Source organism: Mustela nigripes, chromosome 14, assembly GCF_022355385.1.
Source record: "Mustela nigripes isolate SB6536 chromosome 14, MUSNIG.SB6536, whole genome shotgun sequence".
Taxonomy (NCBI): domain Eukaryota; kingdom Metazoa; phylum Chordata; class Mammalia; order Carnivora; family Mustelidae; genus Mustela; species Mustela nigripes.
In genome coordinates, this window is record NC_081570.1 from 72,896,788 (window position 1) to 72,968,876 (window position 72,089).

The 72,089-nt window shown below is 36.7% G+C and overlaps 1 protein-coding gene across 2 annotated transcripts; it reads left to right on the forward strand.

Annotated features, from left to right (window-relative positions):
• The first annotated feature begins 22,944 nt into the window (after positions 1-22,944).
• On the forward strand, positions 22,945-56,113 carry LOC132001083 (endophilin-B1). Of its 2 annotated transcripts, XM_059375300.1 has the most exons (11): positions 22,945-23,346; positions 33,544-33,685; positions 36,968-37,096; positions 38,416-38,549; positions 40,009-40,101; positions 43,544-43,582; positions 45,211-45,234; positions 49,271-49,360; positions 49,755-49,855; positions 55,033-55,258; positions 55,646-56,113. In XM_059375300.1, the coding sequence occupies exons 1-11, from the start codon at positions 23,275-23,277 to the stop codon at positions 55,751-55,753; spliced, it is 1,158 nt and encodes a 385-aa protein (XP_059231283.1). In that variant the 5' UTR covers positions 22,945-23,274; the 3' UTR covers positions 55,754-56,113. The 2 variants fall into 2 exon arrangements, with proteins under 2 accessions (XP_059231283.1, XP_059231284.1); XM_059375301.1 differs by lacking the exons at positions 43,544-43,582; positions 45,211-45,234 and having other exon boundaries at positions 22,948-23,346.
• The last annotated feature ends 15,976 nt before the right edge of the window (positions 56,114-72,089 follow it).

Sequence of the window (72,089 nt, forward strand, 5' to 3'; positions counted from 1 at the left end):
CCTTCAGCTCAGGTCATGATTGCAGGGTCCCAGGATCGAGTCCTGCATCAAGCCCTACATGGAGCTCCCTCCTCAGCAGGGAGTCTGCTTCTCCCTCTCCCCCATCTACTCCCTCTCTCCCTTGTGCTCTCTCCCTCTCTCTTGCTCTCTCTCAAAATCAATCAATCAATAAATAAAATCTTAAAAATAAAACACATTCTGGCTCCAATGGGGAAATGAAATGGAAGGAGTGAATATGAATGTAGGAAGAACAATTAGAACAAACTGGGAGAGAATTTCAATAGTCCAAATGATAGATGGTTTGGGCTCAGTCTACAGAGGTTGCTATCAAGATGTATTTTAAAAGTAGATTCAGATCTGGGTGACGAATTGGCAATTGGAAAGGAGCCAGTGGTGAGGGACAAGAAATCACTTAAAAATACTCCATATTTCCACCTGGAACTATTGAGGAGAGAAGCAGCAAAGAAAGAACAGATTTGAGAGTAAGACCAATCCTTTAATACCAAAGAATAACTTAGGGACATTTAACTACAAACAAAATTTTTGACATAGAGGGAGACAGTCATTTTATTGTTGTCAAGGAAAAAACAAAGAACCATACTTATGAGGGGGGAAAAACGCAAACAGTTTAGGAAGACCAAGTTTTGTCTGCACATCTTTAGAGGTAAACTAATTAGCTAGCAGCAAGAGATTTGTCTAGGCAGTCTGTGCTTGTGAAGACTGGCCAAGCATAACACAGGAAAGAGTTCCAGTCATGTTAGATTTTCCCCAAACACTGGGAGTTTGCTGTGGAGCACAAGTGGCAGGCTGTCAGAGGGCAATGTCTGCTAAGGCCCTTCCCCTTGCTTTAGATGAGCTAGGCCTGCATCACCTCCCCCATCAGTATTTTTCAACTCCCTCCTTTTGGTCAAAACAAACTTCAAAAGATGCAAATTTCACCAAGAGGGTTTCAGTTCCCTTTTTGGCTTAATATTATTAGCTGTATGTCAACTCAAGATACTGGATGTGAGGGGAGCCTGGGTGGCTCAGTCGTTAAGCATCCGCCTTTTGGCTCAGGTCATGATCCCAGGGTCCTGGGATCGAGTCCCTCATCAGGCTCCCTGCTCAGTGGGGAGCCTGTTTCTCCCTCTCCCTCTGCTGCTTGTGTTCTCTCTCACTCTAATAAATAAAATCTTAAAAAAAAAAAAAATATATATATATATATACTGGATATGAAACAACAATTTAGATTTCCAGATTTGACCTTATTGATTTGGCTGAATAGATAAGCCAGGAAAAAAAATCGTGCAGAATCTATAGGACAGGATACAGATTTTCTTCTTTATTCTAAGACTATTAAGAAACCATTAAAGACTTGCAATCAAGACAAAAGCTCAATTAGAACCTGAATTTTTTTAAAAATAGAAAATTTTATGATATTTATAAGATACTTGGAAAGTTGGTCATTGGGTATTTGCTAATATTAAAGAATTATAGTTAGCTTTGTTTTATGTACAATAATGGTTTTATGGTTATGTTTTACAAAAAAAAAAAAAAAAGAGTGATTATCCTTTAAAGATTTACATGTTGATGAACAGATACTGCTCAAAAGAAGACAAACAAATAGCTAACAGACACATGAAAAAAATGTTCATCATCATTAGCCATCAGGGAAATCCAAATCAAAACAACACTGAGATACCAACTTACACCAGTTGGAAGGGCAAAAATTAACAAAGCAAGAAACATCAAGTGTTGGAGAGGTTGTGGAGAAAGGGGAACCATCTTAGTGGGAAGGCAAGTTGGTGCAGCCACTTTGGAAAATAGTGTGGAGGTTCCTCAAAAAATTAAATATAGAGCTACCCGATGACCCAGCAATTGCACTACTGGATATTTACTCCAAAGATACAGATGTAGTGAAAAGAAGGGTCATCTGTACCCCAACGTTCATAGCAGAAACACCCACAATCGCTAAACTGTGGAAAGAGCCAAGATGCCCTTCAACAGACAAATGGATAAAGATGTGGTCTGTATACCCAGAATATTACTCATCCATCAGAAAGGATGAAAACCCAACTTTCCCATTAACGTGGATGGGACTGGAGGAGATTATGCTAAGTGAAATAAGTCAAATAGAGAAAGTAAATTATATGGTTTTACTTATTTGTGGAACATAACCAATAGCATGGAGGACATTAGAAGAGGAAGGGAAAACTGAAGGGGGAGAAATCGGAGTGGGAGATGAACCATGAGAGACTATGGACTCTGGGAAACAAACTGAGGGTTTTAGAGAGGAGGGGGTTGGGGATGGGTAAATCTAGTGATGGGTATTAAGGAGGGCACGGAATGCACGGAGCACTGTGTGTTATACGCAAGCAATGAATCATGGAAGAGTACATCAAAAACTAATGATCTCCTGTATGGTGACTAACATAACATAATAATAAAAATAAATAATAAATGAAAATATTTACATATTAAAATATTAATGGATGAAATGAAAATAAAATTGGGACTCATCTCTGTACAGATTGATGTATATGAATGGAGGCAGTTATCTGTGGTATAAAGTGAGAAGAGTAAAGGAATAAGGATGATGACTTCGAGAAACTTCATCTATTAAAGGCCAGAGAGATGAGGATGAGCAAAGAAACTGGAGAGTACCTACTGAAGAAGTAGAAGGGAAATCAGAGGAGTATTAGGTCATGGAAGCCAAAGGAAGAGAGGTTTGAAGAGGCAAATAATGCACATAAAGTGCCCGGAATATGGTAAATACTCACTGAACACTGCATTTATTTTGATGGTGAATGAGAAAGAAGTGGTACGGAATACTGAGTAATGGTAAAAGAGCAAGACAAAGAAATCACTGGTGATCTTTAGGAGAGTAATTCTTGTTGGGTGGGTAGGGAGGAGCTACATTTCGAGAGGTTTCAGAGGTAAATAGGACATACAGATATTGAGACAATAATTGGAGATAATTCTTTTAAGATGTTTAGCAGATATGGAAAGAGATAAATAAGGCAGTGGTTGGAATAACATTCTAAGAGTGAATTAGAGGCCGTATTTGGTTTTGTGGAAATTTGGGAGGAGTTCAAAGATAGATAGGAGAGACTTAAACATGTTTAAATGCTAGTAGGGAACTTGTAGAAAGGGAGAGAGCAAAAATAATATGAAAGACAAGGGATAAATATATGAGTCCTAAAATGGTAGGAAAGGTGGGATCCAGACACAGAGAGAAAGGACTGATCTTCAGTGGGCAGAAGGACATCTCCTCTATTGTAACTGGAGAGGAGAAAGGGTAGGAGCAGATGTAGGCAGGCTGGAAAGGATGTCTCCATTCTCCCTTCTCTAGGAAAACAATTCTTTGGCACATAATCAGTGGCCTCTTAGAACACAAAACTGTGGAATTTCCTGGTCTCATTTTCTGGATATTTGATATTGTATATTTCTGGATGTTTGATATTATATATATAAATATTTTAATATTTGATATTGTAGATCATTCTCTTTCTTAAAACTCTCTCCTGTTTAAGTATATTTCAAATAGGCCAAAAAAAAGCCTAAAAATAATAAAATGAGGGGTGCCTGGGTGGTTCAGTCAGTTAACTCTTGAGATCATGACCTGAGCTGAAGGCAGAGGCCCAACCCACTGAGCTACCAGGTGCCCCGAAGATACTGTTTAATAAAAAATAAAAAACAAAAACAAAAAAATAACAAAAAAGATGAAGATACAGTTTAATTAACTTCTAGCTTCCACTACTATTCTTGGGAAAATTTGTTGCTGCTCTGTTGCTAATCTAATAGTTATTTTTTCATAGGTAATCTGCCTTTTATATGATTCCTTTCCACGTTTTATCTTTGCTGCACTTCAATTCACTGCAACATGCCTAGGGTGTGCTTCTTTTTATTTATTCAGCTTAAGACTCCTGATTATTAACTTTGAGACATTGCTTCATCAATTCTGGGAAATTATCAACCATTATTTCATCAAATTTCTCTCTCTCCTTTTTATCTTGCTTTCTGGAAATTTTGTTGGATAATAACTTTCTCACTCTTTCCTCAGCTTTCTTAATCCATACTTTTCATTACGTATTTCTCCATGCTGCCTTCTGTATAATTTCCTACGAACTATCTTCCATCTACTAATATCTCTACACCTGTATCCATAAGCTATTACTCAATTCATAAAATTTTTATTTTAAATGTATTTTAAATTTCTTGATGTTCTTTTTTTTTTTTAATCTGTCCTTATTTTCCCACACTCTTACTATTTTCTTTAGGTTTTAATCTTCCTTCCATTCTCACTCTGGGTATCTCTGGATGAAAACCTTATCTGTCACATCTATGCAAATGATTCCAGAGTCTGTATCTTCAACCCAGTGTTCTTTCCCAAGCTTTAATCATATATTTTTAGTATTTCTTTTTTTCTTTCTTTCTTTTTCTTTTCTTTTTTTGTCAGAGAAGAGAAAGAGCACATACAAGCAGGGGGAGCAGTAGGCTGAGGAAGAAGCAGACTCACCACTGAGCAAGTCCTATGTGGAACTCAATCCCAGGACCCTAGGATCATGACTGAGCCAAAGGCAGACACAACTGACTGAGCAACCCAGGTATCCCTAATTACATATTCTAATTGCCTTCTAGACATTATTAGATATCTCATGTCTCATGCTGTGAAATTTACCGGACTACTTCATATGTAGTGAAGTAATAACGTGTCCCTTCTGTGATTTTCCATAGCACTTCTCTGTTCTTTTCAGTTAATATTTGGCAATACACAGCCTCACCATGTAGGTCTTCTTTCTATGTGAATAAAACCAGATCATATGCCTCCAGAGAACAAGGATCATGTCTTGTACTTCTTAGCAAGACTTGTGTAATCCCTAACTCCACTGACCAATTGAATGCCTTCAAAGTCAGACTTTCTTATATTTGACTTTCCATAATATTTTGTGTGGTGTTCTTTGACAAAAGGAACAATCTTTTATTGACTGGTATCCATCAAATTTATTATAGGGGTTGTTCATAATAGGTGTTTGCTAGTTCATCTGTTTGGTAAGCAACAGGTGAGTGGGTCCTTTTGAAATTTTCCTTGACAGCTTAAGAATTTAAACTTATACCACTTTGATAATAGTGTCTCCTTCCTCCCATACCTCAAAGCATGAGTTAATAACTGATATGTACCTTCCAGGACAGGAAGTTTATTACTAGTGTGAGTCACATTAACCTAAATTACAATTATGTGGGCCAACTTGTTATTGCACTCTTCCTTTTTTACCTTCATCCCAAGTCATAAAGTAGTATCACTAAAGTACAAAATAAAATGAAAATTAGGCCTTATTTTATAGTGGAATAAGTATTCAATCCTTCCAACGAAAACATGGGCATAAAGAGCAAGATATTTCTACAAATACTTTGAAAGAAAGTAACATTGCCAGTAACCTAGCACTTTTATTGAGGATTAAAGGGTGTGGTGAACTAAATTATTCCAAGACCCTAAGCATAGCAGGAAAGAAATTATGTCATTTTAATATGAGGGAAAGTTTTAGCTTGTTTGAGAATATCTATGGCAAGTCATGTGGACTGCATCAAGATTTTTTGTTTGAAATGTAATGCAGATTTAATTATTATATTAATTCTTAACCATGAAATACCAACAAAATTAACTAGACTCCTTGTTCTCACATAAATTTTTTAGAATTGACTAGAATTTTGTTCCCCCCCCCACCTTTTATACAATGAATACCTTTCTGTTGTAAAACACTAGAGCAGTTTTTAAGTATATAAGATTAAAAGTGAAACTACCCCCTTATCCTCCCAGGCCCTTCCCACTCTTTTTCTATGTGTACCATTCTCTGCATATGTAGGTGTATGAATAAAAAATGGAATCACACTGTAGGTACATTATATGATTTGGGGATTTTCCCTTAAGAATACAGCTCAGAGATTTTTTTCCATTTTAGTACACTTGTCTCCATGATTCTTCTAACTATATAGTGTTCCTCATTGATACATTACAAGTCATAAAACCAATTCCTTACAGATTAACATTTAATTTCTTTCCAAATTTTTAGTATTAAAAACAGTATTGCATTATGCTAAGTGAAATAAGTCAGTCAGAGAAAAACAAATATCATATGATTTCACTCGTGTGGAAGTTAGGGGGAAAAAAACAGATGGACATAGGAGAAGGGGAAAAAAAAAGAGAAGAGGGAAGCAAATCATAAGATACTCTTAACTATAAAGAACAAACAGGGTCGATGGAGGGAGGGAGGTAGAGGATGGGCTAAATGGATGATGGGTATTAAAGAGGGCACTCGTTATGATGAGCCTTGGGCATTACATGTAAATGATGAATCACTACATTCTACTCCTGGAACCAATATTACACTATATGTTAACTAACCAGAATTTAAATAAAAATTTGGGGGAGAGGGACGCCTGGGTGGCTCAGTTGGTTGGACGACTGCCTTCAGCTCAGGTCATGATCCCAGAGTCCCGGGATCGAGTCCCGATCAGGCTCCCAGCTCCATGGGGAGTCTGCTTTGCTCTCTGACCTTCTCCTCACTCATACTCTCTCTCACTGTCTCTCAAATAAATAAATAAAATATTTTTTAAAAAATTGGGGGAAAAAGCAGTATTGCAAAATAATATTTGTATGCTTATCTCTGTATAAACATGTCTTTGGATAGATTCCTATAAGTAGAATTTCTGATTCAAAGTGTTTAATATTGTTAATTTTGAAAAACATGCAAATTACCATTTCAAATGTCTTTATCAGTGTATACTTCCTCCAACAGTATATGAGAGTACTTGTTTTCCTACAACGTCCAATAACACTGGACATTAAAGGTGATTCTCTGCTTAACCCCTGGCTGAAAAGTAAAAATAATAAAAGCTATATAAGGTTGTAGGGTAACAAAGGAAAAAAAAAAATGGGTTCCCATTATCTCACTTTTAATGTAATAATTTAAATTTTAAATTAATTAAATTTTAATAATTTAAGATAATGTCTAAGGTTGAAACAGATAGTTTTTTAAAAAGAAGGGAAAAAAAGAAAACTCACACAAAATGACTCTAATGACTCCAAGAGCGATCTTTAAGGACCTAATATCTCTCATGTAAAAGAAATAAATGAGGTTTAGCTATTCGTTTTTTTTTAACTTTTTATTTATTTGAGAGAGAGAGAGAGAGCCAAACAGAGAGAGTACAAATAGGGTGGGGAGGGAGAGAGAGAAGAAATAGACTCCCCACTGAGCAGGGAGTCCAATGTAGGGCAAGATCCCAGGACCGCAGGATCATGACCTGAACCAAAGGCAGATACTTAACCAACTGAGATATCCAGGTGCCCCTGCCAATGAATATTTCTAATGAGTAGGGATCATATTTATAAAATCAATAAAATTACTAAAGTCAAAAAAGTAGAAATATGAAACATTATACATGCACCCACACAGATGCACAGATTGAAAATCCAAGCAGTAAAGAAAGATACAAAATGAAAACCTCAAACCCTTCTCACTCCTTGCCCCACTGTACCTTCTCTACAAAGATAACCACTATAGTCTCTTTATATTTTTATTTAAAAGAAGTTATGCATATACAATGTACTTATATAAAAACAGCACACGCATTCCTTTTTTATTTACACAGAAGGACTCAAATTGTTGTGCACCTTGTTTGTTTGTTTGTCTTAAACACACCTTGGAGATCTTTCCACAGATACACATGTCCACTGCAGGTCCTTGCTGCCCTACTCACACAGTGTTCTCAATATTCCATGAAGAAAAAGTTCCAATAGACCAACCAGAGTAAAAGGCAAGGGTGCATGGAAGCTGCCAACCACTTAAAGTTACTGAAAATCCTGTGTCTTGAGCAGGGAGAGTATGGGTGAGGAAGGTGCTGGAATATTTAAACCCATGTAGTAACCAAAGATAAGATTTTGAGCCATTGCTGAAAGCAGACATTAGAAACTACAAGCCCTTCTTCCTACTGTCTCACTACATACATAAATTAAGGCCTGGTAAATTCTGCACCCTCAGTGAAAAAGTAAATTAGAAAAAATTCACCCTATAGCAACCCTTAGCAAGAGGACAAAGAAACTTTTCTGTCATGGCATGAACTCTTAAAAGAGTGGAAAATGGTCTCCCAATAGTATTTGTAATCATGATACATGCTTCAGCTGATTAGCGTTTCAAATTTACAATATCTAAATGGTAATCCATAGTTCCTCTTCCTTTCAGTCTTTCCTCACTCATCAGGAAGCCAAAGATAGAGAGTAATGGTAGAATGTGCATATGTCAAGAAACAAAATTTTAGAAATTAAGTTATATTTGTGCAGCATTCCCATTATTTTGGTAAGAATGAAATACAGTGCATATAGACTATGAAATACAAATTGTATTTTGTAAATTGTCATTTCTTTAATTATGTATACATATTAAATGCTTTTAAATTTACATTTTTAAACTGGCATTGCACAATATGAAAATGTAGGGTAAATTCATGCTAACAATTTAAATTTTTAGTTTTTCTTTGTTTAGAATGACATTGAACAGCAAATAAAAAACAAAAACTTTTGAAAGTTGAGAAAGAGACTATGGAAGAAAGGAAAAATTTTCTTATTTTAGTACCTTTTAATGGCACTTTCCTCCTGCTCCTTGAACAAGGGGCTTCATAGTTTCATTTTGCACTGAGCTCTTCAAGTTTTGTTGCTGACTCTGTTTATTACTCTAAACTGAAAGGAAGTTGCAGTATAGTAAAGAGCACAAGAGACTTTCAGTTCTTGCCCTTCAGTAGCACTGCTGATATTGATAATTGTTTGTTCTATAACTATTCTCACCTTCTTCCTTGCCAAGAGCTTTGCTGTTTTGTTCAGGATAATAATGAACCTTGTTAAATATTAATATTTTTAAACAGGGCACATTACATTTACAAATTCTACTGTAACAAGGAAAGAAATGACCCAGGTCTGGCCAATGACATATAAGTAAAAGTTTACTAGATGGAAGCTTGTGAAAAGGTATTTTCTTGATTTAAAAAAAAAAAAGAAAAGAAAGAAAGAAAGAAAAGAAAACAGCCTCACTTAAGTACCTTCTGCCTCACCTTTCTCCCCCTTTTCCTGCCTTCAAGATATATGTAATGCCTAGAAATACAGAAGCCATCTCATGAAAAGAGGATGAAAGTTACATGCTAAGAATAGCAAAATAGAAACACAAAAAGCTGCCTGCCCCTGAGCTTCTTAGTAAGTGATAAAATAAATCCCTATTTGGGTAAATCACTGTACCAGATCTCTGTTAACTGAGCTGATCACAATCAATCTCTAATACCAGCAGACTAGGTAACATGAAAACTCTTCCACTACACATACTGGGTGAAATGAAAAAAAAATGCTTTTAATACATGCTTGAGCTTACAAAAAATGAAGGGAAATACTTAAGTGGCAGAAATAAAAAAGGAACTGAATACCAGAGCCTGGAGCACACAATATAACCATGTCTTGAGCAGGGAGAGGATGGGTGAGGAAGGTGCTAGAATATTTAAACCCATGTAGTAACCAAAGATAAGATTTTGAGCCATTGCTGAAAGCAGAAACTACAAGCCCTTCTTCCTACTGTCTCACTACATACATAAATTAAGGCCTGGTAAATTCTGCACCCTCAGTGAAAAAGTAAATTAGAAAAAATTCACCCTGTAGCAACCCTTAGCAAGAGGACAAAGAAACTTTTCTGTCATGGCATGAACTCTTAAAAGAGTGGAAAATGGTCTCCCAATAGTATTTGTAATCATGATACATGCTTCAGCTGGTTAGCGTTTCAAATTTACAATATCTGAATAATCTTGGAACTTCTAAGTCCAGAAAAAAATTCATATAAAAATTGGTGTCTGGCCAGTGATAACCATAAAGATCTGTCATAGAAACAACATCCTTTTTTTAAAAAAACATTAAAAACAAATTAATTTTTTCAAGACAGAAAAGGAATCATCAGTCTAAAAGCAGTGAGGAAACAGACATGACAAAGAACAGTATTAGATTCCTAATCACAAAAGGATGCATCTGTATATCATTTATGTAGTTTAAAATACAAACTAATATCATTTATTGTTCCATATACAATCAGTGAAAATACAAGACACAATCAATATTAATCAAGCCAACTTAAGAACAATGATGAACTCTTCAGAAAGAAAGAGGTAGGGATAGAGTGTCAAAGAGAAAAAGAAAAAGATGAAGAACTGATCCAGATTCAAGGAGGATGGAGTACCATGGCAACTGGGTGCAACACCTGATCTTCGCTTGGACGTTTTGCTATAAAGACATTATTGGAATAGCTGGCAAAGCTTGAAAGAGCTTTCTAGCAAAGGATATACAGAAATTTTTTGTACTACTCTTGCAATTTTGTATTGGCTTGAAATTGTTTCAATATAAAACAATTATTTTTAAAAAATAAGAAGATGGGTTCCAGTTCAACATGGTGATGAAGATTCCTAACTCACCTCTTTCCACAGTCATACCAAATAATTTCCTCTGAAAAAAAACTAAAGGCTGGCTGAGCAACAACTACCTTTTGAGGAAACAAGAAAAAAAGCCACAACAAAGCAGGTAGAAGAGGCTTGTACACAATCTTGCCATAAATTGCCATAAACCTCAGTTGAAGTGTGGAGACTTATAATCAGGAGGGAATTTCAAAACCTGGAGCTTGTCCTTGAGAAGCAAAGGGTTTAAACCCATACCCAACATTCCAAGTTTTAAGATCTGCACCTAAGGGATGAGCCCCCAAAACATGCAGCTTTGAAAACCAGTGGGGTTCACACTACAAGACTGTAGCAATCTAAGAAACAGCTCTCATAGGGCTCACATGCTTGGACTCACCCATACCAGGGCCCAGCTTAGAAGCAGCTGATAGCTCTTAGACTTTAAGCGAGAAAGGCTCACCTACTTATATGAAAGTATTGGCCTGAGGGGCAGACATCTAATTTGAAACATACACATAAGAGCCTGCTAAAACCTTCTCTGGGGACAGAAACTGGAGGACTTCATTGTCACATTCTCCCACTGCCTTTCCTAGCCAACAGGCACAACCTTTCTTTTTTCTTACTCTGGTAGGTGCCATCTTTATACTCTTTCTCTCGCTTCCTAGAGCTGATGAGCACCATCACCACACTATCTTGCCATACACCAGCACAGCAGTAACTCCCAAAAGGTAGTTTTTACAGATGTCTAGCACCCTTATTTGTGCAGCTACCAACCCAGGGGATGATCCTTGATTGCCTGGCTCTGGAGCCCAAGGGAGCTTGCATTCATGGCTCTCATGGGACTATAACAATCACAGAAAGAGTTCTTGGCAGGATACCACCCTAGGGCACTACATATTCAACAGACTGAAGCACATCCCCAGTCTTCTTATGAAAGAGGTTTATTTGCTTATCCTAGAGTTTCAGCCTGAAGGACAGGTATGGCATACACCTAGGGCCTAGGCAGCTAATCTCACAGAACAAAGCCAATGGATTCTATCTTTGCACTCCCCCTCTACCTTGCTACAACTTGTCAGCATCTGGGGGTGGGGGGGGGGGGAGAGACAAACAAAACAAAACAACAACAAAACCCACCTTATTTTTTTTTCTCACTCAAGTTATTTTATTTCTGTCCATGGGAATCCCATTCTTCTATACTCTTTGATCCTTTAATCTCTTTATAAAACTATAATCTAGGGCTATTGTTTTCCCCTCCTAGAAGTGCCTTGTGGGTTTGAATTTTCTGCTTCATTCCTACTGCCACAACCTGATACCCCAGCCTACCCTGTCTTCCTGCCCTTTGAATTCTCTTGCTTCCATCTTTCCTGTTCACCACATGGACTGATCTTCCCAAAATAAAATTTTTACCAAGTCTTTCCATTTGAGAAATCCATGCAAGTACCCCAAGGCCCACAATGTAAAAATCTACCTGGTCTGAAAGGACTCTGAAGGCACAGTCTCTACTTGTGCCTTCTACTCTCATTAGGCTGTTCCCTTCTTCACTCTTCCCCAGGTCTTCCGGTGACACTCCATCATGGAACATCTGCTCTTCTGTCCACAACCAAACCCTACCCTTCAAGGACTCACTTCTTCTTTGGTCTTGAACCAAGCCCACCTATACAGATTCATGGCTGCTTACAAACAGAAAGGACTACAAAAAGCCTCTAATCGGGGAGCCTTGGTTCTACTTCTGTTTCTGACACTAACCACTCTGATGACTTGGGGCATGTTTCTTTTATTTTTTTTCCTTGTAAATTTGTTTTGTTTTGGATTTTTTTTTTTAAATTTTGGCTTTTTTTAAAAAATTTATTTATTTTCAGTGTAACAGAATTCATTGTTTTTGCACCACACCCAGTGCTCCATGCAATACGTGCCCTCCTTAATACCCACCACCTGGCTTCCCCAACCTCTCACCCCCCTCCCCTTCAAAACCCTCAGATTGTTTTTCACAGTCCATAGTCTTTCATGGTAAAAACCCACCTTATATACTTGCCCGGAGTGCTGATTTTTGTGACTAATACCCAGAGGACACCTCCAGATGGCCTGGCTCTGGTGGCCTGCAGGGCTTATGTTTGCAATCCCAAAGGACTATGTACATGTGTATACTTTAATAGCTGCTGCCAAAAGGTCTATATGCCAATCAGCCTGAACCTAGGTGCCGATTGAGATCCTCCCCTTGGGGACACTGAAAGGTTTTCACAAACCCTCAGCTACTGGAAGCTATTAAAAATATAATGGCTGCTTAGACAATTACAAAGGTTTGAGAGACAACCAAGAGCTAGGGCTAGGTTGAATGACAATGTTCACCTCTTATACACAAGGCCACTACTTCAGAGAGGTGGATATTTCATCTAACATGGAAAAACTAAGAGAATCAAGTAAAATGAAGAAACAAAAGAATATATTCCAAACTAAAGAACAAGGTAAAATCTCAGGAAAAACATCTTAATGAAGCACGAATAAGTAATTTATCTGACAAAGCATTCAAAGTAATGGTTATAAAGATGCTCACCAAACTTGGGAGAATGAATGAACACAGTGAGAACTTCAACAAAGATACAGAAAGTCAAAACAAAAGTCACAGAGCTTAACACTACAATAACTGAACTGAAAAATAGACTAGTAGGTTTCAAAAGCAGGCTAGATGAAGGAAGAGAAAGGCTCAGTTAATCTAAGGACAGTGGATTTCATCCAACCAGAATAGCACAAAGAAAATATAAGGAAGGAAAAAAAAGGAAGAGAGCTTATGGGGCTTATGGAACAACAACAAATAGACTAACATCCTCATTATAGGGATCCCAGGAAGAGAAAAGAGAGAGAAAAGAGTGAAAAATTATTTGAAGAAATAAAAACTGAAAACTTCTTCAATCTGGACAACTAATCAGACATCCAGATCCAGGAAGCCCAGAAAGTCCCAAATCCAGGAGACCCACACTAACAAACATTATAATTAAAATGTCAAAAGTCAAACATAATGAGAGAATCTTAAAACCCACAAAAGAAAAACAACTTGTTAAGTACAAGAGAACCCCTCATACAACTACAAGCAGATTTTGTTGTTGTTGTTGTTGTTGTTGTTGTTGTTAAAAACTTTGCAGGTCAGAAGGGAGTGACATGATTCAAAGTACTAAAAGGAAAAAACTTCCAACCATGAATACATGAATAGTTATCATTCAGAACTGAAGAAGAGATAAAGAGTTTCCTAGACAAACAAAAGCTTAAAAAGTTCATCATCATTAAACTGGCTTTACATAAAATGGCAGATGGTCTTCTTCAAGTTGAAAAGAAAAGGTGCTAATTAGTAACAAGAAAACATATGTAAGACTTCATCTCACAGGAAAGGTAAATATATAGTAAAGGTAATAGATTAAACATGTATAAAACTAGTATGAAGGTTAAAAGGGAAAAGTAAAAATAACTATAATTATAAGATGATTAGTTAAGGGATACACAGGATAAGAAGATGTAAAATGTGGGGTGCCTGAGTGGCTCAGTGGGTTAAGGCCTCTGGCTTCGGCTCAGGTCATGATCCCAGGGTCCTGGGATTGAGCCCCGCATCAGAGCAGAGAGCCTGCTTCCTTCTCTTTCTCTGCCTACTTGTGATCTCTGTCAAATAAATAAATAAAAGTCTTTAAAAAAGAAGATGTAAAATGTGACATCAAATACATAAAACAAGGGGATATGGAAATGAAGTAAAAATATAGGGCTTTAGAATGCAATCATACTTAAGTTGTTATCAACTTAAAATAGACTGCTGTAGATATAGGTTGTTATATGTAAGCCTCATGTAATCCCAAAGGAAAATCCTATAACATATACACAAAAGATAAAGGAATCTAAGCATGCCATCAAACCAGTAAGGAAGCAGCAAGAAAAAAGGAACAGAAGGGAACTACAAAAGAAAACAATTAACAAAATAAGTACTTATAATAATGTCATAAGTCATAAGTACATAACTATCAATAATTACTTTAAATGTAAATGAACTAAATTCTCCAACTATAAGACATAGAATAAATGGGTGAGAAAACAAGACCCATTTTATATGCTGCCTATAAGACTTCAGATGTAAAGACACATACAAGATTGGAAGTGAAAGAATGAAAAGGGAATTCTATGCAAATGAAAACCAAAAAACAAACAAACTGGGATAGCTACATTTTATCAGACAAACTAGATTTGAAAATAAAGACTCTAATACGAGACAAAGGGCATTACATAATGACAAAGGGGCCAATCCAACAAGGGAATTAAATACTTATAAATACTTTATGCATCCTGTATAGGAGCACCTAAATAAATGAACCAAACACTAATAGGCTTAAAAGGAAAAACAGACACCAATACAATATAGTGGGGTTTTATTACCCCCATTTACATCAGTGGATAGATAATCCAGACAGAAAATCAGTAAGAAATATTGGCCTTAAATGACACATTAGACCAGATGGACTTAACAGATTTATATAGAATATACAAAAGCAACAGAATATATGTACTTCTTAAATAGACATGGAACATTCTCCAGGAAGAATATATATTAGGCCAAAAAATAAGTCTTAGTAAGTTTATGAAGATTGAAATTATATCAAGTATCTTTTCTGAACACAATGTTCCCTAAAACTAAAAATCATTTACGAAAGAATAGCCAAAGCAACCTTGATAAGGAAGAATAAAGCTCGAGTTATGCTGATTTCAAACTATATTATAAAGCTATAGTACTCAAAACAGTATAGTACTGTCAAAATACAAACACATAGATCAACAGAACATAATAGATAGCTTAGAAATAAACCCACACAATATGGTCTATTAATTTATGACAAAGAAGTCAAGAACAATGGGGAAAGGGTAGTCTCTCCGATAAATGGTGATAGTAAATTTGGACAACCACATACAACAGAATGAAATTGGACCACTATATTACAACACACACAAAAATTAACTCAAGTGGAGTAAAGATTTATATATAAGACCTGAAACTATAAAACTCCTAGAAGAAAACATAGGCAGTAAACTCTTTGACATAGATCTTGGCAATGATTTTTTTTTAACCTGACATCAAAAGCAAAAATAAACAAGTGGGACTATATCAGACTAAAAATCTTTTGCATAGCAAGGAAAACACCAACAAAATGTAAAGGCAACCTACTGAATGGGAGAAAATATTTGCAAGTCATATGTCTGATAAGGGGTTAATATCCAAAATATGTAAAGAACTCATATAATTCAACAGCAAAAAAAAGAAAAAAAATCCAATTAAAAAATGGACAGAAAATCTGAGTAGACATTTTTCTAAAGAAAATATCCAGATGGCCAACGAGAACATAAAAAGATGCTCATTAATCATCAGGGAGATGCAAATCAAAACCACTTCACACCTGTTAGAATGGCTATTTTCAGAAGTCAGGAAATAACAAGTGTTGTGAAGACGTGGAGGAAAGAGAACCATTATGTACTACTGATGCAAATGTAAATTGGTGCAGCTACTCTGGAATACAGTATGGAGATTCTTCAAAAACTTAAAAAAAAACTACTATATGATACAGCAATTTTACCCCTGGGTATCTACCTGAAAAAAACTGAAAGCACTAACTCAAAAAGATTTATGCACTCCCACATTCCTTTATAGTATTATTTACAATAGCCAAGATATGGAAATAACCTAAGTGTCCATTAGTGGATGAGTGAATAAAGAAAATATATGTGGCCCATATACACAGTGGAATATTATTCAGCCATAAAGAGAATCTTGCCATTTGTGACAACATGGATGGACTTAGTATGCTAAATGACATAAGTCAGACAGAGAAAACAAATACCATATGATATCACTTATCTATGAAATCTAAAACAATAACAACAAACCAAGTTTACAGATACAGAGAACTGACTGGTAGTTGCCAGAGGGGGCTGGGGGAAGAAATGGGTGAAAGGGGCCAAAAGTTACAACTTCAAGTTATAAAATGAACAAGTAATGGGGATCTAATGTACAACACAGTGACTATAGTTAAAAATACTATATTGCCCATTTGAAAGTTGCAAAGACAATAGATCTTAGAAGTTCACACCACAAGAAAAAAAATTTGTAACCGATTCAGCACAGTGCATCATTATGTTGTACACTTAAAACTACTACAATGTGGTATGTCAATTATACCTCAATTTTTTAAAAAAAGGAAAATAAAGATGAGAAATATTCAGCAAAAAAAAATTAGCAAGACTTGATCAATTGCATGTGAGAAATAAGAGTAAATAATTATAGGGGACTCATATTTTTAGCTCAGGTGACTTGGTGCATATAATTCAGTTTACCATTACAGGAAATGCAAGAAGAAAAACAACTTTTAAGAAACGAGGGGTTGGGGCGCCTGGGTGGCTCAGTGGGTTAAGCCGCTGCCTTCGGCTCAGGTCATGATCTCAGGGTCCTGGGATCGAGTCCCACATCGGGCTCTTTGCTCAGCAGGAAGCCTGCTTCCTCCTCTCTCTCTCTCTCTGCCTGCCTTTCTGCCTACTTGTGATCTCTCTCTGTCAAATAAATAAATAAAATCTTTAAAAAAAAAAAAAAAAAAAAAAAAGAAACGAGGGGCACCTGAGGGGTTCAGTCGGCAAGCATCTGCCTTTGGCTCAGGTCATGACCCTGAGGTCCTGGGATCAAGCCCCATGTCAGTACCCTGCTCAGCAGGTGAGCTTGCTTTTCCCTCTCCTGCTGCCCCTGTTCGTGCGCTCTCTCACTCACTCAAATAAATAAATAAAATCTTAAAGAAAAAAAAAAGACAAAAAAGAAAAGCAAACTAAACAGACTCAGCACTGGAAATATTCAATCTGTCATTGCACATTTAGATTGGAGAGGAGGGGCCACAAAAGAACTGTATACATCTGGATTTGATTACTTTATTCATTTAACAAGTTGAGAATCCACTATGTTACCAGGAATGTAGACCATAAACCTATAAGAATGAATAAGAAATGGCTGCTGCCCTTGAGGGACTCAATCCAGTAAGAGAAAAGGAATCTGCCTACAAGTTTAGGCTAGAAACGAGGGAGGAAGTTTTCAGAGGATGATGGGTTCATTCTCAACCTAGGGCACACATCAGAATCACCTGGAAGGCTTCTAAACATCCCAGTGCCTGGTCCACATTCTGGGCGTGGGGTTGAGGCAGGAGTCGTTGCTTAAACTCTCCAGGTGATGCCAATGCACAGCCAAGATTAAGAAAGCAGTACCTTGGCTCAGAAGAGAACACCTGGGATACCTCTTCCTTTGAAGCATTTGGCAATAACAATGGGTGTGCAGGGTGGTGGAAAGGACAAAATGTGGGAATATGAGAATTTGATTAAAGGAGCTCTGGCCAAATAGCTTGATGATATATAATTTCTCTGTAAAGAAAAAGTATCAAAGGCTGAAAATGAGATTAAAGCAGGCATCTTAACAGGAATGGCAAAGTTTTACAGTAGAGTCTGCAGAGAGTATGAAAAGGAATTAATCAGAAAGAAGTAAAAGCATTTCTAGGCAATTATAAAGGTTCAGTGAAAATGGGAAATCATACATTGGTAGTAGCATCCATTTACAAGGTTGTGCAATTTTCCCTAAAAATGTTTGGCAGTTTGAGAGCATGAACAGAGAAAATATTCATTTGGGAATGTAGGTTGACAGGTCAAAAGGATAGAGGGAACTAAGAGTGCTAGTGAGAGTTAAAAATCTGTAGAACAGAAATGAGGCATGGCCTGCAGACTTTGATGATGGTAAGAACACTAAATGAACAAAGGAATGAGAGAGATCAAATGAGAAGGAATTTGAGTCAAAATGAGATTTCTAAATTAAGAATTTCAAGATAGCACAGTACAGATTGAGTTAGAGCAACAGAATCCTAATTGGTCTTCCTATCTGTCTTTGCCTTTCCCCAGTTCATTATCCACACTACCCAAAACATGTTCTAAATTAAAAATCTGATCATCTCTCTCCCACCCTCAAACTTCAATCTTCCAGATGAATTCAATCAAAACCCAACCAGAAGACTTAATTATCACCTCTATTCTCCTGTTAGCTAATACCCCATTACTCTCACTCTCCCCCAATATTTTTTAAATTTTTAAAGATTTATTTGTTTATTTGAGAGAGAGAGAGAGAGAGAGAGAGAGAGAATATGAGAGTGCACACACATATGAGTAGAGGCAGTAGGAACAGAGGGAGAGAGAATTCTAAGCGAACTCCCTGCTAATGGTGGAGCCTGACACAGGGCAGGGCTTGATCTCAGAACCCGGAGTCAAAACCGTGAGTCCCATGCTCAACCACCTGAGCCAACCAGGTGACCCCTCGCCCAATCTTATACAGACTTTTATGGTGATAGTTTTCACATTGTGTTTTACTTTACAAAAGTGTCTCCCCCACTAGATTATGAGTTCCTTGAAAGTTGGAACCAAGTTTTCATCATCTTTTAATCCATATTTCAACAGCCTTCCTAATATATTCGACTCTGGCATTTCTTGTTTGCTTACCTTTAATGATGGTTTCTTTGGAGAAACTCTTAGCCTTTTCAAATTTTTATTTAAATTCTAGTTAGTTAATATATAGTGTAATATTGATTTCAGAAGTAGAATTTAGTGATTCATCATTTACATATAATACCCAGTGTTTATCATAACAAGTGCCCTCCTTAATACTCATCACCCATTTAGCCCATCCCCTACCAACCTCCCCCATCAACCCTCACTTTGGTTTCCATCATTAAGAATCTCTTCTGAATTGCTTCCCTCTCTTTCTTCTTTTTCTTCCCACATGTTCATCTGTTTCTTAAATTCCCCATGTAAGTTTCTTAAATCCCACATATGGTATTTGTCTTTCTCTGACTGACTTATTTAGCATAGCATAACACACTCTAACTCTATCCACATCATTGCAAATAGCAAGTTGTCATTCTTTTGAAGGCTGTGTAATATTCCACCATATATATATGGTAAGATATATATATATAAAATCACATCATCTTCATCCATTCATCAGTCAATTGGACATCTGGGCTCTTATCATAGTTTAGTTATTATTGATAACGGTGCTATAAACATCAGGGTGGGAAGCACCTGGGTGGCTCTTGGTTTCAGCTTGGGTCATGATTTCAGGGTTGTGAGACTGAGCCCCACATTGGGCTCAGGGCTCAGTGTGGAGTCTGCTTATCCCTCTCCCTCCCTCCTTTTTCCCTCCCCCCACCACTGGTGTGCAATCTCTCTCTCTCCTCTTTGGATAAATAAACAAAATCTCCCCCCCAAAATCAGGGTACATGTACCCCTTCCAATCTGTATTTTATTTTATTTTATTTATTTATTTGACAGTGAGAGATCACAAGTAGGCAGAGAGGCGGGCAGAGAGAGAGGAAGGGAAGCAGGCTACCTGCTGAGCAGAAAGCCCGATGCGGGGCTCGATCCCAGGACCCTGAGATCATGACCTGAACCGAAGGCAGTGGCTTAACCCACTGAGCCACCCAGGCGCCCCTCCAATCTGTATTTTTAATCCTTTGGGTAAATACTAGTAGTGCAATTTCTGGGTCATATGCTAGTTTTTAACTTTTTAAGGAACCTCCATACCATTTTCCAGACTGGTTGCACCAGTTTGCATTCCCACCAACAGTACAAGAGTGATTACAGTCCAAGAGACAACTCTTTGGACTACTTGCCCATTTCTGTGGAGGTTTATTTAGTTAAAACTGGATTGATAATATCATCTACAAATACACTTAACCAGTCACATTCTATTATGTTACCATATGCTGATGCAAATAATTAGAGGAAATTACTAATTTCAACTCTCCCAAGTTGTGAATTCCCATTCTTCCCTTAGGATACCCCATTTATTATCTGTAACATGTGTCTAAATGTAAATGCAAAGTAAGGACACCAGTGTCAATTCATGTATTTAAAAAAATTAATGAAACAAATTTTTCCTGTCTGTAGATACAATGTAAGTTAAATTTCTAATATTTTTCTGCACTCCAGTGGGTCATATTGCACACACCAATGAAGTACATCTATCACCACTTTAGGTGTCATTGGTCTAGACATGAAGTAATGAACACCTTGTCAGACACTAGCAAAAAAAAAAAAAAAATCAAGATGCATATCATACTATCTACAATACTATTTTTATAAAGGTTCTTTTTATTTTTTTAAGCTAAAAATTTGGGGGAAGATTTCAGGTATTCAGCACTTTGTATGATCTTAGAAATACCGCTTTCATAATACCTTATACTGGAATAAGAATTTAGTTTCGGGGACAGAGAAAGAAAGCATTAAAAAGGTGATCTAGAACACTTATAGGAAGATCAAACCTCCAAATTAGAATTCAGGTTACTGGGTACAGGATGGAAGTGAACATTTTAAAGTGCTCTGAATTCCTCCTTGATATTTCATCACACTTTACTTTATTCAACTTCTCTCTTACCAGATTAGCTATAAAATCCCATGAGAGCAAGGGCTGTTCTTTTTGCCTGCTATATCCGTAGCCACAAGAATAATACCACGTGGCACACAGTAGATGTCCAAAAAATATTTACTGAATGAATGCATAAAAGAATGAAGTGGTATAATTGAAGTCATGATTAAGAAACGAATAAAAGAAAAGAGAACCCAAAAAAGTGCTAAACATTGAACATAAGGAATACCTACAGCAAAGCCATCAGAAGTACCAGCAGAAGAGAATGGACAAGTCAAAAGAGGGAAAACCAGGAAATACTATGGACCTATAAAAGGTTGTGTCTTTGGGAAGGCAGTGAGTGGAGTCACTGTGGAAGTCTGAGAAAAAGCTCATGAGTTTATCAAGAAGTTAACTGGCAACCTCAAGAATGCTATTTAGGTGTAGTTATAGCAATGGAAGTCAACTGCATTGAAACAGGCAGGAGATGGATAATAAGGGAACAGAGGTGATACACGAGTTTTATCAATTGTCAGTGAAACAAGAGAAACAGTATTACAGCTCTAAAGGGCTCAACAGGAAGAAGTTAAGTTGTTTTTTTTTTCCAAGTTAGGAAAATCTACGTTTTTGAGAAAGACGATTTGGAGTTTTTTTGATTAATGATGGACACAGTTTTGTGATCCTAAAATGGAATGGACATAGATTATGGCAAACACACTTATTGTGAAGACAGATGTCTGGAAAGAGAAAAAGTGCTTTTTTACATGAAAATCTAAAATGAACAATAAATGAAAAACAAGGTTTCTGATTACATATTTCCTTTTTCTATATCTCTGGGAAAATAAGTTGAGATGAAAAATACATGGGGTAGTTTTGGTCCTGGATACTCATTCTTTTGGATTACTTTAGAAAGAAGTGATTATTTCTGTCACCATCACAAAAAAAAAAAATTAAAAAACACAAACATTTATACATATCTGCTGTTCTTCATGTCTTTAGGAACTAATCTTTCCGTCTTTAACAACAGGTACTGCTTCTGTGACTGCTTCAGTAAAACACTAAAGCACAAACATGAGCTCATTTCATTGCCTGCTGGGCCTGCATTTTCCCAGCCCTAAAATAACAAAAGGACCCAACGACAAAAAATAACATGGAATGTTTTCTTATTCTCGAAATACTGTCTCTCCCTCTGCACTACTGCCCGTTTTAAACTTCATTCAAGCATAGGTTGGTAGCATGAAATGTGCTTAGGAAGTTACTTGGAATCATGGGCTCTTGAACAGATTTCACATCATATTCTCATTTGTTACTAAAATTCCCCAGGCTGAGTGTTAAGGGTTAAGAGTTAATTCCACCTCACTCACCATTTTATACTTGAGTCTTCCACCTGGCACATTTCACACAGTAGGCATCTAGTGCTGCTCCCGCAATCCAGCTTGTGCCCCCTGCCTTAAGACAGTCACGAAGTCCCTGCAGCGGCAAATAGTTAACGGCGCTTCAGGACGGGGTGGAGAAATCCCCGAAGGTTGTCAGGCAACCCAACTGAGAGCTCCGTGAGGCCGGGGACCGTCTTGTTCAGAAAGGTATCTCAGCACCTGATTCAGTCCTAGTACACAGAAGATTCTCAATAATGCTGCCGAACACACTCGGTGGGGACTCTAAATTCAACCGTTTTTTAATAGCAAACGTTCGCCGAGGGCCAGCAGGCGTGCGGGACCAGCAGGGCGCGCGGTCGCTAGAAGACGACAGGGTAGCTGTTGGTTCTAATTTCATAGATGGTGTGATTCTATACCACAATTTTCAGATTTCCTCTTAACACAAAAAGGGGGATTTGGGTTGTCTCTGCTTTTAGTTTTCAGGGCCTTAAATGCAAACCGAGATCCCTTCTCGCGACTAACAGGACCCTCCCTCTTGTGCGGGCGTCGGAGCTTCCGGCGCGCCCCGCTCCGCGACTGCGCCGCGGCGATCCAGAAGGGGTCGCTGTTCCCGCGATAACCTCGGGGAAGGCTCCACCCCGCGGCCCGCGCCGGCTTCCTCCGTCCGAGACCCCGCCCCAGACGGCGGATTACCAGTCCGTCAGTGTCCCGCACGCCCATCGTCGCTAGTGCGGACGCTAACGCCCCACTGCCTGCGGAGCAGGCCCTGCGTCTCGGCCGCCGCCGCCGCCGCCCGGGCGCGCGGCCCGCCCCGAGGCGCTCGTTCTCTCTCCTCGCCCCACCCTCTCGCTTCCCCTTCACGGAAACGACAGCTGCGGCGGCGGGGCTGGCGCCGCCTCCCTCCACCTACCACGTCTGCCCCCGCCACTCTCGCCCGGCGCCCCAGCCCGGCCGCGGCGCCTCCCCGCTAGGTCAGCCGGCAGCTCCGCCCGGCTGCCGCCCAGGATGAACATCATGGACTTCAACGTGAAGAAGCTGGCGGCCGACGCGGGCACCTTCCTCAGTCGTGCAGTGCAGGTACCGCGGTGTGGGGGGAAGGGGCGGCGGCGCCCGAGAGAGAGGCCAAGGGGGCCGCCTGAGGCGGCGGCGCTCTCCGCACCCGGCCTCACCGACTGGCTGGCAGGCCTGCGGCAGATGGCCTGGCTGATGGGCGCGGCCTGGTGCCCCTCCGGTCCGGCGGCCGTTTTCTGCCCCCTTCCCGTTCAACCGCCGCGGCTCCGGAAGCGAGACGGGGTGGAGACGGGGCCGGGAGCGTCCCCCGCTCCTGAAGGACATCCAGAGTTCGGCCCCGGGCCGAGACACAGCACCGCCCTCCTTTCTGGCCCCACGACGACGGTGCTGGTGTGGCCGCCCTCCCGGGACGGGCGAGGGCCCTGAAGACGGACCCTTCGGGCACCACCCCCACCCTTTTCCTTTCGTCTCCCTCACTCTCCCCGCCGAGTCCAAGAAGGAAGTTTCCTTTTCCTGCCCCTGAACCCAAAGAGCTGCCAAGACCGTTCCCTCCAGCCCTCTCTCTCCCTGGGGAAGGACGGTCGCTGGGCTTGGGCGGTCCGCGGGTGAAATGGTGATTGCCAGTTGGCGTACGTACTCCGCCAAGGCCTTGGGAAGTCTGGAGTTTGGGGGTTCCCACTCATTCTCAAAATGGGAAGCACCGACTGTAGGACATGGAGAGGGGGAGGGGGAGACTCGTCTTACTCATGTTAGAGTTTTGTGTTTCAGATACGCTTTTAAGGGGGGAAATTTGGCTCTCTCACGGCTTTCCGCAAAGAAGTATCAGTCTAGGGAACTTGGACAGTTTTCCATAGTCATCACCCACATTATGCCAACTCAGTTAAATCTATGAACAGATGTAAATTTCACAACATGAGTTATAAACAATCTGGTGTTTGTTAATGGCATAGTCACGGTAGCAACAACATTCTCTTTTGTAAAGAGAAAACACAAATAATTTTCTAATATGCATACCATACTGATACTGAAATGTAAATCACTTGTCCTGCCTTTACTACTTTGTCTCCTTTACCCCAGTTTTACTGATGTGATTGATCTTAACATTGCACTGCTCTTGGCAAAAGAATGGTAGAACTAGTGCAAGGTAATAGCTGCCTATATTGTGAAAAAACTGTCAAACATTTGCAAGGCAATTGACAGATTACCTACTATCCTTTCTGTAATTTTGCCAGATAGATGTTACTAACGCCTTTTATATATGAGGAAGTAGCCTTAGAAAGGTTAAGAAGCTTGATTAACTTGCATGGCTAGTAAATGGCCAAGTGCTCTCTCTAATCTACTAATTCATTTCAAGTTACTTCTCTCTTCCAGGATAGGCATTGCAGATAGAATGTTACAGGCTAGAGAGACCTTAAAGATCATCTGGTACTACAGTCTGAGCATTTCAACAATACTTAAACAGACAACACTTGAGGCATGGGAAATTCCTTCTGAGTCTTGATTTCTCAGTTCCAAAATCTGCATAGTAATAAGCTAGCTGCCTTAACCCTCAGTTCCCTATTCTCCATGAAATTATAAACTGTATTTTAAAGACAAATGAACTATATGGTTAAAATAATTTCTTGATTTAAATTAACCTACTTTTAACAGCTCAAAGATGGGGGTGTGCAAAAAGAATGAGTGGTTGAAGGTCTGAAATGAATTTGATTTGTGAGACTTAATGTTAACTGAAAAGAGGCCTTTGGTGTTTATTGCTGATTCCTAATGATTTTGTTTGCGGAGTGGAGATTTGACATTATGACACTTTTAAAGATGGGTATGTTTTCAGGTACATAATGCACAGTGCTTAAATGGAACAGACACGTGTACTGGAATTTGATTTAAATTGTCGATAGAGTTGATATAAAAAATCTAGCAAAGTTCTCAAAAGATGTACTTCCTAGGTGAATTTTAATAACTTGTTGTTTCAGATTTTTATTTATTTTATTTATTTATTTTAAAGATTTTACTTATTTACTTGACAGAGATCACAAGTAAGCAGAGAGGCAGGCAGAGGGAGCAAGAGGAGGAAGCAGGCTCCCTGCTGAGCAGAGAGCCCAATATGGGGCTCGATCCTAGGACCCTGGGATCATGACCTGAGCTGAAGGCAGAGGCTTTAACCCACTGAGCCACCCAGGCGCCCCTGTTTCAAATTTTTTAAAAGTCTCTCCTAATCTGTTGAGCTATCAAATGATTTTCAGTATTAAATACTTTCATGCCTATTTCATGTCTGCCTTACACTATTTTGGACACTGGTGACAGAGCAGTGAATAAAATTAACAAAACATCTGCCCTCCTGGAGCTTATAATCTAACAGTAAATATATCAGGTGAAGGAGAGGTGGTAAGTTAATGGCGGGGATGGCAGTTTTTGCCATGTTGTATAGGCATAATAATCATGGCAAGCCTTTTCAATAGGATCAAATTCCAAGAGACCTCAAGGAAGTGACAGTTCCAGTTTTTTGGAGGAAAAGCAATTTAGGCAGAAGGAAAAAGTACGAAAGTACGAAAAAGTACGAAGACTGAGGTTCTGGGACATTGGTTAGGGAGCTATAGCCATAGGATGGGCAAAAAGTAATAAAACTTAGGTGAGAGTGATAGCAGAGAAGGTTCAGAATCTATTCAATATTCCTTCCCAGATTGGCTCTAGGTTAGGAAGAAAGATGAGTTAAGGGTGTCTATACGGTTTTGGCTTGAGCCATTTACTGAGAAGGGAAAAATTTCAGCAGAAATAGACTCCTCAATATGTCTTTTTGTATTAAATCTGTTAGAAATAGATTCTGAAATATTTATGTATGAACTATATCATGTCTGAAGATTGCTTTAAAATACTCCAGAAGAGAGAAAAGTTGAAACATTGACAGAATGTTGACAGTTACAAAGCTAAGTTTTAACATACTATTAAAATTTAATGTTTGACATTTTGCACAGTACTTTTTTTTATTACATAAGGGAAAAAATTCATTCGAAAACATAACACGTGAAATTTGGAATGTTGTGTGGTAACTTTCAGCAAAAACACTGCATTGTCATTTTAGTACTTAGTTGATAACTGAACTCCCAGTCAGATTGCATTGACATCAGTATAGTGTCAGGTGCCAAGTTTCATGCTAAGAATAGGTAAGAGCTATGCCAGTCACTCATTATAAGCAATAAGAACAGTAGGAATGGAATTCAGCTTTCACATTTCTAAATAATAATTTCTGTTCAAATTATACCTTAAGGAATAGGCCATTCTTTGAGTGACCAACTGCCATATCTTTCATTTTACTTAAAAATTTTTAGGTTAACAAGTAAACATTCCCTGTTTTAAAAAAAAAACAAAACTATTAAACATACAAATGGGTTTTACCACTCTACTCTCACTCATAAAATCTGTTTATATGTCTTGCAACTTTGAAAGAATGTTGAGGTAAAAATGTATAATCAATAGGAATATTCATTCTTTAACAGTATGTTTGGGTGCTTTTGTTATTCTTAACTCCCTCAAAATAAAAAAATACAAAAGCATCAGGTAATTTGACCTCCATAAATTGTTACTTTATTAGTATCTTAAAAGCTATTCTTACTGTCTTTTTGGTAGACTCCTTAGTTGAGCAGCCTTCTCTTTTCTCTCACTCATATAAATACTGTATTCCTATCAAATTATTTTTTAATTCCCCAAATACTTTGTACTTTTCTAACTCTAGACTTTATGTTCATACAGTTAAACTCATTGTGAACACCCTCCACCCCCTACCTCTTTGTGTATTCTTTCCTTCCCTCAAGATAAATCTTAAAGTCCATCTCAGACCACAAGAGCTTGATGTGAACTCCTGTGTCATTTTTTAATTCTGTACAATCATGTGGCATGATCTAATAAGTGTTATGTAAGGTCCCTTGGAGCTATAAAATTCTGGCTTTCACATCTTTATTAAGTTTGTATGTCCTGAGGAATCAACTGTTTCTTATTCCCCTCTCACAGTATCCAACATTGTTTTTTTAAATTTTTTATATCATTTTAGCCAAGCAGCATATCCATATGCAAAGTTTACTCTTTGAATCATTTAGCATGTTAAATGATCTTGTTATTTTTATTAGTATTTTTCTAACATATCTGCTGAACTTGGAGTTGATTAATGCCAGTCTGAAATATTAAACTATTTAATTCAGTCTGTATTTATTGAGTACCTCCTAGGTGCTTAGCACTGAAGTACAAAGATGAATGAGACCTATTTGATGCCCTCAAAAACTTCATTGCCCCAGTTGTCATAATAGTTTTTTTCTTTGTAGTAAATATCCATTTTTGAAGTATTGTTCTGTTACTTCATTTGATAAATGTTCCAAGTGGACACATTTTTATTTCAAAATTGATACTGAAGCAAAACTTTTGCTCACCATCTTTAAAATAAGACCATATACTTCCCCCCCCCCAAAATTTTCAACTTTAATTACTTAGGAGTTTCATTTTAATTTTCTAACATTTCCTTTGACCTAACTACTGAAGTTATACTATGAACTTCATGAATGCCAGCTATTTTCTGAGAGGAAAAAAAAGTCTTTAAAATTTAGTTGCAAGCTTGGCTTTCATCTCTGATTTAATTTAACAAGTAATGGTGTGTCTAACCTGGAGAGTTAAAGATGAATACAATGCTGCCCTCAACTAACTCCTCTATTAGATTGTATCTGGATGGATTTCCAAATTGGCTAAACATTGGTCTAAGCCCTTTTGAAATCCTGTTTCCTTTATGGAATTTAAACTATAACAACTTTATATGTCTCTTAAATTCTAATAAAACTTGTCACATTCAAAGTCCATACATTTTCTTGTTATGTAAAAACTTTGCATATTTGCTGTTACCCAAAACATCATATCCTTTGGTATTATTGGTGTGAATTTAGTAAACTACTAGATAGAAGATGGTTAACCTGATGTTAAAATAATCACCCGTGTGCTTAGAACAGTATTTCTCAGTCTTAACTGCACTTAAAATTACGTGAGGAATCTTTACAGAATACACCCCAGTCTAGTTAAAGTGGAATCCTTGGGATTGGATTTGACATCATCGTTTTTGAAAGCTTCCCCAGGTAATTCCGAAGAGCAGCCAAAAATGAGAATGAGTTGAGAAGGACCTACTTTACAGTTTACTAACACATTATAATTAAAATTCGTGTTATACATTTTTTCCCCAAGAAGTTTAGATAACTTTTAAAATATTACTTTACCCATGAATTGAGGATAAGAGTTCAAACTAAGTAGTTGCCTTTCATCACAAAGCCTTTTTACCTGTTGTCCTTTTCTCTTTGTGGTAAAGCATGGTATGGAATCCAGGCTCCGTGTTTCATACTGTAGACTATATGGTCATCCTGTAATAAAGAAAGGATCACTGTGCTTGGCATAATGTGGCTGACTCATAGTCCTTTCCTTAAAGCAATGTTTACAGAAAATGTATAAAGAGAGGGGATTAAGCTTTCTGTTCTCATGTCATTTTACTGTATTACTAATGAGATAATTATGAGAGAACTGTACATCAAATAATATCTAGGAAAACATTGGGTTTGGATTTCTGTGATATATTCTGACTTTCATTTTAGATTGTTTTCACAAAGGTTTTTATTAAAAAAAAATTCATTAAAATGCTTAAAATCAACTATAGTTTTTAACAGCTGGTAGGAGACTACAAATAGTAATGATTTTAGACTTAGATTTTTAGTATTTGGGAAAAGGATTTTTTTTTTTTAAAGAAAGAACAGGTCTTTTATCTTTCTCAGAAGCAAACTGTTATTATCATTTTATGTTTCTTAAGATCATAAAATCCTTGATGGCAAGAATCATGTCATGTGCTGATTATACATCTCACATACAATAGAAGAAAATATATATGCCACAAGTATTTTGATTAACAATATAAAGCTAAATTTAGTTGATATAACTCTTTTCTATAGTAGATGCTTTGTTAAAATGTATTAGAGAAAATGTATTAAATGATACTATATTGCTAATATGTCATACTTTCTGGTTAATGATGGAAAAAAATCCTTAAACCCCTACAATAAAATCATGGGAGATATTATGTCTTTTACGAGACATATTGTATATGTCTTTTTACATATTACATATTAACATATTACATATTTTTTACAATTACAAGACATATTGTATATGTCTTGTAATTAAATTATTTTAATGTAATTAATTCTTATGAAATTATAAATATATGATATATAAATATATTATATAAAATATATTTTAATGTAATTAAATACATATTTAATAAAATTTAAATGTATGATTTCAGCTTAAATATATGATAACATTAGTAATGTTTTTCTGTACCCCTGCCTTTTTTTATTCATTCCAGATAGGATTAAAGTTACTCTTAATTTGATGATTATTGAATACATGTAGGAAGCCGAGGTGGGCTGTAAGATCCAGCTGACCAGAGTGCTATGAGCAAAGACACAGGGGCTAGGAAGAACTGAAATATATTTGTATAATGGTAGTAGAAAATATTAATATCTTAAAATCAGCAAATATTTACTGGAAGTCTTATAGTGTAATGAGACTATGATTGAATAAACATGTGGAATTAAAACATGACACTGACACCTTAGGCAAAATGTTTATCAATAAAGTTTTGATTCTTACCTATATATTATATTGATTCTTACCTGTTTATTAAAAAGGGTTTTTTTGGAATATTTGATATAAAATGTACAGCTTATATATGGCATTTTCTTTTCTTTTTTTTTTTTTTTTAAGATTTTGTTTATTTATTTGAGAGAGAGAGATCACAAGTAGGCAGAGAGGGGTGGGGAGGAAGCAGGCTCCCTGCTGAGCAGAGAGCCTGATGTGGGGCTCGATGCCAGGACCCTGAGATCATGACCTGAGCTGAAGGCAGAGGCTTAACCCACTGAGCCACCCAGGTGCCCCTATATGGCATTTTCTAATTTATACTAAGCCCTGACACTGTTAAAACCACAGAAGTTTAAAAAAAAAAAAAAAAAAAGTCTTTATAAATGATCTTACTGAGAAAAGAAAATGTTAAAGACAAAAGATAAAACAAGAACATAAAAAAATAAAATAAAATAAAACAAGAACATATGTAACATACTGGAATTCAAAGTACAGAGTTAGGTAGAGTAAAAGAATAGCAACTGTTTTTACTCCCAGAAAATGCGAGTAAATATCAGACTTTATTACTGGTACTTAACAAACTGCTCACATGGGCTTTCCTACAGAACTGCTATTTTCTAAACTGGTTTTCTATAATCAAACTTTACCTCACTCATACTTAGGCATTCCTTATATTTTTGGGTTTTGTTTTTTACCCTTCTGAGCTAAAATATTAAAAACCTGCTTACCGTGTTTATAGGATCTTACATTCTAAGTCAGTTTACTTTATTTCTTGCTCAGACTCATACAAAAAATAGCTTGTTGCAAATACTGAGCTTTGCAGTTATACTTTCACACTCTGTCTTTTCACTTAAAAAGCAAAGTATTTAAGGAAAGATATTGTAAGGTAGTATAATGAGAATCATAAAGGAGAAACTAAATAATTAAAGGAATCTTCTGACCTAAAGTTTGAAATATTTTATTTTCCAAATAATTAGCTTTCTAGTTGTTGGTTCTCTGAAATATTATTGGGAGAAAATTTGCCCTGAAACCTAACTTGTGTTAGATAAACTTATTGATGAACTACTGTTTATAAATTGCTATTTATAAACATTTTTAAGTAAGTTCTAGCCTGTACCTCTAATTCCATTGTTTCTAAACGATGTGTTAGATAAAGTTAAACATGATTTTATGTGCTGAAGAAACTAGGCCTGTAAGTTTATATTATTTATATAATAGTTTTCATTTAGCTCTCCTGTAAACAGCAACCACGTCTTCTATTTCTTAGGAGAGTGCCTTGCACAAAAACTGACCTACCTAATACTGATTTTTAAATTATGAGTCTGTGAATTGTTTTAATTCATTCTTGGCTGTTAAATGTAAGTTAAGGACTTCTATTAAAAAAGTAGGATATATAAAGATGGTGCTAATGATTCTTCTAGAAATGCAACTGGAAGATAAATCATCAGAGAACTCTATGCGCTGCCCTTAGAAACCCTCATTTCTTAGCGTTCACTCTCAGGCCAATTGTTACCTGCTCAGAGAAGGTCTCTGTCTAACCACCTACATCTCACACTCAAACTTCTCTTCTCCATGTCTAGGCCAAGATTGCATATCCTTCTCCCCTTGAAGCCTTCACTGATTCTCCTGTTTCCTTCCCTTCCTGCAGATTGAATTCTTCCTTCCTCTATATTCAAAGTTATTGATTCATTCAGTTAATTGTTCAGTCACTCATTCAAGAAATAATAGGACCACCTGTATCAGTCCTCTGTCCACTGTCTTTTTATCTTTGTATCCTTATTATCAAATTGTTTGTTTTTTGCCCTCCTAAGAGCAGAAACCTGTCTGTTTTTTCTGGCTGCTGAAATCCTTGTGCTTAGAATAATGCCTGGCACACATGAAGATGCTTGATAAATATTTGTTGAAGGAATCAATCAAATAAATATACTTTCTTATTAAGGTGCTAAGTTAAGAATTTTTTCTACTGGTAGATCATTCTTTATAGGTGATGTTCACCTGGGTAAATTACCCTTTTTTTTCCCCCTTCTGTTCCTTGCTTTATCTGAGAGATAATCTATTTAACCATTAGAGGTAGACTTTGAACATGTGGAATTCTAACCTTTCCCTCTGTAGAAGGTCTGTAGCCTCAAATCTTCAGGGATCTGTAGAGAATACCATAGTTCTCTTTTAAAGTGAAATTGCAGGGTCACCTGGGTGGCTCAGTGGGTTAAAGTGAAATTGTAGTAGTTATCCAACTGACCTTGGCATCAGGGTTTTGATCTTTTGCCCAATGCATCTCCTGTTCCTCTCCTTGGTTACAGTACACTGCAAGATTGTGGGCTTAGGCAATAGCTTTGGAAGTGATATTCTCCGTTCCACCTACCAGTTGAGGGCTTGGCTACAGGTCTTGAAAAGACCTAAGGCTTTACAAAAGCTATTGAAGCATTTATTTCTAGCCCCTGAACAAGACCTTCAAGGGGGGCTTGTAACCAGACTCTAAGAATAACATTCTAGAGGACTTTTTAACTAAAAATATTAACTGGTAATCATAAAGTATTAGGCCAATAAGAAGGATGCTGAAAGAAACATAATAAAACTCGGAAAAATGGAGCAACAGAAGATATTTTATGAAATGAAAGGGGAGAAAAAAACAAGGTATATATTATATTCTTTCAGCCAGAAATGAGTCATGGCTAATGAGTGTAGAATTAGTGTTAGTGGTATGCCTCTGTTAAAATGGGAGAAAGCCACCTATTCTAGAGGTATTTAATTAAAAGTCTTCAAAAGTCTCCATAAAATTTACATAGTAGTCTTTTTATCTCTTTCCTTATGTATGGGCAATGCTGCCTTCCCTCAAAAACCAACACACTCAAGGTAATAAAAATTGATAGGCTGAGTATATTTAACTACGTATTATGATCTTTAAAAAAATGCTCTTCCATAGTAGAAATAGTGTATGTTCCAGAAGTTAGTTTGTGAATCAATTGTTGGAACATATCCTGAAGAAACAACTTCAATGATAGTTTCCCAAAACATCCCATAAAAGCCTATCTAACTAGGTGTGATTAAAGTGCCATTAATATAAAGCTGTATTAAACATAAGCAGCCCTTTTTAAATTCAAAATAATAATTACCAGGCACTGAAGAAAGTGATTTACATACGTACTCTTACTTAATTCTCAAGGTACTGTACATTATGTATCATCTCTCTTTAATGATAGAAGATACCTAAGGAAAAAAATACTCAAAAGCCTGATTAGGTCACAAAATTAGTAGTGCAGCCGGGATTTGAATTTAGTACTGACTGACGTAAAGTTCTTATTACTTACCACTATACTAACCTACTTTATATGTAAGAAATATTTGTATACTTTATATACCAGGCAGCCTATAGATTTTCTAGAGTTTACCCTATCCATTCTAGCAGATGTAACCTTAAGAGAAGGTCAGGGTAAGTGCTGTAAAAAAGGTACGGATAAATTTCCATAGGGGCAAAAAAAAAAGCATTCGGTGCAATGATTTACATTTATTTGTATGTTCAGGACTGTCTGGGTTTGAGTTATTAATTATTGATATAGGTTCCTAAAATGTATTTGAGATATATTTAATTTTTTTTGTAATTAATAACAGTTCACAGAAGAAAAGCTTGGCCAGGCAGAGAAGACAGAATTGGATGCTCACTTAGAGAACCTTCTTAGCAAAGCTGAATGTACCAAAATATGGACAGAAAAAATAATGAAACAAACTGAAGTGTTATTGCAGCCAAATCCAAGTAAGAAACTTTTTACCTTTGTCTACCGTATTGACTAATCTGATTAAAGGATACCGTTAGGTTTTTTTAATGTTAAAAATTTTGATGGCTCTTGAAAACAGTCTTTGGTTTATGGCTTTCAGGTGTATTGGTTGTGTATGTGTGCGTGCGCGCGTCCTTTTGGTGAAGAAGAGGGTGATAAACACCTCTGTGTACCCTCTAACAGATTCACTGCTTGGGTTTTCCATGTCTTTATAGAATCTTTTTGAAAATTTAAGGGAATGAATTTTGGTTTTGAAAGAGAGGAAGAGAAATACAAGTATCCCCCACACACATACCTCGAGGAAGAGGGAAAGAGAATCCTAAACTCAGTGTGGATCCCAAGGTGGGGCTTGATCTCAAAAACTAAGATCATGACATGAGCCAAAGTCGAGGATCAGAAGAGTCAGCATCAGGAGAGTCAGCACCTAATAGACTGAGCCACCCAGGTACCCTAGGTGTGGCTTTTAATTTTAAGAGTTAGGAAGGGCTATGGCAATAAATTAATCTTCCTTTCATGGGGGGGATAATTGTCCCTAAATAATTAAGGGAAAATTATATGGAAACTTACATAGTTACCAATTATTTATGTTAAGTTTGATGTTTTTACATAAATTATTACATTTGATTTTCAGACAACTGTAAGGTTTTTCAGATCACCCATCTCAATAATTTATCAAATAAGGTACATGATTGTTTATTAATTGCAAATCATAAGTTAGCATTTTATACAGTGTAGAATAGCTAATTAGAAGTGGAAACAGAACTAGAATCTGGTGCATCAAAATCCAGTCTTTTCACTCTGAGCTTTACACATCAAAACTGAAGAACAAGGGCAGCAAATGCTTTCCTTCCCGTTTTCCCCAGTGTTGTGACCATGTTGTGAAATGCAATAAGCTCATTTTTAGATACTAAAGTTCCAAACTTTAATCTTTGCTGCTATCCTATGAACCTAAACAAAACATGAGTAATTCTGTACCATTTTAATTAAATCATGATAATCTTTTGAAATAGGCCTTCTACACTTTTGAGTGAGGCCTATTATCTTTGGGCACCATGTGGTATTTCTTACTCATTTAAGGCTACATAAATTATGTACCAGAGCACCTTAAAAAAGTAGTAGACATGGAGTGGCGGGGTGGCTCAGTCCTTAAGTGTCTGCCTTCGGCTCAGGTCATGATCCCAGCATCCTGGGATCAAACCCCACATTGGGCTCCCTGCTCTGTAGGAAGCCAGTTTCTCTCTCTCCCACTCCCCTTGTTTGTGTCCCTCTCTCACTGTTTCTCTCTCTCTCTCTGTCAAATAAATAAATAATCTTTAAAAAAAAAAAAGTAGTAGACATTTTTCTGTATGTTCCTTGCTCTGTCCAGAGTTCTTCACATAAGTAGTCTGTTCTACATATTTTTCTGAGTGGCAGACAAACTCATACACAACTGGTAAATGGGAATTTCATTAGTACAAAGTTACAGCAGCTCATATAATACAGTTTTACATTAGTGTTTTTTTAAGTCTAAAGTAGTAAACAAATTTAGATTTTTGTTTGTTTGTTTGTTCTCTGATTATAAAGTTACATAGATTATGATTGGTCAGGCCCAAACCTCTTTTACATGTAAGTCCTGTAATTTTTAGGGTATAATTTTCCACAACCTAGGGTTTTTCAAAAATATCTATCGCATTATAGCAGTATTGCCCACATATTCTTTTAAGATTTTATTATGGTCTGTTGATGTCCTATTGAAATGAACATTTACTTAAAATATGCCAAATTGTTTCACTAACTGAATGAAGTCAACATAGGATTCAACTTTAAACTTTTGACCAAATAAATAGAAATGCACCAAAGCTAAGAATGACTCTCTTAGTCAGAAAATGAAATTCTGAAATGTAGTTAGCATCTTCTAAATGGTTATGTTTTGAACTGACTCATTTTGGTTTGAACCAATTTAAAGGTTTTTAAAGTCCTGCTTAAGAACTTCTGATGCTGCTCCAGAGTCTACCACAAAACAAGTATTATTCCAGTAGCCTATTTTATGTATTATAATTAATGCTTGTGCTGACTCCTCAAGTGCTTCTATTACTGGTTCAATTCACTTTTTAAGTTTTCAGTGCACTGTGTGAAACTTGCACTTGTGGAAGAATTATCTGAGATCCTTAAAAGGAGCCTTTTTTTTTTTTTTAGCTTCTCTTTGGATGATAAATTGGATTTATAGTTAATCATTACTTCTGGAAACTGACCTTTTTCTCATTTGTCTCTGTCATATCTATTAGGCAGGTGTGCAGGTGTGAATATTTTGTATATTGCACTAACCAAGCATTTATTCAGATTTTACTGATTTTTTTTCCTTTCTATGTATACTAGCATTCTGCTATTTCTTCTAACCTATCTCATATTTTGACCTCGTTTTTTTTTTTTTTTTTAAGACTATTTATTTATTTGTCAGAGAGAGAGCAAGCGAGAGCGAGCACAGGCAGACAGAGTGGCAGGCAGAGTCAGAGGGAGAAGCAGGCTCCCTGCGGAACAAGGAGCCCGATGTGGGACTCTATCCCAGGACTCTGGGATCATGACCTGAGCTGAAGGCAGCTACTTAACCAACTGAGCCACCCAGGCGTCCCTTGACCTCGTTTTTAATGGCAAAAACTTTTGAGTGAATACATGCTGAGAGATATCTATATATCTTGTACTTTAAATAAAATTAAGCCATGACTTCATATTACTGATGTCGGTCTGTGACTGTTCCAAACCTAGGTTGTTCTATTCCTTAATTTCCCATGCCTATATTTAGACTCTAGGAAGGAGAGAGAGCATGTGAGCAAGCAAAGCATGATAAAGGTTTTAGAAGTATGTGACTCCTTGGTTCTAATAGACACTTTATATCCATATTTTCATAGCTAGAAATCCCTGGTTTTGAAATTGAAATGAACATACATTCAAAGTTAAAAATCAGACTGTACAAAGAGGCAAAGACAACTTCATTAGACATTAGGTGAACAACGCTTTTAGAATCTCATAGAATATTCATCATATGATATTTTTACTTTAAGTAAATATTTTTGTGCCAAAATACTTTATCAGCTTTCTAAAGTATAAGTTTCATAGAGCTATATAATATTCTAGTATAAAAATTAAAAGTTAAGTATGAAGATACGTACTTAAAAGTGCTAACGTCATCTTATTTTACAGGGTGATAAATGGTAGTAGGTAAAAAAAAATTTTAAATAGTTTTGCTTTTTGAAATCATTGATAATTTTAAACCTTTCTCCTAGATGCCAGGATAGAAGAATTTGTTTATGAGAAACTGGATAGAAAAGCTCCAAGTCGTATAAACAACCCAGAACTTTTGGGACAATATATGATTGATGCAGGGACTGAGTTTGGCCCAGGAACAGCTTATGGTAAGCAAAAGGCAAAAAGATCTGCTAAAAACTAGCTTTACTTATAGATTTTTACTACTTAGAAACATCATGAACATTTATCTAATATTAGTAGAATCAATTTTCACTCCAAATTTTTTGTTTACATTTTGGATAAAGTGAGAAATACAGGTGCCCAGCAAATATGAATAGTTCAATTTAATATTTAATATATTTAAGTATCTATTACTCTGAGAATTCACGTTTATCACTTTACATCTAAAAAGTTAAATGAATTCTTCACTTGTACTCCCATCGACTCTTGCAACCTCTGTTATAGTACTTCTTTTGATGTATTATAAACTCTGTTTACATATGTCTCCTAGGTGATTTTAAGTTTTCTTGAGGTTTTATTTATTTTTATAATAAAATGTCTGGCACATAGTGTTTGAACACACCACTAGTGCTTTCATTACATGATAATGTCAGTACTACAAAAATGTTAACAGTGATTATCTTCAGATGTTTGGATTATATTTCATTCTATTTTCTTCATGCAGTTCAGATTTTCTATAATCATGTTTTACAGTTATGTTTATTAGTTGCTTTGTTAGTTGCTGTGCTGACATTTTAAATGTATAACTCTAAAGCTTATTATCCCTCAAATCTAATTTTCTCAGAATATAAGACTATTTCAGATTTCTATAGCTTCTTTTCCTATTGTTCATGGCAAATAATTCTCTTTATTAAGACTTCTACAGGAAATTGGTCCTTATGTGGGTATGAAATGTAGGTAAATTAAATGATTTTCTACATATTGTACTGATTTATAAAATAGTTCATAAATTCTGGAACAAAATGAACATGAAGTTTTAATAGTTACCTTTATGTCAGAAGGTAATAACCTAAATACTGTAAAATGAATGGCATTAATCCATTGAATAACTGTTAAATGTACAATTGAAAATTTTACATCATGGCCTTCAGGTGTTTGCAATCTTTAGATAAGCTATCTAGCTGATCTCTGGCTAGCTGAAGTAGTCTCAGCCTGCTACTTCTCCGCCATCTTGACCACATCATGGCCTTCAAAAGATACTTCTTTGAGAAGTCTGAAAATGCTTAAAATCTCTATAGTTTTATTTCTAAATTTTAACTATTAATTTTAGGAAAATTTTACACATTAAACAGGTTTAATCTTAAATTTACTTTTAAAATAAAACTAATGACAGCTAGTTCTCTTGGATTTTTTTAAGTAAACAAGTGATAACTAACTTTAAAGCAGATCAGATTGCTGATTTTATTTTCTAAAATTACCAGAAGATGGTAAAAAAAACAAAACAAAACACTTTTTTCCTTTGCAGGTAATGCCCTTATTAAATGTGGAGAAACACAAAAACGAATTGGAACAGCAGACAGAGAGCTGATTCAAACATCAGCTTTAAATTTTCTCACTCCTTTAAGAAACTTTATAGAAGGAGATTACAAAACAATTGCTGTGAGTTGGAAAATGTTCCCTTTTTTTTGTAGTAAAATAATTTATATATATTACTACCATTTTAATGAATAATTTGCCCTCCTACTGACTGTGTAGATGTAGCAGATTAGAAATTTAAGTAATCTAGCTAGGTACATATTCAGTGGGACGCAAAGCTAACCAAAATGAACTATTGAAAATATATATGTCATCTTTGTGTCCCTGCAGTGTTATTGAGATTTTATCAGCAGTTGTTCATTACCAGCACTAAAATTTGTAGAGAAGTTCCTGGAATAATGATAAAAATATGGCACAAAATATCTCCATAGTATAGCCATGTTGGTTTTTCATTTAAACTGGGAGCCAAAAACCTAGTTACTATACTTCTGGCTGTTGAGCTTTCTGTTGTTTGCATCCCTAGAAGTCTGTTATCTTCTCTTCACACAGCTGTGTGTTATTGCTGAAGAAATAAATAATAGCCTTCCCAAGCCTAATACTACTTTTTAGTTTGTTTTTCCAGCAATGGAGAGTTAAGATCTAGGTGGATTTTTTTTTTCCTAAGATTTTTGCAAGATTGTTCTTTATTGTGAATACTACTTTAAACTTTAATTTGCAGATTCCTTATTATAAAATATTCTAGAAACTCAGTATGTTTACAATGAATTTATCTCTGTGTATAAAGTATTTTGCCGAGAACAGGAAAAACCACCAAGTTGAAATATGATTTAAAGGATCTTAGATTGTCAGTAGGATGAAATGTGATATATGAAATCTGAGAATTAATAAAGCAAGCAGTGAATTTTTATAAACTTGCCTATTGAAGTTACCATGAGGAATTCCAAGATACCTTACTACTGTTTATTCAGTATTCAGTCTATAAATTTGAAATTTCCTTTGGAGTAGCAGAGTTCCTTTCAGTGCTATGGCACATTAAGGGAGCCTGCCCAGTCCTTGATGTAGATTACTTGGGGTGTCAAGGAACTTTAACCTAGGCCCGTACCTCCTTTACCATAGGTACTTCCTAGATAATCTCTTTGAAACAGTTCATCAATCTGGGCATTACTGATATTTTGGGTAAAATAGTTCTTTGTTGTAGGAGCTGTACTGCACTATAGGATATTTAGAAGCATCCTAGCTTCTGCCTAGTAACATCTCCCACCCCCTAGTTGTGACAACCAAGAAGATAGAGCAAAACATTCCCTAAATGGCAAAACTGCAAAATATTAAAATTGGCATTCCTTTGTGCCATCACCTGCCATCTTTCCCAGATTTCCTGGGCATCTAGAGTGTCTCCATTATTTTAAAATTGAAAACCATAAGAAAAAAGAGTCCAGCGTCACTTCAGAGCCAATTTTGTAATCATTGATCTTTGTTTATCAGATTATTCATGTATTTAATGGAGAATGATACTTTAAATGTACATACTCGTACTGGATTTTAACATCACTAGCCTTTATTTTTTTCTTCCCTATATTTATAGAAAGAGAGGAAACTATTACAAAATAAAAGACTCGATTTGGATGCTGCAAAAACCAGACTAAAAAAGGCAAAAGCTGCAGAAACTAGAGCTTCAGTAAGTGGTGTTTTTTCATAGAAAAACGTCTTGGGTTGATAAATTTAAAATGTGTAAAATATTTTACTCCTATACCATGCAAACTACAGTCTGTTACTAAGACTATAATATGACTTTAGGGTATTGTTTTGTGTTTAAACAAACTTATCAGAACTTAATACATCCGAATCAGTGCAAAGCAGTCATATCCACAGGCAGTACTGTTTCAGTGATACACCTGTTGCTAAAAAATAAAAGTTATAAGAGCTCCTAAAGCTCTGTCATGTTCTTTATATATCCTCAGTGATGAAGGCAAATACTCTTTTGGAGATAGGTTTATTATATTTGAAATAGAAAAACAGTAATTAAGATGAGAATGAACCAAGTTTGAGATTGCTCATGTGTGACCTAAAAATTAAACTTTACTTCCTTTCCATATGTGAGTCAAACTGACTAAAGGCATTGTCACCAAGAATGGTTCCAAAACAATTCAAATAGTTGCAGCATGGACACATAGGTGACTATTTTGAAGAGGAGTAAACCCATTTGAATACATAACTTCTGGTATATTTTTCATAAAATCAACCTCAGAATAATCTTTTTAAATGGAGTTGGTTAAATATTAAATATAATAATATAATGATTTACATTAAGGTTTTATTTATAAACTTATTTGACCTGTTATTTATACAGTTTATATTTTCATTCCAAAGATTGAAGACATTGATCAAATAGTACAATATAAACAAGTCTGAATTTATTAGAGGAGGCTAACAAGTTAATTCTTAATTTATACTAAGGGATATATTTTGTCAAGAAGCTTGACATTCGCCCTGCCTTCTGTTCCCAACTCACTACCACTGTCATCAAGAACCTTTGCCTTAACGAACATACGCCACAGTGCTGGTGGAAGACAACTTTGGCTCCCTTGTTTGGGAAAAGAAGAGGTTCAGATTTGTTTCACAGTGAAATTTTAAACTGGTAAAATTGGCATTGGACAGTGATGTCTTGTGAAAGTACCCTAACACTTTATATGAGCAGAATAAATTGCTTATAGAAATATTTTCTTCTAAACAGCCTTTTGGAGATTCTGTACTAGTCACTGCTGGAGGAGAGCTTGCTTTGACAAGACATTAAATCCAAATTCTCTGGCTATTTCACCTCAGGATTTATCATGATGTCATCATCAAGAACACCCCAACTTCCCAAAACACACTTTCCACAGAATCAGAACTTTAAAAATGAACACTATGGGTGGCAAAGTACTCTAAATTAGAATTAGTTTTAGTTGCTAATAGTAGATTTATGTGTAAAATAGAAATTGATTTTTAAGATACTAATTTCATAATCAGGAAAAATGTTAAGATAAATAAGAATCATTTGGAAAAAAGTCAAAATCTCTTCATTCAAAATGCCTGTATGTGCCCAATAATGACTGTGGAATGAGAATACTGTCATCAGGTATCAGTACAAAATTTTCTTTAACAAGCATTATTACGGAATAATGTAATCTTTTTTACCTAGAAAAGTTCCAGAAAATTTATGGATTTAACACCTTATAAGGACCTTTGGTTATTCTAAATTATTTTACCATTACCATTTACCATTTACCATATAAAAATATGTAAGAATCAGTAGTAGACAAATTTTAAAAGATTCTTTTGATATATCCAGATTTTTTCTTGACAGTTTTTTTGTGCTAAGTATTGTTGAGGACAAATTTTTTCCATGAGAATTTACATTTAAAATAAAAATGAAAGATTATACAAGTGACTTTATTGAACAATTTCATTTATACATAGCTTTTCTAGAATTTATATATTGCATAAAACAAATTTAACTATAGTCAAATATTTAAAATATTCGTTTAGGCAGAAATTCACATTTCCTGATTATAATTGTGTTCTTTTCCCCTAAATAACCAACCCATTTTTCTTCAAACTTTATAGCAGTAGGTCTGAAATACTTTAGAAAGGAATAGTTCTCTTATTTTATTATTACATAAAGCCTTGAGACATGCCTATTATTTTGTGACCTTTGGTGGAGGGGTTTTCTGTATTTCTTTTCTGTTTATTTGAAGAATACAGAAAAATAGAAACCACTAGGAGTTGTGTTTGCTTTTTTTCTTCTTTGACACATTTCCTCCTTCCTAGTTGGCAGCTTGAAGAGCTTACTCTAATCTCAGAATTTCTTTGAATTCACTCCATAAATTGTCTTGGATTGTTTAGTGAATAGTTATTTCTCTGCAAGTAAAGTTTGGGACCTGTGTGTATTGGCACTTTTTTTTTCTTTAACTGGTTTACTAGTTTCTGGTGACTTCTTTAAAGTCTATATTTATCAAATGCTTATTTTGTACAAGGCACTTTGCTGAGAAATTCAGAGATAAATGCAAAATCTCTACTGCCCTCAGTTCACAATCTAGTATACTAGATTGAACTTTTTGATGATTTAACCCTGTCAGTAAAATATTTATGCCTGTATCCAGTATTACGATTTTATTAGCTTGTATTTTATTAGTTAGCATGTTGTAGAATGGTAAGGCAACATCAAAGGCATTTCTCAAAAATATACCAATTGAACAGAAAGAAAACCTACTTGAAAGTTTCACAATGAACAAAAACACAATTTTGAAAATAATATAAAATTTGTCAAAGAAGCAAAGACAAAATTTCTGCATTTAAATTATGAGGAACTGACATTCATTAACCCTTCTTTAGTCTTATATAAATTTTTTTAAAAAATATTTTAGACTTTTGTTAAAAGAGAGAAGAAAAAAATCATCTGGTTTCAAAGTTCTCTCTCATATTTAGAGGTTTAGACCTCAGTTTTGGGTATACAAATGTGGAAAGTACATCTTCACAATACACAGTCTTGTGAGTGTCCCTCTGCCCACTTGAGCATTTCCACAGATGTCTAAATATTTAATCTGTAAATTGAGCACCATCATATAACTTAACCTTAATGTACACATATAAGAATTTAAAACTTATTAAAAATACAAGGATTGACATACCTTTCTTATTTCTTCAGGTTATGCCAAGACCTGGCTGAGGTTGACTGAGAGAGAACATGGTTGAAGGCATCATACATTCATAAAATAGAAATGATTTTTGATTAGGGAAGTTGTGGATAGGCAGAAGGGCTTTCATAGGTGAAAATTTAATAAAAATTGTAGGTAACTGGCAGTTTTTAAAGTGATGCATTTTTCCTAAATGATTCTAATTTAAAATAAGCATCAATCAAGCATCATGTTTTTGTCTTTAAAAATCTGAGTCTTTTGGAAAAGTTGAATAGGCACCACAATGTGAAATCCCATAGAACAACATAGTTTTCTTTTTAAGTAGAAAACCATTTTATCAGCTTTCTTAATACTTGTTCGTGTATTCTTTATTGTGAAGAAGTGACTTGTTTCACTGTGTTCATTGGTATAATGTGTTCTTTGTCTCTTACCTATGCACTTAAGCAACTTAACTCAGCTCGCCTTGAAGGAGATAACAATATGGTAAATTTCTCTTACATGCTCAACTTCCTGCATGTAAAATGGCTGAAGGTTTGTTGGCCTACTGTGTTTTCTACATCTTGAGTAAAGTGCCTTCTCTTGCTATTATCTGCATGTAAAAGTCTAAAGTAGTCAAAGCCATGAATTCCTTAGTCCAACAAAAATTACAATATTAGCTGAAGTAATATTGGAACTTGAGGAAAAGAAATTTTGTGTTCTAATTGCCAACTATGTTAGCTATGCCAAATTCAGATTTTAGAAAATAAATTTATATATAAATAGATAGTGCCTTTTATTCTAGTGAAAGACATTAATTTAACTGGCACTTTGTATTTTCACTTTTGGCAAAGAAAACAAAATTTACTTAGAGAAAAGTGTAAAGTTTATAGTTTGACTTTGTTTTTTCATTATCTTTGATGTTTACCTTAATATTCACCCAAACTCTACATAGAATTAATTACTTCTGCAGTTTCATGCCAAGACATACTCACCCCCTATATTTCTGTAGTAGCAAGGCCAATTCCCTATTTGGTACTAATTTACTTAAGAAAGCTGCAGAACAGTGATAGTTTTGGGCAAGAATCAGAAATGAGAATTGTTCTGTAGTACCCAATATATATATTGAGCTTGATTTGAGGAAGTTTTTGAGATGTTAGCAATTTTTAATTTTTAACAAAATAGAAATATGTAAAATCTGAATATAGCCCAAAAGCTCATAAACATTAGCCAATAAAGATTTATACATGTAGTGTTTGGCATTATACTCCTAGATACATTACATTCATAGAAGTGGTATGGAATCTGCAGTACAGTTATAATAAATTCACAGTTAATTGATTTTATTCCATTAGCACTGAGCTAAAAGGGAGGAAATTCATGTAATAGGAAAGTTTATATACATAATACTTAAAATGCATTTTTGTTGTTCTAAACTACTCTAATTATTGAAGCGTTGGCTAATTTAAGGCTTTCCTTAGATAGCAAGAGAATGCATTCATTCATTTCCATTGTCCTAGCTGTAGGTGAATGAAAATGTGTGAGCTATTTCAGTCATTGGTAACTTCAAATATAAATCATAGGTTTCATTTTAGGTAAGAATATCCTAAACAAATTAACAAGACTTTGGTTCACTTATTAGGCATCTGTTTTGCTACTGATGTCATCTACTTATAATAAGATGTGTTTAATTCTGGTCATTTTAAATTCATTATATCTCAAGTTTATTGTGCCCCTCTGGTGGCTATATCAATGTCTGTTTATCCCTGCTTTATTTTAGTTTCCTAAAATTCTAGAATTTTAGACCTAAATGAGAAATTAAAAATTGTTTAGTCCAAACCTTTCATTTTACAGAGAGAACTACAACTAATATATTCCCAGTTTTAGAAAACTATTACTTAGTAACTTATAAAATTAGTATAAGATTCAAAAACTAATAGTATTGATACATATGAAGGCATACTTTCACAGTACATTAAGCTGTACTGATTTAGTTACTACTATGTTAATGTGATTCTGAAGGAGAGTATACCCTTGAATTAAAAAAATTACATTTTTCTATACTAAGTTGTAGAAAATGTTAAATTCAACTTTCTTTCATGCTCTATTTTTCTCTAATTTTTAATGCTGGCTAGATTTGGGCAGAGGAAGTGACAAAAGTAAGTAAATTATTAAACTACAGAATTATGAAACAGTTGTTATTCATTCAGTAAATATTTATTGGACAGCAGCCATGAGGCCAGTCATAGTCTTTGCTACTATATCTTATAAAATCTGGAAATTATCATAGAAGAGTCAGAACTGTTTGGCTAATAGTAGCTCCACAAAGCAATGGAACAATGTTACAGAGATGTGCTTTGCACATGCTCTGATACAGTGTTACATTAAGTAGTAATCTTGCCAGGAGACAGTTTAAATACTTGGTTTACTTACATGACAATTATGTAAAATACAGTTTATACCATGTTATTCAGTGATTGAATATGTGTATTGTATGTCACACAAATGAATTTCTTAGATAACTAAAGCTTGTTCTCTTCAGTACCAGAGCTAAGTCTACGGTCACTTTAGTTGAAAAGATTTGTAAAATAATATTTTACTGCTCCATTAAATACAAGATAGCATATATTTAATTTTACTTATAGTTAGGGTATGAATGTACATTATTGTACCATGTAACAATTAGATCTGTTGTTTGTTTTTGAAGTATGTTGTCTCCTCCCTCAGTGTTCAGACTGTCACTTAGAAGCTGTCCATGTGACTGCTACTAGTAGTCCCTCTTTCTGTGTTACCATTTCTAATCTTTCCTAGGATGAGATGTAAAGTAGTTAAGCAAGAATTTAAGGAATAAATTATGACATTAATGTAGATTTGTTTCAAATGCTATTTGAAGTCTTAAGAAGCATTTTTTTATTTACTCCTCATGTTTGTGCCTACCAAAATTTGACCTCCAGATGAGGACAGTACTTAAGATTGAGGGCTTAAGATTGAGGACAGTACTTAAGATTGATAATTGTGGACCCTGACTTTTTCTTTCCTTTTCCCCAACCCAGTGTTAACACTTTATTTTCTGATTTTGTAGGATTACCACCTATATGGTCTATTCTGTGCATAGGTTGTGGGGAGTTTGATTCTATGAATTGGAAATCCAGTGTGAAGTTGTTGACTCCCACTCTCATCCCCCTTTGTAGAATCCATTTATCAACTTAGTTATAGTTTTCCCTTGGCCTTTGATTTTTTTCCTGAACCTCTAGCTTGAAAAGAGGACAGAGTAGCGTGGAAAAGAATATAGGTTGAACAATAAAACCAGGGTCTCTTCCTCTCTGATTAGCATGTAGATACACCAAAACATTTCTGATTCTTCAGTCTCTCTAAGTTCAGGAAATTTGTGATATTATGGGAAGAAGCTCATGAAACAAATATTTACATTTTGAATGTAAAACTTAAGAATATATCAAAATAGATTTGGGAAGATTTTTTTCTTCTGTACTTCTCACTTCTGCCATTTTTATAATTTTAAAACTTCATATTCCTTGAATATTTTAAGATTTAGGCCTATAGAAAAAAAAATAGGTGACAGAACAAGATTGTCACAGCAAATGCCTCAAAAGCATGACCAAAATTTCTAACTTACAGTGACTCAGACCTGATATCACAGATAAAACAAATTCTTGCCCTTTTCCCACGTTACAGCTTCAAAGAATTCTTGCTTCCCTAACCCAACTTCTGTCATATACTCTGGCAGGAGAAGGTATCTTTCCTAGAACTCTATGTCTTAACTATAAAATTAAGTCAGGAAATGAGATCTTCTGGAGGACAGAATAAAAATAAAATAAAAATAAAAATTGATTCTTTCTTTAAACCCTTTTTATCTGTCTTTCTAATATGGATCATTCTCTTCCTAAGTAAATTGACTATGCCAAACCTATTTCAGTTACCTCTGCCTCTCAGATTAGTTATGATCATTATGTGTGTCAAAAGTAGAGATGGTTTGAGAGATTAGACTACAGCCACCCCAGGCATACACTGAAACTTGTTCAGGAAGTGAGATTCATTTCCTTCCTGTCATTTGCCTTTTCTAATACAAAATATGTTGTGCAAAGGTTGACTTCCTAGGCTTTGTAATACAGTGCCTTTCTTCATAATTAAATTATTTATATTTTGCTCAAACACAGAAGACTGATGCCTTATACTTTCTGAGATCATTTTATAACTTTTTCCACCTCGTGCTCAAACTTCCCAGTCACTTACTATGTTATCTAGTTCACTTCCTTATACCTTAAACAGAAATAAAGCCATTTCGAAGGCTTTTCTGCCATTTCTCCTAATGGTCATTAAATCAAATTGTACTTTCATAGAGACCCAAATGGAACTAGTCTTGTTTACTTTTAAAGTTCATTTATTTTTGGTTTACTATGGTTACTTCTACTAATCAAAACTTTTTCCTACTCAACCAAGCAGAAGAGTAAATAAAGCATATCTAACCCTGAAGTGATTGGTTTTCCTTAACACTTTACTTAGGAAGATCATTGATTCTTTGCTTCTCCTGGGACTTGATTTTCTACTTCATCCTATCTTCTAGATGACGCATACTTCAGCCTTGCATTCTGGTTTCAGTCAAGTAAAATTTAATCTTGAATTGTTGAGTAATTCAAATTTATATTCATAAATCCAATCTAGTGGTCACTTCTAATCACCTCTCCCAGATCTGTTGCCAGTGGGATGAGAATGACTACAGCAACTGTAGTCATTTTGTTTTGCTGCTACTTCCTTTTTGACTGGTTCACTAGATTAACTGTTGGCACCAAAAGGTGAAGGAGAGGGAGATGCGGTGTGCAAGGAAAATGCTTAGACCTGATTTTTATACTTACTACGTCTTAGAAATATTTTAATTACTTGGATGTGGGGGGACCTATTTATTCTGGAGAGGCAGAATAGCATTATTAATGACATTATCATCAGTGATGATTCCCTGTGTGGGATAAGCTATTTTGCGCAAGTGTGAGATTTTATTTTTCTCTTCCTCACTTACCACCAACCAAGCTAAAGGTTTAAGATTTTTTTTGCCAGTATCTATTATTTTTAGGTCCCGTTGATTTTTTTAGTGAACTATTTTTCCCCAGCACTGAACCTATATCAGAGGGCCAAAGCTAGTGGTAGTGGTGTGCTATTATATATACCTTTTTCCAAACCTGAGGTCAATGACTTCACCTTGGTAGCTTGAAACGAGCTGTGGTTGGAGTATTCGTACCATGAAAATCAGCACAGTAGAACTTACTCATCCCACTCCCAGCACACCACTGATTAAAGGTGTGCCCCATAACTTTCAGAAAAACCCTAGCATATCTTGTATATAATAATGATACTTAAGGCACATTTTATATAAAGTTTGAAAAGAAAACTGAAAAAGTCATTTATTCAAGAAAGAGTACTTTGAAAGAAGCTTAGAACTGTGTGCCTAGAAACAATATGTTTGGTAACTAAACAGAAGAGGTTAAAATCCTATGTCTTCACTTTGAAGTTTTTTCATTTGAGATTAAAGACTTTTTAAAAAAAAATAAAATTAAATTTTAAAAAAGTAATATATGTTGAATTTGTCTTACAAAGAAGCCAATAAATAAATAAATAAATAAATAAATAAAGACTATCTTTAACTTCAAAGTAAAGTAGCTCTAGTGATAATTGAGAATTTTTTTTAACAATTTTTTTTAAGGATTTTATTTATTTGAGACAGATACAGAGAAAGCATGAGCAGGGGGAAAGGCGGAGGAAGTAGCAGACTCCCTGCTGAGCCAGGAGCCAGACGTGGACTATCATGACCTGAGTTAAAGGCAGACACTTACTATCTGTGCCACCCAGGAGAATTTTTTAAATATTATTTTATACATATAAACCAATATTCTTAAAATGTCATGACAGCATATTGACTGTCTCATGGTAGTGTTTCTAGGCTTTTTTGTATATACCATTAAGCTTTGACATTAATCGATTCTTTTGAGTGAAGTACTGGTAGGGAATTGGATAATGTAGAAAAGCTAAGGTATCGAAAACAGGGACATTTAAACACAGCAGAGTCGGGGAATTGCCAGCTTCTCATTTAGGGTTTACTTGGGGGATTTTTAAACTGTCTAAACAAGTGTACATAAAATGGACTAAGTCCTCAAATAAAATTCTAAAACTGTGTTCCAATTTAAGTCTGAACAGGAATTGAGAATAACTCAAAGTGAATTTGATCGTCAAGCAGAGATTACAAGACTTCTGCTAGAGGGAATCAGCAGTACGCATGTGAGTGTTTATTCACTGGGAATTCATTTGAAACAGAAGACTTTGATGGTCCTAAGGCAATGTGAGGGGGGAAACTGAAGTTCAAAACTTTTTCAGTTATTTATCAAGGAAATTTAAATTGCAGTGCTTTCCAACATATTTAAAGAAATATTTTAAATTTTTGTTTACACCTCAATACCTAGTTCTCCCACCATCATCAAATCCATTTGTTGAGTTTTGTTAGCGCCATAATTTGTTCTTACACTATTAACTGAGGTCAGCCTTGATAAGCATGGTAGTAAAATGCTAGATACTGGTGATTTTCCCTGAGTATATGTGCTCTCCTTACCCCTTGGAATTTAACACGTTTAAGTAGATTATAGATCTAAGAGGTAACTGTAACTTTCCTTTACAGGCCCATCATCTCCGCTGTCTGAATGACTTTGTGGAAGCCCAGATGACTTACTATGCACAATGTTACCAGTACATGTTAGACCTCCAGAAACAACTGGGAAGGTTGTAATTTCCTTTTCACACATGAAACTCCTGATAAGAGAAGAAATTCAGATTTTTGTATATGAACTAATAATGGAGGTGAAGAATAGAAGAATTAAAGGCTTTTATTAGCTTACTTAAAATCAGTTTTGTTTTGTTTTAAGGAAAGTAATTGTCAGACTCGTGAGGTAACAAAACCATGGTGTGCTCTTCTGGCACCCAAAAACTTAACAGGGATGAGAACATGGTTTAGGTGAATACTTTTTTAGTGCTATGTAGAGAAAACTTAAGTGTTTGAAGTATACTTCTCTCTTAAAATACCTTCCAGTTAGTTGAGGGAGATTACATTTGCCCTTAGAGATAAACTAATTTATTCTTACTCATTATTTACCTGTCCACTATTTAAAAAAAAAAAAAAAAAGTTTTAGAATAGTCTATAAGACCTCAAGCCCATGATGTAATTACTAAAAATTATATTTTAATATACTTTAAAGCAAAATGATAGCACAAAACATGCATGGCTTGGTCAGTCATTCACCAGATGTTTATTGAATACCTGTCATATACCAGGCACTCTTCTCTAGGATTACATCAGCAAACAACAGGCAAAATTGCTTTCCATTATGGAGCTCACATTGTAAGGAGACACTAGAAATAAAACAATGTATAGGACAAACATGGTCTCTGCTAGGTCTAGATAGAAATACCTCAGTATTTAAAGTCTAGCTAGAAGTAAAGGGCCATTGGCAGATAGGCAGTAAGTGGAAAGTAGAAGTGCAGGTTTCTGTGAAGGACCTCTAGCTGTGACTCAGGTGGGTCTGACAAAATTTCACAGATGAAATTATTCTAGTGGAAATAATGTAGATAAAAGTAGCCAGGACACATTTTCCAGACAAAGGAAGAACAACATATGTGGAATGGCCAGAGAAAAAAGAGATAGTGGCAAGTTGAGGGAACTGACAGTAGTTTGTTCTGGTTGGAGCATACATAGTGTTTGAGTTAAGAATGGAATGGTTGATAAGGCTACAAGAGTGAAGCAGGGTCATATCACCAATGCCTTGTAAAGTAAGTAGTGATAAGGAGTTTGAGACTTATATAGTGAGGAGCCATTAAGGCAAGGGAGTGATATAATATTTAAGGAGAAATATAAAGAGAAATTATTTTCAAGGAATAAGTTCTTTTAAAAATCACTTTGGTGTTCCTTTCTGCATATTAATCCTTTAAAACTAGACCTAGAACAAAATTAGGCACATCCACAAAACCAATTTTAGACCTAAAGATTAATTGTAGCCAGATACCACTGGTTATTCCAATAAGGTTTACAGAAGATTCATACTTCTGTATATTTGAAGTTTGTTAATGGTATTTAGTATCTGAAAGCAGAATACTACTTTATCTCCACTTCATTACAACTATTTTAAGCTCAGGAAGGCTTAGTACTTTCTTTTCACTTTCCTGTTACTCTGGGAGTGCAGCAAAGGGATTGCTGTTGTTACCATTCATACCTGTACTCCATTTAAAGCCACACAAATGCTTGGAACTCTGCCATTCAAACAAAATGCTAGTATTGCACTTCTGGATAAGCTCAAACATTACAGACTGAAATGGGTACTATTGTTCTAGGGAAGAAGTCTGGCTTATCTCGCTACCTGCAAAGAATTAGATTACTGGTAAGGACCAATGATAGAGTGTGGGGGGACTTTTTAAGTCTTTAATGTTGCAAGTTAGGCTTTTTAAGAGAGTATATAGAAATACTCAAATGCAGTATTGGCCAAATCATCCAGTTACACTCTAATTCAGAAGCTATTTCTGCAGAGTAGAGCCAGGTTGTCATGTTAATTGTTATAGTAGTGTTGGTAGTAGTAGTAGTCGTAACTGGCAGTCACTTCGGAAGGGCTCCAGTTGTCCTCAGGCACTCCTCTGGACACCTCATATGTAATGTGATAGTCCTCACACCAGTAAGGGTAGGTATTGGTATCTGCATTTTACAGATGAGGAAACAAGTCACAAAATTTGTAAATGTATTTTATTTTTAAATAATCAGAAGGTTTTAATATATCAAGCTACAGTGGCAAAAAGTCTGTAGTTTTTAAAATATTTCAGTAAAAGTTCTTAGAAAGTAAAAATGGTCTTTCAGGGTTTTGTTGTTTGGTTGGGCTTTTTTGTTTTTGTTTTTACCATTAATTTCTCAAAATTGACATAGGTAAACCTCAGTGGTAAATGAAGGCTAATTATACTAGTAAATTTGAAAGTAAAATTCCATGGTTAGAGACTTTCAAAACCCCACATATGTGGGGAATGAGAGCTTATTTTTATTTTTAATCTTCAGAAATATATATATTTAGTCACAGCTGAGTTCCTCAGTTCACTGAGGAAGAGATGCTAGGAAAGGTGTTCCTAACTTTAGAGTAAAATCTGAATTAGAAATTAGGATTTCTTATCATTAGAACCCTGTTAATTTGTCAGAGAAATATTTGCTTTAATTTTTTAAAAATGCACTATTCCAGTCAGGAAGGATACAATGTAAACAAAACAGACTAAATCTCTCTCTTCACTGAACCTACATTCTGTTTGGGGGCAGAGGGAAATAGAAAATCAATAGGTATGTGATTTGCATAGTGTATTAGAAGGTGATAAATACTGTGGAGAAAAATAAGCAGGGAAATACTTCTTGATTAGGAGTAGAGGCTTACACTAGTTAGGGAAGACAGACTTGAAAGAGGAAGCAAAGCAGGCAGGCAGGCATCTGAGAGAAAGTGCTCCAGGAGAGTGTATAGTAAGTAGAAAAGCCCTGCAGCAGGAAAATAGCTGTGATGTTCAGGCAGCAGTAAGGAGGGCTTGGCTGGAGATGAATTGAGGAAACAGGAAGCTGGGAGAGAGAGGGCTTTGGCCTTTACTCAGACATGAGGAGCCCTTGGAGAGTTTTACTCTGACCTTTGATAGGATCGTTCTTGCTCCTCTGTTAAAGGTAAATGTTAGGGGGCATGTGTGGAAGCTAACAGACCTGTTAGAATTTACCATCCAGTCAGGAGATGATGGTGGCTTGGATCAGGGTGATTGTGGTAGATGTGGTAGAAGCAGTCAAACCCTGGGTGTATTTTAAAGGTAGAACCAGCAGGATTTGCTGAAAGACTTCATTTATATGGGGCTTAGAGGAGTCCAGATTACTGTAGGTGCTTGGCCTAAACAACGAAAAGAATGGAGCTGTAGTTCGTTAAAATAGGGAATGCCACAAGAGGAGCAAGTTGGGGTAGTGTATTACCCCAGGTTTATACCAGAAGCCCAGTTTTAGACATCTGAAATTTGAAATGCCTATCAGACATCTAAGTGGAGATATGGAGATACGCAGCTGTAGGACATACAGCTTTTGAGTTTGGGGGATAAATTAGAGGTAGAAAGTAGAGAGTGGTCAGCTTATCAAGGGTATTTAAATCTGAGACCAAATGAAAGCCTAGCTCTAAGTATAGGTAGAGAAAAGAAGAGGGCTCAGGGTTGAGCCCTGAAGCACTCCCAACACAGCTTAAGGAAGCAGTGGAATGGAGTGACAGGTAAGATGTAAACCAAGAGTGTGACCTGGAAGAAGATAGAGGAAAGTGGAGGGAAGGGATCCACTCTGATCACTAGATAGGCCAGGTGAAGTGAGTATTAATAGACTGCTGGATTTAGAACAACAAAGTCATTGCTGTCCTCAACAAGAGTAGTTCTAGTGGAACAGTGGAGGCAAAAGCTTGTCTATAATGTAAAAGAACAGGAGAGGGACTGTGATGTTGAATTTAGATAAGTCTTTCAGAGGCGTTCTAGTGTAAAGAGGAACAGAAAAATGAAGCAGTAGCTCTAGGAGAAAGTGTGTCTAGCAGATTCTTATTTTTTAAGATAGAAATTAGCATATTTGTAAGCTGATGAGAATGATACAGTACATGGAGAAATAAGATAGCATGGGAAAGAAAAGGAAGATTGCTAGTGTGATGTCCTTGAGAGGAAAAAGAAAGTGAGATTTTTGTGCAGAGGTGAAGAAATTAACCATAGAAGTGTAGACAGCTCATCTGTAGTAAGAGGACAGATGATCACAAAAGCCTAGATGTTTCGTGATTGTTCTTTTTCTACTCAGTTCAAAAGGAAACAACTCATTGACTGATTATAAAGGTTAGGAGATTATTGCTAGAATTTAACTGCTTTCTTTATGCTGTTGGCTGACTGTGATTTCCAGATGGCACAATGGTCATAAAGAGAAGGAAATTGGATTTTATGGAGAGATAAATTTCACCCACCTTACCAGATGAGGTCTTTTTATACTTATTAAGATTTAAGTATGAATTTTCAACCTTAGAAATGGTTGGGTGAGAATGAATATAGGCCAGCCATTGTATGCTGTTTTCCATTTAGTATTGGAGAAACATTGAATGAAATTTTAATTATCTTTAAATTTTAAGATATATTTATAGCACATGAATCACAGAGATTTTACTCATTTCTAATAAAACTTTTATTTTTACCCCCTAAAAAATAAAAGACAGAATGAATTTGTGAAATTTGCCCTATTCTCAATTTGAGTCTTCAATATGATAATTACTAGTCGTAGCATAATATTTGAATGCCCATGTCGTCACCTGTCTGTATGCCCATTAAGGAATGATATTTTTTCTTCTTAGTATCTTCAGCTTGTGGTAGTGGTTCTGGACATGTGAATGCTCCTTAATATTTGTCATTTAAATAAGTAGAAGAATGTGATTGGATCAGTTTTATAAAAAAGTATGGCTCTTGAAATATTTCTCAAAGAATTAACTTGAGAAAAATTTCACTCTTTTGATAGTATCTAATATAGAAGTAGTTTTTCTTGTGTTTAACAACTCTTAAAGTCAGGAAAAGATTAATAAAACATACTAGTGAAAGTTTTTTGGAAGTGTTTTAAGGATAAACAATTTTTTCAGGAAAAAAATGGCATTTTTTTAACTTTATAATTGTGAAGAGAGCTTTGAAAAAAAAAAACAAACTTTGAAGGACTTATATTTGGAAAACACCTGAATTTTCTATTGTATAACTGGCCCGAAAGGCTTAAGTTAGATAGCAACCTTTGTCATTAAAATATTACTGACTTCTGTCTTTATCCAGTGGAAGTTGGTAGAAAATAAACACTGCCACCAAGTGGTGGTATTCAGAAGCTCTAGTAACTGGTCTATTGGACATTTTCTTTTCAACAGTTTTCCATCCAGTTACTGTAACAACAATCAAACTTCTGTGGCACCCGTGCCATCTGCTTCATCAAACGTGATTGGTTCTTCTGCCTTGTCTTCAACAAGTGGCCTAGTAATTGCCTCTCCTACCAACCTCATTGACCTTAAGGAGTGCAGTGGCAGCAGGAAGGCCAGGGTTCTATATGATTATGATGCTGCAAACAGTAGTGAATTATCACTTCTGGCAGATGAGGTAAGTAATATATGGGTATAGGAAAACCTTTATCATAGATTGACGTATTTTCTAGTATTATAGTAAAGTGTAAATTCCTCATTAATTTTTTGGAAATAGTTTATCGTGAATACTTTCATAGATTTAAGATGGTTATATTAGCATTTTATTAAAAAAATTTACTATTCTTTAACAAAATAGAATATCACAGAACTATTTAAAGCTATTAACTGCTAAGTAACTAGAAGATTTCTAAAACTACCTCTAATAAAATCCTTTATCTTTTACCAAAATTGAGAAAAATGTTTAAAGAACTTTAGTAATGAATAAACAGATTACAAATCTTATTACTCTTCTATTTGCTTATTTTGTAACATAGTTAATAACTGGAAACATTTTATTTTGTAGGTGATCACTGTGTTCAGTGTCGTTGGAATGGATTCAGACTGGCTAATGGGGGAAAGGGGAAATCAGAAGGGCCGGGTGCCAATTACCTACTTAGAACTGCTCAATTAAATAGGTGGACTATGGAAAGATTACCCATCATGAAACCAGTATTTATATACAATTAACTCTAAATAAAGCAGGTTTAAGTATCTTCCATGTTAATGTTCTTAGGAGACTGAAAAGAAAATACCAGCCACCAGAAGCCAGCCTTTCTGCCAATAAAATTGCATGGTACATATTTCATTACAGAATTTATGTTAGTGCTTTCATGCCAAGAATGTTTTCTTACAAAATTCTCTTTCTACTGAGGTTTCACTAATAAGCAGCTTCTACTTTTGAGCTCCAACTTAAAGCAGAACTGTTTTCTACTGAATTTTTCATTAATGGCAAGCTTTTTCTTTTATGTAAAATAAATTTATTGTGAATTGATATCAGTGACTCATTTATTAGGTATAATTAATAACCAAAGAATAACACTAAAATTTGTTTTAAGCTGTTGTTTTAAAAAGAGCTCTAGGATATAATCCTCTTTTGTGGAAAATAGATTATTTCTGAATGTTTCCATAAACAGAAATGCAATTATACCATGTTTACCTTGTTTTCTAACAGAAATTGAATTATTTCAATACTGTATCTCAGTGGTTAGTGGGTTTTTGGGGTTTTATTAAACACTACTAAATGATTTCTTCTAAAGTTAAAAACTAGTCCTTGAAAAACATTATTACTCTGGTATATTTTCAGCTAAGGTTCTAAAACATCTGGATCAAGATCAATTCACTAAACAATGTTTTTTTAAGATTGTTCAGTTGGAACAATGTAATGCATAATCAGAATGAGATATGTTTAGAACATACTTCAGTAAAGAAAATTTGTTCTTATGGAACAACAGTCCTTATCAAAATATAGATTAGTGCAACTACACCCATCATAGAAAAATTGTATACAAACAGAATACATTTTTGGTTACTCTAAGCCTACTAATTTTGAATGTTTATTAATGAACTTAGGTTATCTTGATCAGGATCTTTGGTTATGAAACACACTAATGAAATCATTGGTGCCACCCTTGCAGTCAAAAAATTGCTATTTGGACCATAGCTGTTAATCAGATTGTTTCCATGTTAGGACTTCTGCATTCATTTTCATTCATTCATTGTTGAGGGCCAGGAACTATACTGATCTACTGAGCTGCACAGTCCTTCCCCGGCATACCTTAAAGACCAATGGAGAATACAGAAAAATAAACAGTTGCCATATAACAGAATCCATGTCATGATAGAAGAAATACAGGGTACTGTGTTTGGGAACTTTGGGAGTCACCTAAATCAGATTTGGGGAGTAGGAGATGGTTTGGAGAGGAAGTGTTCCAGGCAGAGGGAAAAAGATGTGCAGGGCCTGGAGGAAAGAGAATGTAGCATATTCTGACAATTACAAGTAGTATTTCAGTCTGGCTTACACACGAAGTGCAAAAGTGTAGTTGATTTCCTCAGAGAATGTTAATGTATTGAAATATTTTTTGGTACTTTAAAAAATGATGAACCTTTAACACAAAAAAAGGTATTTTTAAATGTGTTTAAGAGCTCCTAGTAAGAGCTTTGTAAACATGTTGATAATAATTTAGTTCACAGTCCAAACTTCAATAAGTAGTTGTTACCCTCTTATTTCTGTGCTGAGACACATTCCTCTGCAATTTTTTAATTGTACAAAGACTTTGATTCACACTGTGAATCACCATACTCAACCCTAAAAGCTGTTCAAGCTGTTTAATTAGCTGTAGCTCCAGGTGAGTGAGTGAGCTGTTTATTTTCCTAGAAAGGAAGTTCCAGAGCCAGCCTGGAGTACTGTCTTTCATGAGACATGAGTTCAGGTTTAGGTTTTAAAAGATCATACAAAAAATCCAGGTCAACTCAAACAGCAACTATAAATTAGGCTTATGGGAAGTAGAGTAGTAAAGTAGGGGAAAGTATGGGAACTGGAGTAAAATGGCCACAGGTTCAAATCCAATCTTCCTCACATCCTGTTCTCTTTGAGCTTGGACTCCCAACACTGTATCAACTGTTGTTTCCTCATTAGTAAAATAGGGATAATAATTAATGCCACCTAAGGTTACTATGAGGATTCTGTAGCAAATGTTAACTTGCTTGGTAAGTCATTTTTAGGGAAAAGTTTAACACATAGTAGAAACATTCTGTAAATACCAGTTTCCCTTCATTAACCCCTATAGCTTCCTGGCCTTATTTATGACTGTGTACCACAGATACCTTTTATACCCACGCTCTATTCTACTCATCGACCCTGTCCTCCACCCCACTTAAAAAGGAGAACTAGATCTAGGTTTAACCTCACTGCAGCCAGCATAAGTTTTTTATCAGAACCTTCTGTTTTCCATCAAATGAATGTTGATTATAACCCTATGTGCAGTAGCCTTCAATAATACTAAGATTCGAATGCTTCTTGTGCCTTTGTCTACCACAAATCCACCATAATACGTGGACTTGTTCTTACGTTTGTTGCTTTTTACTTTAAAGGAGTTTTGTTTGTGGGGGTGGGGGGGGTAGCTTGGTTTTTTTGTGGGTTTTTTTTATTTTGGTTTTGACTTCTGAAGTCATGGATTTAATTTTTACTCAGGTAAAAGCCCATAAAGGTTTTTAGGCATGGAAGAAAAGCTTGGGAAGGCTAGTAACATGGTGCAATTTTAAATGACTTAAATAAGCTCTGTGCCCCTGAGCTTAACCTAAAAGTTTAATAACATGTGAAGGATGTACATATGAATGAAATAATAAAATTGGAAATAATTATAGGCACTTTTTTAGACAGACAAAAATGATTGGGTTGTTTCTACATTTGTTGTCAAAATAATCTAACATCAGAGGTCATGGTGTTAAATTGTTTTTTATGGTGCTAGTCAGAAAAATTCATATTGTAGGACATTAGGTCCCAGAAATGGGAATGTGCCTCATTCTGAATAACAGGAGAGCTAAGAGACCTGAGGCTGGGGTCGCCAGTGGCTGAGAGGCATCCTCATAGTCTGCCATTCTCCACCAGAACAAAGGAACAGAATGTGAATGGAGGAGCTGGTGTGCGAGGGCATTTCTGAGATATACTGTGGGAAAGATGACAGAGTGCAGGACAGGAATCAACAGCTTTGTTTACCCAGAGAGGCCCAGCTTACCTCCATGCGTTGACTGGATTCCTCAAAAGATCTCTTCCCTACCTCCCGAGTGCTTGAAATTTTGAAATATCTTTTCTAGCATGTAGCACTTAAGGCCTGAATAAGGAGCTATAATAGCTAGCTAGCTTTGCCTCAACCTCTCCTCCAGATGACTAAGTGGCCCCTACTTAGTGGTGAGACTCTAAAGGGGAGAAGGGAGTTGTGCCCTTTCTCCCACATTATCCTAATTAGAAAGTCTGTTCAGTAGGGCAGTGGTTCTCTGTGTTGAGACCCCAGGAAAGGCAGCATCAACATCACCTAGGGACTTGTTTCAAATGCTAATTCATATTTCCAAGTACTTTCTACCTTTATTTGTACTGAATTTTTTGTCTTGAGGCTATAGAACTAGTCTTAGTTCTTCCATGTAACATTGTAAAAATAGTTAAAGACAAAAACTGTCTTCTGATCTTTACTGTATTCTAACACTGTCATAATTATATAGTTCTATAATTTATTTGATTAGTATGTATCTGTCAGTCTAGAATGCAGGCTCCCTGAGGTAGAGGTTATAATTTTTTTTATCACAATTAAATTTCCAACTCTTAGTACAAGACTTAGCACATTGTATGTACTCAGTAAATATTTGTCAAATGAAAGGGGAGGAATGCAATTCCTAAGCCTTATCCAAGATCTACTGAATCTGTTTTTACAAGTTTGAGAACCACTTCAGTAGAAAACAAAAACTTGTCTTCCACCTTCAGGTACTACCTGACATCACTGGAGAAATCCTCCCTGGCTTCCGCACCATCACCCAACACTGCTCTCTCAAGTGTAGAGGCACCTTGCTGGGCTGTATTATGAGTGCTCGTGATGGAATAAGGGTATGATTAGGGTATGCAAGGGAAATAGTTCTTGGAATGCCAGGACTTGGTTGCTGTGGAGGGTTTCTTGGGAATGGATCCTGTAGTCTGAAGAAGGGGTAAGCACTACGACCATGCATGTCTCCACTTTAACACAGTGACAATTTGACATTAAAGCATCCTGGCAAACCATGAATGAGGTTTCAGATTAACGTTTACATCCTTATGCCTCAGGTGCTAAGCTCTTTCATTTCTACTTCACAGGAGACTTTTTAAGAATTGTTAAGGCTTTTTTTTTTTTTTTTAAATAATACAAGTCGTAGATGTATTGGTAAAAAGGAAACAAAAATGAAAATTTAGTTTAAAGAAAAATCACCTATAATCCCACCATCTGGGAGAACTGTGATTGAGGTGTATAGCCTTCCAGAGTCTTCTGTGCATTTATACATTTTTTTAAATGGAATCAAGTTGTACATACTGTTTTGTAACTTTTTTTCACTTGACAATACCACAACTATCCTGCTGTGTCAAATATATTTCTACATCTTTTTTAATGGCTGCATGGTATGCCATCATATGTGCCACATTTTATTAAACTATTGTTGATTTTTAGGTTTCCAGTTTTTCACTAATAAACTGCTTTAAAGAACATGTTGCTAAATCTTTTGTGTGTTCTTAATATTTCCTTAAGATGAATGCTTGGAAATGGAATTGCTAGTGGAGAGGATATGCCAGTTTTTTTTTAAAAGCTTTTGTTATTGCCAGTTTGCCCCCTGGAAGACTTACCAGTTTACACTTCTATCAGTAGTATGTTAAAAAAATAAAAATAAAAATACTGTTTCTTTTTTGAAGGGCTTCCAACCCAACATTCTTAGGGCCTTCAGTTTAAAAATAAAGTGCAAGAGGAAGATAAAGAGACCCTACAAAATTAAAACAAGATAAGTCTTAAGTTATTCCAGCATGACCTTTACTGTTCTACCTTATATTGGGTGTTTTGTGATCCTTTGGGAATGTTTGTCTTACCAGCTTGCTCCTTGCTTTAATTCAGTCTCCTGGAAGCACAATCATCTTTCTGACTTTTGCTGAAATGGTAGGAGAACAATTAAGTAGACCGGAATCTTGTGATAACTCTGATACATGGTTCTTACTGGTTTTAGAGAGTATAGCCATCATAGAGGAAGTAGAAACTTGGGAAGGTGAGCAGAACACTGATCTCCCTCTTGGTTTCCTGGTTCTGTGTCCATTAACCTCTTTGAGCCTGTTCGCTCAACTCTAGGATGAGAATAATACAAACCTCCTTTGTAGGACTGAAAGGATTACCATGTTATGGACAAAGTGGCTGGCACCTAATAGACAATTTATTAGGATTTCTGGTCGAGTGTGTTAGAGCAGTTATTAACCTCTATAGAGTAAATATCACGGCCATTACCAAATCTTCCTGGAATCTGTCATAATAAATGGATTTGGCCTGGTATATCCTACTATACCTTCAAAATCTGGTTCATAAAAAAGCTGCCTAATTTTTCCACCCTCAGGTATTCAAGTATCTAACCAGATAAAACTCCCAGACAAGGTGTATAATGGTGTATAACAGATTTCAACTGCTGTGCTTTTATGGCCATCTATCAAAGTGGTAATCATATTATTCTAAAGTACTGAGCTGGACATGCCAACCATGCCAAACCTCTCCTTCTACCTGAAACTAACCCACACTTGTCTGTGAGACAAGTCTGTGAGACAAGTGTGGGTTAGTTAGAAGCTGGCACAGAAGGCTCAGCTCAAGAAAAGTAAAGGCAATTAGCAAAGTCCCAATAGCATCCCCAGAACTAGAGACCAGAATTGATCGCTAATGAAAGAACTTTATCTAGACATGTATCTGAACTCTGAAAGTTGCTCAACAGTATTTCCAAAAGATAGGTATCTCAGGGTTAACAACTAGTAATAGCAAAGCCCCAGAAACCAACTCGTCACATTTGGACGAACCCCCAGGAAGTTTAAATTAGCCTCTGGCTTGTTGATTATAACTGGGAGCCACTCAGCCAATAAAAAGTGAGTAGTAAGAGAACTGAAGAGGGATGTAAAGAAGGAAGCCTAGGGGAGGCTCCAGGTTTGTTTGTGAGAACAAAGCAGATATTAAATAATTATGAGGCCAAAGACAATGAGCTATTATTGCAAGCAACTTTTTGGAAGCCTGATGCACCAGGGTACAGTGCAAATGTTTCTGCCTAGTCCCATGTAGTGATGTTGTCTGAAACTCAAGCCGTGGTAAGTAGTCCCCAGCAACCACATACCCTGATGGCTGCTTGCCTTCTGTGTGGTTTCCTGCATTCAACCTGTCTGAAGACCCTCATTTGTTAAGAGCAAGTCCAGAGGCTCCCTACTCTACAAAGATATTCTGGACTCCTTCAGGCAGAATTAATTACCCACGTGTATACGTGTGACTCAACTATGGCATTTGTTGCTTTGAATTACAATTACTTGCTAAACTGGCTGAGCTCAAGGACAGGGATTCTGTGTCCCCTAACACCTAGACACCTGAAGCTGAGTTTCAGCAATCCCCATACCTGCTTCCAGTATTCTAATTTCTACAAAAGACGTACTAATGGTTCAGACTTAGCACTATTATGTGTGTCTTTGCCCTAAGAAGCATTGCTCCTTTTGCACATCAATATCATAGAAATTGCATGTCTACTTTTCTTTGAGAATAAATTGCAGAACTGATCATCTTTATTATTTCCGGTTGACCCTAATTCACTTTATTTTGCGTTATTTTTTGTAAAGATTTGATTTATTTATTTGACAGAGAGAGACCACAAATAGGCAGAGAGGCAGGCAGAGAGAGAGGGGGAAGCGGGCTCCCGCTGAGCAAAGAGTCCGATGTGTGGCTCTATCCCAGGACCCTGAGATCATGACCTGAGCCCAAGACAGAGGCTTAACCCACTGAGCCACCCAGGCGCCCCTGGTATTTTATTTTTATTTTTATTTTATTTTATTTATTTGAGAAAGAGAGAGAGCATAAGCAGGGGTAAGGCCAAAGGCAGAGGGAGAAACAGACTCCCCGCTGAGCAGGGAGCCTGTTGCAGGGCTCCTACCTATGACCCCAGGATCATGACTGGAGCTGAAGGCAGACACTTAACTGACTGAACCACCCAGGTGCCCCTCTAGTTCACCTTAAACAACGCTCATCACTAACTTGTATTTTGCAAAACCATAATTTATTAGGGAATGGAGGTATGGCTGGTTAGATCTATACTTGAAGTTAAATTTAGGGTTAGTCATCTCAAGTCAAGATTGAGCTATTTATGTCATTAACTTTTCCATGTAAATGTTCTCTGTAAAATGGGTTAACTTTCCTTCCTGTCTCTTCTCCTCTACCTCTTTTTAATCCTACCTTTCTTTCTATTTCTGTGCATACTCCTCCTTCCTTCTTTCAAAAAGATTAGATGGTTAGGAAAATGTATACCACGTAACAGAGAAAAGGTAACAGACAAAAGAAAAATGACTGAATAGGGGCACCTGGGTGGCTCGGTCAGTCAGTCGAGCATCTGACTCTTGATTTCAGCTCAGGTCATGATCTCAGGGTTCTGGGAATCAAGCTCTGTGAATGGCTCCTGCTCAGCACAGAGTCTGCTTGAGAGTCTCTCCTTCTCCCTCTGCAACCCTACTCATGCACTCTCTCTCTTTTTTTCTCGCTATCTACAATAAATAATCTTTTAAAAAAGGAAAGAAAAATGATTAATTTTTTTAAAAAGTATGATAGATTATGCTGAATCACTATTCCTGAGTGGCAAATCTGACTCAGATTTTAGCAGCCAAGGAAAAGAAGGAAGCAAGATCAAACTTCAAATCGACCATTCACCGATAGAAATACACTGTGCTCAGAAAGCCAACGACGTGACACCAAAGACAACAGAGTTAAATAAAGAGGCCAGAACTCTTGCCCTGATTCAGGAATTACATGTTATGGGACTGCTATATTGCAGTTTTCATCAACCTGGGAGTAATTATTAATGAGCACAAAGTGATTCATTTAACTCCTTGAAATGCAACAACTCTGAGCCCTCCCCTGTCAAGGATTCCCCGTCCCTACATATTTCTAGCCCTCTCTAGGGACACTGAATGTCCACAGACTGATCTTCTGTCTAGCTGCTAGTGCAGAAGGGATTCAGGGACCCCCCCCCCCTCCTGCCTCATTCCAGGGTAGCTCAGGCACTCTATGCACCTCACACCCCATTCCAGTTGCCTCGAAAACTATGGCCGCAGCCAGGGTGGCAGTGGTCTAGCGGGCCATAAATTGGTAAAGCTGGAAGGTCACCATTGGCTTCTGGTGTAACATTCTACAGAATCGAGTAGGGAATGATGTTTTAATTAATTTAATTTCACTGGAGGCAATGAAGTTGTTCGTCATGATGCCAAGTCTTGCTGTTACATGATAGAGCTTTTCCCCTCACCTCTGCAGCTCATAGGGGCCTGTTACCTCAGCAACACACGGTGACAGGGATCTTACCCAGACACCTGTGCTTCTCGCTAACCCCTAATCCACTCCCTTTTTCAGTGCTATCTACAGTCCCCATGCCAGGTCTCCTGTTCCCTCAGACAGAGGTAGAAATCAGAGCACAATGGCCTGATAAGCCATCTCTTCCTCCTTATGCTCAGCTGAGGACCTCTCAAAGCAACCTCCCTGAGTTCAAGCATTATTTCCGTTGATACACACAATTCTTTCAGGAGCAAGCCCAGACGAGGATGGTGGAGGAAGACAAATTCGACTACTCTACACTTTGTGGTGTCCACCTGGAATCAAGGGTCCTCTTCACCCCATAGCATTTTGATGGTTGTGGGGGCAGGGAGGGGCTGCTCCCCAGTCTACAGGCATACCTTCTTGGGTTGTACTTTGTTTTATTGTTCTTCACAGGTATTGCATTTTTTACAAATTGCAGCTTTGTGGAAATCCTACATCGAACAAGTCTGTCGGTGCCAACAGCATTTACTCCCATCTTGTCTCCGCATCATAGTCTGCTAAGTCTTGCAAGAGTTCAAACTTTTTCATTGTTATTATATTTGTTATGGTGATCTGCAATCAGTGACTTTTTTTTTTTTTTTTTACTTTGGATAAAATGTTTTTATTTGAGTGTAGTTGACACACAATGTTGTATTAGTTTCAGGTGCACGACATAGTGATGCGACAAGTTTATACGTTATAATGGGCTCACCGCAATGTAGCTGCCCTCTCTCCCCAGACAACACTATTCTGGTAACACTGACTCCATTCCCAAGGCTGTACCTTTTATTCCCGTGGCTTCCTCGTTCCATAACTGGAAGCCTGTACCTCCCACTCCCCTTCACCCATTTTGCTTGTCCCACCATCACCCTCTTTGGTAACTATCAAGTTGTGATCAGTGACCTCTGAGGTTACTATTATAACTGTTTTGGGGCACACGAAGTGCACGATTATAAAATGAGGAACTTAATTAGTAAAGGTTGTGTTTGTTCTGACTTCTCTACCAACAAGATATTTTCTTGTCTTTTTCCCTCTCCTCAGGCCTCCCTGTTTCCTTGAGACACAACCAGTACTGAAATTAGACCGGTTAATAACCCTACAGAGGCCTCTAAGTGTTCAAGTGAAAGGCAGAGTCTCACTTTAAATCAAAAGCCAGAAATGATCAAGCTTAATGGGGAAGGCATGTTGAAACCCAAAGTAGCTTAAAGCTAGGCCTCTTGTGCCAAGCAGCTAGCCAAGTTGTAAATGCAAAGGATAAGTTCTTGAAGGAAATTAAAAGTGCTCCTCCAGAGGACACATAAATGTTAAAAAATAAAACAGCCTTCTTGCTAATATGGAGAAAGTTGTAGTGATCTAGAAGGAAGGTCAAACCAGCCACAACATCCCCTTACGCCAAAACCTAATCCAGAGAAAAACCCTAAGCCTCTTCAATTCTGTGAAGGCTGAGAGAAGTGAGGAAGCTGCAGGAGAAAAGTTGGAAGCTGGGGCACCTGCGTGGCTCAGCTGGTTAAACGTCTGCCTTTGGCTCAGGTCACAGTTCAGGGTCCTGGGTGGAGCCCTACGTCGAGCCCCATGCCGGGGCTCCATACTCAATGGGTGTCTGCTTCTCCCTTTCTCTCTGCCCCTCCTTCTGCTTGCGCTCACACACACTCTCTCTCAAATAAATAAAAAGAAAGAAAGGTAAGAAAAGTTAGAAGCTCACAGAGGTTGGTTCATGAAGTTGAAAAAAAGCTTTCTCCATAACACAGAGCACTAGGTGAAGGGCAAATGCTGATGTAGAAGCTGCTACAAGTTCTCCAGAAGATCCAGCTGCAAGAATTCATGAAGGTGGCTACACTCAACAACAGATTTTCAATGTAGACGAAACTGACTTCTATGGGAAGAAGATGTCGTCTAGGACGTCCTTAGCTAGAGAGGAGAAATCAATGCCCGGGTTTGGAGTTCAAAGAACTGGCCGACTCTGTTGTTAGGGGCTAATGCAGCTGGTGACTTTAAGTTGAAGCCAAGGCTCATTTATCATTCTGAAAATCCTAGGGTCCTTCATAATTATGCTAAATCTACTCTGCTTGTGTTCTAGAAATGGAACAACAAAGCCTGGATGACAGTACATCTGTCTACCACACAGTCTATTGAATGTTTTGCTCCCGCTGTTGAGAACTACTGCTCAGAAAGGGGGGAAAAAAAAAAAGATTCCTTTCAAGATAGTTCTGCTCATTGACAATGTACCTGGTCATTCAAGAGCTCTGATGCCGATATAGAATGAGAGTAATGTTTTTATGCTTGCTAACACAACATCCGTTCTGTAACCCATGGGTCAGGGGGTCATTTCAGCTTTCAAGTCTTATCATTTAAGAAATATATTTTATAAGGCCATCCCTGGCACAGATACTGATTCCTCTGATGGATCAGGGAAAACTTCTGGGAAAGATCCACTACTCTAGATACCACTAATAACATTCGTGATTCATGGGGAGAGGTCACAATATCAACATGAACAGGAGTCTGGAAGAAGTTGATCTCAGCCCTCCATGGATGACTTGGAGGGCTCAGGAATCCAACGGAGACCAGAAGATCAGATGTGGTGGAAATAGCCAGAGGACTAGAAGCAGCAGAGGAGCCTGAACATGTGACTGGATGGCTACAGTCTTCTCATCAAACTTTCATGAATGAGGGGGTGGCCGGGTGGCTCAGATGGTTAAGCTGAGGTCATGATCCCAGAGTCCTGGGATCGAACCCCACATCGGGCTCCCTGCTCAGTAGAGAGTCTGGTTCTCTCCCTGCCTGCTGCTCCCCCTGCCTGTTCTTTGTTCTCTCTAAAATAAATAAAATCTTTAAAAAAAAAAAAAAAAAACCTTTCATGGATGAGGAATTGCTTCATAGGGATGAGCATTGCACCATCTCAGTGGTTTCCCAAGATGGAATCTACTCCTGGTGTAGATGCTGTGAAGATTGTTGACAGCAAAGGATTTTGAATGTTACACTCGTTGATTAAGCAGCAACAGCACTTAAGAGGACTGACTCCAATTTTGAAATAAGTTCTACTGGGTTAAAATGCTATCAAGCTGCACCACGTGCCACAGAAAAGTTGTTCTTGAAAAGAGGGGTCAATCAACGTGGCACACTCATTGTTACCTAATTTTAAGAAATTACCCAATCACCCCAACCTTCAGCAACTGCCACCCGGATCAGTCAGCAGCCGTCAACAACAAGGCAAGACCAGCAACAAGATTATGACTTATTGAAAGATCAAGTGACGATTAACTTTCTTTTTTTTTTAAGATTTTATTTATTTATTTGACAGAGAGAGATCACAAGTAGGTAGAGAGGCAGGCAGAGAGAGGAGGAAGCAGGCTCCCTGCTGAGCAGAGAGCCCGATGCAGGACTCAATCCCAGGACCCTGAGATCATGACCTGAGCCGAAGGCAGCGGCTTAACGCACTGAGCCACCCAGGCGCCCCACGATTAGCTTTTTTTTTTTAGCAATAAAGGTAATTAATTAAGGTAAGTACATTTTTTTTTTTAATTTATTTGACAGACAGAGATCACAGGTAGACAGAGAGGCAGGCAGAGAGAGAGGAAGGAAAGCAGGCTCCCTGCTGAGCAGAGAGCCCAATGCGGGGCTCGATCCCAGAACCCTGGGATCATGACCCAAGCGAAAAGCAGAGGCTTTAACCCACTGAGCCACCCAGGTGCCCCACGATTAGCTTTTTTTTAGCAATAAAGGTAATTAATTAAGGTAAGTACATTTTTAAGACATAAGCTATGGCGCATTTAATAAGCTACAGTATACTGGAAACATAACTTTTACATGCACTGGGAAACTAAAAAAAAAAATCATTTAACTTGCTTTATTGCAATACTCGCTTTATTACAGTGGTCTGAAACCAAACCTCCAGTATGTCCAAAGTGTGCCTATATTTGAACCTCAGTATTGGGAGCAATAGAGTCCTCTCTCTATCCTATTGCTAAGCTATAAAATGTCACTATTACTATTCTTCCCAGACAGTATGTCTTCTTGCAAAACCACCTAGCACAGAAATTAAGACTACATGTAGACTTTGGGATTAAAGAAATAAATTTTCATATCCCATCCCTGCCAATTATTAGTTGTGAATAGAGCAGGTTAGGTAACCTCAATTCCTGTTTCTCCAGCTGTAAAGTTTGAAATACCTATGTCGTAGGTGTGTAGCAAGCAGCAGTTCTCAAAACATGGTCCCCAGACCAGGGGCATCTGCATCACTTAGGAATGTATTAGAAATGCAAGTTCTCAGACTCCAACTGAATCAGAAACAATTTGTGTTTTAACAAGCCCTCAGGTGATTTAGTGCATGCTGGAGTTGGAGAACCACTAATTATGAGGATTAAAAAAAAAACAGTGCATGAGAAGACTTGACTCAGTAATTGGCACATGGTAAATAACAATTTCTATTCTTTTTATCACGGTTATTATTGTTATCACTAACAGAATTTCTAAAATAATGAATGAACTACACTCGCTTCAAGCCAAGTTCCATATATATTTTTTCATTACCAAGTTTTTCATATGAGTTCAGCTGCTAAACGTTTGAAGCTAAGTTCTTAGATGAAAATACAGAGTACATATCCCTATACGTTAACCAATTGTGTAAAAATGACTTGAGGGGTGTCTGGGTGGCTCAGTCATTAAGCATCTGCCTTCAACTCAGGTCATAATCTCAGGGTCCTGGGATCGAGCCCCACATCGGGAGGCTCAGCTTCTTCAGTTTCTTTCTCCCCCACTCCCCCTATTTGTGTTCCCTCCCTCTCGCTGTCTCTCTCTGTCAAACAAATAAATAAAATCTTTTAAAAAAAAAAAAGAAGAAGAAAAAGAAAAAGAAAAGAAAGAAAGAAAAATGAGTTGAATTTTTTCTACCCAAAATTAACCAACTATAAGTATAGAAAGTCAGTCTATCTCTGCAAAAAAGGATCAATTGGAGAAAGGGTCAAGATTTTTCTTGGAAAACAGTCCAACGTGTACTTATATGAATAGAAAACAGAGGCACTGAAGCTCCAATGTTCTGTATCATAGAATACACCCGTAATCATTTTGACCTGAAATTTTTGAAAGCATATGTTGTCAATTGCATGTTGTGGAAATGAAATAATTTCAATGATGCGATCATAAAATGGCTAACTTTATTCCATGTAACATCCTGATGAATGTCTCAAGATACATGTTTCATAATGCAGCCCTGAGAAACTAAATTAATTTACCTTCCACTTAGAGCGTGTGGACATAAACCAATTACGTATCGCAGGAGACTAAAATACTTGTGGTTTTAGAAGAGTTCATCCTAAGCCATTCCTTCTGAGAGCATTTAGAGAGCAAGTCCAGTAAAAATTAAATTCGTGGTTATGTACACTTCAGGCAAATTATTCATTTAACCTGGCAGGTTTCTTATCTGTAAAAGGAAAGGATTGAGCCTGGTGATCTCTATCATCCTTCTAGCTCTTGCGTCCTAAGACGCAAACTTATTCATGTTTTAGTAGTAACTGATGCTAAACTCCAAAATTATTAATTAATTTAAACAGAAACTAACTTAAATAGATTGTTCTATTGGTAGGTAATCATCAGGAATGGTTTATTTATATTTAAATTTTTTAAAAGATTTTGTTTATTTATTTGACAGAGAGAGACAGGGAGAGAGGAAACAAAAGCCAGGGGACTGGGACAGGGGGAAGCAGTCTCCTTGCTGAGTAGGGAGCCTGACTGGGGGCTCTATCCCACGATACTGCGCTGGAATCATGACCTGAGCTAAAGGTAGACGCCCAATGACTGAGCCATCCAGAAACTCCTCTATCTTTAGTTTTAGAGAACAAAACTCTTCAGTGTGAATTTTCTAGAAAAGATCGAATGACAATTTGTGAGAGATTCCTTTGGAAATCCTTCTCTACTTGGATTGACAGAGCCTAACCTTCACCTCAGAGGGAAAGAACTCACTTTGTCCTCAGGTTTATTAAAGTGTTCTTTTCTTTTCTTTTTTAAGATTTTATTTATCTATTTATTTGACACAGAGAGAAATCCAGACAGAGAGAAAGCACAAGCAGTGGGAGCAGCAGAGGCAGAGGGAGAAGCAGGCTCTCTGCTGAGCAGGGAGCCCAATACAGGACTCCTTCCCATGACCCTGGGATCATGACCTGAGCTGAAGGCAGATGCTTAATGAATAAGCCACCCAGGCACCCCTATAAAGGGTTTTAATGAGCAAATATGAACAGTGGTACTAACAGTCTTTGTTGGGTATTATTGAGTTTTTACATTGCTTTGAAAAATATTGCTAATATTTACTGAGCAATGTATACACATTGACTTCTTTAAATCTGGCAAGAAAATATTCTTGACTCCATTTTAGACAAGGAAACAAAGTTCAGAGAGACACAGAGTCAGATAGTGGCAGAGCTGACCTCATTCCTTGTCTGCCACCCGAAAGCCCATGTTCTTAATCAGTGTGTAACACAGACACCAGTTTTGTTCTGTTCTTTAAATGTGTCTCAAAAATGGTCAATACCTTATTATTTCCTGCATTACCCCTAGGTTGGTAACTTCTTGGGGCAGAAAAAAAAAAAATGTTCTTGACATGAAGTATCTATAAATTACTGCTTAAACAACTCAAGAAATATCTACAAAGTTCATCGAGCCAAGTGGGGATTGTTCATTAAACACCACACCTGAAAGTGCAAAGAAATCAGCCTTGGCTCAAATCAGGGGTTCTCAAAGTGCAGTCCTTGGAATCTATGGGGGGTGAAATCTAGCCTTCTTGTGTTTGTTTCAACAAGCTCTCCAGGTGTTTCTGATGCACATGTTTAAGAACTACTTATTTAAATAAACCAAAAGGACTAAACCTTTTTTCTGTCTTTCACTTATTTTTTTTTAAAGATTTTATTTATTTATTTGACAGACAGAGATCACAAGTAGGCAGAGAGGCAGGCAGGGGGGTGCAGGGGGAGCAGGCTCCCTGCTGAGCATAGAGCCTGATGTGGGGCTCGATCCCAGGACCCTGGGATTATGACCTGAGCCGAAGGCAGAGGCTTTAACCCACTGAGCCACCCAGGCATCCCTGTCTTTCACTTTAAAGACCTGTAGAAACAGTAAAAAGGAGTAATGACAGTCCCCAAAATATTATTCCAAGCAATTAAACTAAGCTGAAACGTAATACCATTTTACTTATTCTACCAATTAAATAGGCCATTACTAATAAGTAATTTGATGAGGAAGTGAAAATGCTCAGAGTATTATCTTGCCAGGAATAGAGGAAAGAGTCCACAGGTTATGAGTTTATTCCAGGTGGTGCCTGGGTCGGAGCTCAGTTGGTTAAGCATCTGACTCCTGATATGGGCTCAGGTTATGATCTCAGGGTCTTGAGAACAAGCCCCATGTGGGGCTCTGCGCTGGATGTGGAGCCTGCTTGAGATCCTCTCTCGCCCTCTGCCCCTCCCCCCACTGCATGTACGTGCATAGTGACAAATCTGTCAAGATAGGGTGTGTGGTAGCAAGTCAATATCATCCTTATTATCCTTTCTAGCCAGAGTCTTAGTTTCCACTGAGGGGTTAGATGCCCTATTGGGCAGGACAAGAGCACCATTTAAAAAACAAAGAAACAAACAAACAAAATAGGTATCATTCATGAACATTTATAAGACGCCGGTCACGGTATGGTGTGCTTTACACACATCCTCTAATTTCACTCCCGAAACACTGTGAGATAGAGATTGTTGCCCTCACGGGGCAGATGAGAGAACCGAAGCTTCGACAGAGAAGGTAAGCGCGTCCTTGCTCCACGGATTTCAACGTCCTGAGTCCACAGAGACCATACATTCCCTAAGCTGTGTCTCCTTCCTCTCTCTCCCTCTCTGACCCTCACCCCTCCCATTCCTTTCCTCC

What these genes read in the sequence shown, in the direction of transcription:
- LOC132001083 (XM_059375300.1), top strand. Translation starts at nt 23,275, where the DNA reads ATGAACATCATGGACTTCAACGTGAAGAAGCTGGCGGCCGACGCGGGC. An exon ending in AGGGAATCAGCAGTACGCAT is followed by an intron (nt 49,361 to 49,754) that starts GTGAGTGTTTAT and finishes TTTCCTTTACAG; the next exon opens with GCCCATCATCTCCGCTGTCT. An exon ending in CTCCAGAAACAACTGGGAAG is followed by an intron (nt 49,856 to 55,032) that starts GTTGTAATTTCC and finishes TCTTTTCAACAG; the next exon opens with TTTTCCATCCAGTTACTGTA.